The 72,089-nt window shown below is 40.5% G+C and overlaps 1 long non-coding RNA gene across 1 annotated transcript; it reads left to right on the top strand.

Moving 5' to 3' along the window:
• Positions 1–38,337: 38,337 nt before the first annotated feature.
• Positions 38,338–39,564, top strand: LOC131445813 (uncharacterized). Its single transcript, XR_009233852.1, has 2 exons — positions 38,338–38,615; positions 39,054–39,564. It is a non-coding gene; the product is annotated as an uncharacterized LOC131445813 (long non-coding RNA).
• The last annotated feature ends 32,525 nt before the right edge of the window (positions 39,565–72,089 follow it).

Below are 72,089 nucleotides of genomic sequence, written 5' to 3' on the forward strand. Positions count from 1 at the left end.
ATTACACAACAGTTTGTGATATTGGAGAAATGCCGACGGTTTCTGAAAGTTGAGGAGTTGCACATCGAAGCCAACGTGTGGTTATTACGGTAATTTCACTCGCGCTGTTGCAGGAAGCCGGAGAATCAGCGTCTTTGTCACCAGAGAGTTGGAAAAACACCTGTATAGTTTCCATTATTTGGCCTCTTTTTGGGACCTTGAGACAAAAACTTAAAGAAATGTTATTTTAAATATGTTTTATACCATTCAAATTTAAAATTTAACACACAAAATCTGGTGTTTATGTACAACTGCAGTTTTAACATGCAGCAAATTGTAAATAAACGCCAGATATTGAAAGTTATTCTGGAAAAATGGGCAAAACCACTTACTCACAGGACATTTTCTGGTCCTTTTATGGTTAAAATAAACAAAAATAAATCCTGAAAACATGCCTTAATTTCCAACATTTAGCAAAGGAGTCTGTGCTGAACTATTCTTTTTAATTACCTGATTCTAATGATTCAGTTACAGCGTAAAAACAACTGCCTTGATCGTCACTAGTTAATAAAACGCCGCCGCGGCAGATTTGCGACCCCGCCCACATTGAGGACGCACTTGTACCAAACTGAGTAGAGCCGAGTCGTGCTAGAACTGTATGATTGGGAAAAGTGCCATTAGAGTCTGTGAGGCTATGCAAAGTAACACGGGGCTGACTCGGTAAGACAAAATCCCGAGATCCAAATTTATCGCCTGCTTTGGCGGTTCGGTTTGGTAATTGCGCTGATTACAGGACGTCTCTTTAATCCTAAACATAAATCATATTTGCAAACTCTGCATGGGCTAATTAAAAGTGGTTATATATAGTTCAGCATGGGAGTGTTTGTGTGTGTCGTGTGTGTATATAAGGAGACACAGTGATGGATGTGCATGAAGCCATTTCATGTTATCAGGTATTAGCACTAATGAGATTTCACCCATGAAAGACTATTTATGATTGCAGTCATGACCGAGTAACCTTTTCTAACCTCCTCATGCCCCTGGACTGGAACACAGTCACATATCGACATGCTTGCTCACTCACACACACACACACACACACACAGTTTCGGACATTAACTATCTCAGTGTCATCTCCAGCAGGTGGTAAACAAACACAAACATGGGAGTACAGACAAACGGAGACTCAGTGGAGCAGTTCCCCGCCGTGTGACGGAAGCAAAACACTCCCGACATCTCAACAACATTACATTTCAAGGTACATTATGTCCGAAATGTATGTATGTATTGTGCTGAGTCATCAAATGACCACGATGAGTCATCAAACATTAAGGAAAGATGTTGAATTGAAAGACCGGCGTGATCGATTCATTGACAGTGGTGCAGTCCAGCCTGTGTATCCACACATTTTCAATTTCCATTGTTTATGTTTCAGTCTGTTGCCCCCACCCACCTCATCATGCAGCTCGTAACACTACATTAAGACTTAGTCTGACAATGCATTCATCCGTTCATCTTCTACCGCTCTGTCCTCCACATGAGGATCACTGGTTCCAATCCCAGCTGACATCGCAGTCCATCACAAGAGGCAAACAACCATCCACTCTCACACTCGCCGACAGTCAATTTAGAGTGTCCAATTTGCCCTCATCCCCAAATCTCCATGTTTTTGGACTGTGGGAGGAAACCGGAGAACCCGGAGGAAACCAACGCACACACAGGGAGAACGTGCAAACCCAGGTCTTTTTGCTGCAAATGGCAAGCGAGCTAACCGCTACACCAACCGTGTGAGACCATGTTGACAACGATCAAACCTAAAAAGCCCCACCGCCCTCTCAAAAACGTCTGGACAAGGGGAGAAGGAAAAACAACTGTCTGCAGTGAAAATGTAGGCAGCTGAAAGTGGAAAGAACTTTGAAGACAGGAGCAGCTGTGACTGTGCTGACGTTCAGTCAGGGTCTCTTTCTCTCTCTTTTGCACAAGTCATCGATGTATTTATAACATATATACTTGTCGCTTATCTCTCTTCTTTTCATGTGATAATTCTCTGCTGCTGCTCGGAGCAGACACACTTTAACTTTCAGTCTATTGCTGTTATGTACTGTATGTGTAGAGCTATGTGGGGGTGTAATCGCTAGATATTTTTAAAAGAAGACTTAAAACTTATCGCTGGTTACATCTGCGTTCTTTTGCCATGTAATAATAATAATACAACTTTAGATAATGATAAGAAGAAGAATCTCATAATATTATGACTTTATTCTTGTGTAATGACTTTATTCTTGTAACGTTATGACTTTTTTACTATTACGACTTTATTCTCGTAATATTACGTCTTTATTCTTGTGTAATGATGACTTTATTCTTGTAACGTTATGACTTTTTTACTATTACGACTTTATTCTCGTAATATTACGTCTTTATTCTTGTGTAATGATGACTTTATTCTTGTAACGTTATGACTTTTTTACTATTACGACTTTATTCTCATAATATTAAGTCTTTATTCTTGTGTAATGATGACTTTATTCTTGTAATGTTATGACTTTTTTACTATTACGACTTTATTCTCGTAATATTACGTCTTTATTCTTGTGTAATGATGACTTTATTCTTGTAATATTATGAATTTTTTACTATTACGACTTTATTCTCGTAATATTACGTCTTTATTCTTGTGTAATGATGACTTTATTCTTGTAATATTATGAATTTTTTACTATTACGACTTTATTCTCGTAATATTACGACTTCATTCTCATAAAAAGAAGACTTAAAACTTCAACTAGCTCCTTTGTATTCCACCGTGTTCTGTTTTATTTGCAATTTTTAGTTTATTTAAAAGTTAAATCAAGGGCTTTAACCTCTTGACTCGACCCTTTTCCTATTTTATTCCACCCTGTGTTGTATTTGTTTTTTTATTTAATGTTCCTTTTATTGTGAAGCCCTTTGAGCTGCAGTCCTTATCCTTATTATAATAAATTCCGTTTTAAACACAAATGGCTGCTAGTTTGTCATATTTTTACCTCACATCTCACTAAAGTAACCCACACTCCCATAGATTGGACGAACCCCGCCTCTGCTGGGCCTCTCTGATGTCTTCACGTCAAAGCTTTGTCCTTCCACCTCTAACAACAACAACGGCACCGATGTTAATGCAGTGATTGGCACGACACTTGCCAACAAATCTGTTGCCAGTGCTTGTACCCACAGATTGTTTCAGCGGCTTTTACACTGGCTGCATAATGATTGCGACCCCGCCATCTGTGCGGACTAATTCACGCCATTTACAAGAAAACAAGCTCTATCTGATCTTGTTTTAAAGTGAGCGAGCACAACAATGCCAAGCCTCGTGTAGCGACGTGGAGGTGGTGGTGGTGGAGACATATTGTTCACTTTAAACGTGGCTCTATTCCATTTAGCTGTGTCAGTTTCAGTCCCCTGACATGGAACAGAACAAACATTGTGACCCTCAACTACTACTTTGCTGCCTCCACTTCTGGGTGCCAGTGAACGTGAAGTGATCTCCAGGAAGGACACTGAGAACATTAAGAGCTAACGACGTCCGAACGGCAAACCAGTCATCACAGTAATAGTCTCATGGATCACTTGAAGAGACATAACCTTTGGTTTAAAAGCCGTCACCCGTTTATATCAACATCTGTAAAAGAGGTGATGGAGTGTCATTATTAGAAAAGTGACAAAACCATAAATTCTTTCCGAGTGTCCTCAAATTACACAGGAACTCTTAAAAATGAACTGCAGTGATCTCATTTGAGAAATGTCCATACGGGCTTCTGTAGAAACATGGTGGAGGAAAATGATGTCTCTTGCCTAAAGTACATATCGCTGTTATCGCTGTTATCGCTGTTACATCTGTTATCTGTTATAGCTGGTTACATCTGCGATCTGTTGCTATTTAATTATAATACATTAGATAAGGATAAAAAAAGATTCTCATAATATTACAAATGTATTCTTGTGTAATTATGACTCTATTCTCGTAATATTACGACTTTATTCTTGTCATATTTTTACTTTTTGAAAATTACAACTTTTTTCTTGAAATATTATGACTTTTTTAATGTTATGACTTTATTCTTGTAATATTATTACGTTTTTTAATATTACATCTTTTTTCTCGTAAATTTCACACTTTTTTCTTGTGATATTATGACTTTTTTTCTTGTGCAATTATGACTTTTGTTCTCGTAATATTATGACTTTATTCTCAAAAGATTCCAGATTTTTGACCCTAACACTTTTAAAATTAATTTCTGCCATAACGCTGTTATGAAACTGTCATGATTGAAGGGAGGGAACCTGGTGAGGAACCGTGTACTCCGTGACAACCTCTCGACCAGAACGCCTGCGGGGGGAAAGTGACAGGATCTGCCGGGGATTGGGAGGGGAGGGAACGTGGGAGCTCCTGTTTGCGTCACATCCTCACGAGGAAGCTCCTCCACTCAGTCAGGTGAAAAGAAGTAGCTGTCAGGGACTGTGCTGATGCGACGAGACACATCGCCGTCCAAAACAGCAGTGCGGTAGACACAGAGCGGAAGATTCCAAAAAAAGGACAAAAAGGGGGGATTTTCTTTGAACGCGCGGTCGCCATTTAAGCCAAAAGCCACAGAAAATAGGAGCGTTTTGGTGACGTTACGAATCTCCCGTCACCTTGGTCGGCCTCCTTCGTCTCTGGCTTCCGTGTGAACTCGTGTTCGGCTCTAATAATTACGTGTGCAGCTCAGCTGGGGGACGCAAACTGCTGTCTGTGCTATCTGCGGGAGCTTTCATGCCAGAGGGCAGCAGCCTGGTCAACTAGTTCAAGAATCTGCCAAAACAGACAATAACAGCCATCAGCAAGCTGTCTCATATGTGATGTTGAGCTGACAGAACAGGGTTGACTATTGGTGTGTGTGTGTGTGTGCGTGTGCTCGTGATTTTGATGAAAAGTGTGAAAAGTGCTCCCACAGCCATGAAGGCCCATTACTTACAACTTTTTCCAATAAGTCAGACTGCAGTACGTGTGTGTGTGTACGTGTGTGTGTGTACGTGTGTGTGTGTGTGTGTGTGTGTGTGTGTGTGCGTGTTCGACCCCGAGCAGCCAATCCTCACACCCTTAAAAAAGATAGAGATGTTTTTCATCTACTCTAATGCCAAGACAAATAAGAGCAAAGTAGCCCGTAAGCATGCCAGATCTGTCAAATATATCACACCGGCTAAAGTGGATGAAAACATTTTCCTGTCCAACAAAAACAAGCGGGGGGATCTCACTCTCTCTCTCTCTCTCTCTCTCTCTCTCTCTAACACTCTCTTGCTTAGTGTCTCTGTGTTTTTTTCTTTTACAAAAGAAATCAAATTAGAACTTGACATCGACTGTGATTCTCTTTGTCTAAATCTCGTGAAAAATAAGACAAGAAGCTAATAAGACAATGCAGTGGGGTCATGCACACTCAGTTTAATTTTTTCTTCCCTGACAGAAAGTGAATAAAAGAAATCCGGACAATCGTGGAGCCGTGAAAACAAATGAATTAATAAGTTAAAATATTGTTTAAAAAAAAACATAATAGAATATATAAATAAGGAGTCACGTACCTCTTCCCTGGTGAGTCAAGGAGAGAGGAAAGTTCCACATCTGTAAAACAATGGACAGTAAAAAAAATCATTGATTTATACCAATTGTTTCCTTCAAGCAACTCAACATCTTCTTAGAACACAGAGAATTTTGGCTGCTTTTTCCCATGACTATGTTTAAACGTACAGTTGATACAGAGGCTCTTATATCCTTTTCTTCAGCACAACCTATAGGTAATCTGATGGCATTTTTGACATTATAAACACACCTGAGCAAAAAGTACTCAAAATGTTTACAATCGGATTGAGTTTGTGAAATATGGAAATACGACACATTTCAAAGTTCACTCGGCTCATTTTTTATGAACAAAACGAAAAAGAAAACCAGTCTCTTTTGTGACTTCTGCATATTATTATTACTACTATACATCACTGCAAAAAATGCAATATAAAATGAAACATGACTCTGACTCAACAACACGAAAAAGAAGACAAAAAAAATGATTTCCATAGTTAATTACCATGGGTTAATCTAATAAAAACAGCTGAGTCCAATCCTAGGTTTTGTATTTTGTCATAAGTCGCGGTAATATTTGGTGAGTTATTGGGCCACATCATGGACGTTATCACAGTTTCTCCAGGGTCTCAGTACAGATTGGCTGTCATTAATCCCCATAACGTAGAAGCTACAGAAACACACATTTCCTTCTAATATTTAATTCAAGAATTCAAGAGTCAAGCCCAGATTTTACGCTAGAAAAATATTTTTGACAGCCCATGTGGCCGAGTCCTTTAAATTAAGACTACTTTACACGCTTACCTCTTTTGTCAACTTCGAAATAATTTAGGGGAGTAAATTCAAATGCGTCCGTGGCGCGTCCGAGCTACAAATTCGTCGGTCTACATTGGTCACATGACCACATGATGACACGGAAATCTGAATATTTAATACTTGATCATTGATTTAATTTTGGTCTTTGACCATTTCACAAATTCAACAGCCGGCACATACCGGCTAACACAAACCCTGGTCAAGCCATCAATCAATTACGACTTTGTGGTCCACTATGTTCTGATCAGGACACGCTAAAGCCAGAGGAATAGCATCTAGAGCAGTATACACACTGACAAACGAGGATAGTAGTAAAAATATGTGTCATTTCAATTAATAAATAAAGGATAAATCAAGAAAAACAGAGACTCTGTGATCATGTTTTTTTTATCCTCTTCAGTCGACCAGTGTTGCTTCGTTGTGAGTCAGTATGTAAATCTCGCCTGACTTCTGTATCATCAGTGGACTCAAGGACTCAAAGCTCTCGTTCAAACAGCATAATCACTCGGTGCTTGATCTGCGCTGCGTTCTGCGGGTCTCAGGCAGGATTTGATGAGCGCGGTTGATCTGTTTTCTCACTCGGACGTGGCCTCGCGTCGTGTGTGCGTTGAGGATTTTCCCGATTGGCTTTGCTTTGCACACACAGGCTCGTTCGCCATATAACTGGTTTAAAAGAAAGAGAAAAAAAAAAGCTGATTATTTCCTCTTTTCAACAGTAGACCTCCAAGTCAGATTATGACCGTGAAAATAAATGATCTAACACGAGGTCACTCTACACCATTTCATAACGTTGCTTTTTCATGGCATGATTCCACAAGATCTTTGAGGATGTTTTGCTCCATGTTGACATCATTGAATCACATAATCCCATAAACCTGTTTCACAACATCTCAGAGATGCTCAGGTCTGCATGACGACTCTTGAGACGCCCGACATGAACTAAAACTCAGCGTCATGTCCAACCTCTGTGACAAACTGTGGCTAAATTACTTTTACTTCCAAGTAAAATAAAGATATTGTTTTCAGAGAGAGACAAGCAGGACATAATTTAAGAGGGACACTAAACTTAAAAAAAAGGCAGTGTGTCAGGACAACTTTAAAAAATATGTGTGTTTCAATCTCGGGGGGTTAAATTATGGGACAGTCTACCAGATGAATTACAGCAGAGTAAAAAAAATTCCAAATACATTATAAGGATGAAGAACAGCAGTTTAATCCAGGACGGTGATGGAAATGGTCGTGTTTAAAGCCAGAAATATTCTCGTGTTGTACTGAGGACTGAAGAACTTTGTATAAAATACTGTAAATATGTAAATATTTGGTGATGACCTACCTACATATGTATGTGTCTACCCATCTACCTAGGTATGTACCTACCTACCTACGTATGTATCTACACATCTATCTAGGTACCTACCTACCTACCTATCTAGAAAACACAGACTAGCCTCCTCTTCCCTGACTTCCCCGGTACCGGGGGTATCAAAGCATGTCTACCTCTTGACATGCAGCATACTCACAAAAAGCTAAGAAACTCGGCTAAAAGCTCATAAAACCCATTCTTAACACACACTTAAAGCCAATTGATCGAACCAACACGATCCGTGTTTAATAAACACTTAAAAGCTGCACGTAGAATCAGCGTAGTTGTGTAAAAAAAAAGTCTGCTGTCGAGACTTCACTGATTCCAACGGTACCGTTTCTATCACTCTACGACCAAAACTCACGGATCCAGCCGGAAAATAAGAGCAAAACAACAACTCACTTTCAAGAAATACAACCAGAAATGTTGTCTTACCTTTGCTGTTGAGCAAAACAAGCTATTTTCACCAGAACAAAACCGCTTCTAAAGGAGAACTAGACTTCCCAGCATGCTTTGGGGCCTGTTCCTGGTCTGATTAGCTCGTTCTGATTGGAGAAGGGCGAATGTCCGTCAAACTACTTCATACGCATTTGTGTCCTTCTGACACGCGAAGGGAGGGGAGCTACGTGCATTTGGAGACTGATTCTATTGGTTTAGAGGATTAAAACGAGCTGTCAATCACCCAGATTGGCCAATGTTAGCCGGACCTATGCGCCAGAGAAAAATGCCACAAATATATTGATTTTTTTATTTCTTTAATTCAAAATGAGTTTTTATTAGACCAATAGTGACATGTAAATACAATTAAATGGGTTTAATAATTTTGTACCCATTGTAATCTTAAATGGCAAAGATGCACAGCTAATGTCCACATGTTGTTACATGACTTCCATGAGTTTTTAAGCCCCTAATGCACATTTTTAAAGGTGATATTTATTTTAATATGCAATATTTCTTTGGGTGAGGGGAAAAAATCCAGTCGATCAGACGATCCAGTCGAGACTCACACTTGACGTTTAATCAAACAATTTCAGGTAGGAGATTGCAGGGATTTGGGATCTCACAGAAACTTGTGTGATTTAACATAACTTCATAATATAAACAAAGGTACGCAACATCCGTTTACCGGTCAACTCACTCTCGCTCTGCTCCAATCACTGTTGTGTTGTAATTATCAAAACATGATTAATACTCTCAAATTGGGAAAACTCTGATGCATCCAATTACCTTAAAACCGTGTCCGTTAATCCCTCACACTACCGGATAATTTGGCCAGATAATCTGCTCAAATCAGCCCTTTAATCGGAAGACACTCATTGAAATCATCCTCTAGTGTGATGCACACGGTCAGTGAACAGAACTCTGCATTGAAACAATGATTGACTGGTTTTGAGGATCCAAAATGAGCCACAAGATAAGAATCTCCATCCTATCACATCACATCAGCGGCAGCACCAGCCTGTTGACCGTTGACACATGAATCCACGGACCTTGTTTAAACAAGACAAGTCGGGCGAGTAGATTTATGTCTTTAACACCAAGCCCTGACACCACCATCTGTAGCCACACCAGTAAATGAGAGTCGTAAGAGCAGGCAACTCTTTTTTTTCCCCCAGTTTTCAACTGCTTCCTTCTTCTGCTGGGCTGCTGTTTCCCTGCCAGTGCCTGTTCTTGTCTTGACAGGATAATGTGAAGAGGAAAAAAAACAAAAAACGGTCTCCGGCGACAACAGCCCACTATTATTTTGAAGATAAAGGATGTGTGTGGTTTATTCTGAGATTTTTTTTTTCCCCCTCCCTGGTAACGACAGTCATAAAGAGTTACTCTCTGTCAGACTGAAGCAGTCTGGCAATTTGCCTCTGACCTCTTTCATCAATGAGACGTTTCCTTCAGCACAACTGTGGCTCGCTGGAGGATTCTGTTGTTGTTCTTCAGTGAAACTCCCGACATCAGGTCTGTCGAGCACCAACAATTTAGCCGCAGTCAAAGTCAATCGGTGCATTTATATTAGACGTTAGGAAAAAGCTAACTATTAACGAGGGGTTGGACTCACCAGAGACAACACGGTATAATATTATCACGATATTTAAGTTACAATACTGAGTATTTGCAAAATCATATATTGCGATACTACAACTCACACAACTAGTGAGAGTGAGAAGTTGGCACCATCTAGTGGACATTAGTAACATTTGGGGATGGAAGATACCACTTTTTTGTGTCCGATGCCGGTATTACAAACTACAGTATCTACGGATACTGATACCGTCATTTCCAAACATTTGTGCTGAGTCATTTCAAAGACATAATTCTCCAACTGTGTAACAAATACTGTTCTCCCAAAACTGCGATGTATAGGATTTTTGGACTGGATTCTACATTTATACATGTCCGATATCCAATCCAGTGATTTTGACCAGTATCGGACTGATACCGATACTGACTCCCATCCCTAGTAACAATGTAACATCAGTTAAATAATATTATGCTGCCACGCAAAATACCACAATATTTCACTCTATCAATCCCCTCCTCAAACCCCTTTTATTGTCTTAGTCTGACTAAAACCAGACTTTGAAAATACATGTTTATCAGACTTTCTCAAAATTGGACTAACACACAGAAAATGCAGACTCCACCTCATGGAACTGGACCACAGTTCCCAACTCCGGCTAATACCGGGTAACAACAGAAGAAGCCAGTACACAAAATAATCGAACAACAGCAACAAAACCATGGTGGAATTTAGGCCGGTACACTGTTTTGGACTCATGAGGAGACCAATTTTATGCTCTGTCAGCTTAAAAATTTCTTTTTAAATGAATGGCTGATAGGAATATTATGAACTAACAAGCTGAAATGGGGCATTTTGCCCCCTAGAGGAGCAGAGGAAGACGTCATTCAATAAACTGATTAAGCACTATAGTGCTTGTATTCTGGGACAAGGACAGTCGTCCAACTGAGCGGACTACTGAAATCCCGCTATATTCTTCAGATCTGCATCTCCTCGACTGTCTGCGCTGAACTGCTGTCATATGATTAACTGCTTATTGGAAGAGCGGCCGTCTTTCTTAAGTGCTTGATGAATAACAGACATTTTTTTACGCTCTATTTACCGTAAAGTTGCAGCTCACAGAAATGAGGAATTGTGAAGCCGCAGACTCGGTGGGTTTTGAGAGCGCAGAGGGAGCAGAACGTTGAACCGAAAGTAATTCAGAAATACAGAGTTTAGGCAAAGTCTCATGGTTAAAGAGAGGGGAGAGGGATGATGGACAGCAAATGAACCCGACTGTCTGTGTCTGGGAAAGTGGAGAGCAGAGGGAGCAGAGGGAGTTTATAGTATTCTGTATATGGCTGGGAAAGTAAATAGCTAGTTAGCTGGCTAATTAGCTGGCTAGTTAGCTGGCTAGTTAGCCATCGAACTAGCCATCTATCTATCTATCTATCTATCTATCTATCTATCTATCTAGCCAGCTAACTAACTAACTCCTGAACTTTCACCCATAAGCAAATATCAATCTTTAATTATCTGAATGAGTTAATTTTCTTTTCATTTGTCATGATAATTATCGTTATAGACTGATTTGTAAATCTTTAATCAGGATTATGTTTTCTGGCCAAATTGTCCAGCTGTATAGGTTCAAATTATTCAACATTAAGAAACAGACGATTTACAAAGGGACTGAAAAGGACTCTGGACTGTTAAAAACGTAAGCTAAAGAGAACTAAGGCAACATTAACTTTTCATGAAAAATAATAAAACCGATTTTGGAACATAACAGTTTTTGTCCTATTTGTGTCTATAATTTTGTATAATTGTATAATTTCTGACATCTAAACTGTCAACAAAATGACCAGCATCATGATTTTTACGTTTCATTTTTGAGCATGAACCTTGCACACATGAGGACAACTAAAAGTGAACCCTGTTGTGAGGTCCTGAAGGTCTAACAATGTCAGTGTCAGACAGGAAGAGAGCGTCTGGGGGGGGGAACCGTGGTGATGGCGGTGTCGCCCCGTGTGCCTCGTTTCAACGTGAGCGGTGAAATCTCGAAGGCAAAACTGACTTTCGGATTCACTTTTACGGTGTGAGGGGATGTGAGACGTCAGTCTGATGACCACACAGGCAGAATCAGAAGCTAACAGCATCAGTCATCTGTTCCCTGGAAACAACATTTAACAACACGTGTTAATTTGAGCACATGTGATGTAGGAATTGCTGTAATCTTGTGCACTGTTTGATTTTTGTATGTATTATTTCTTTTCAGTCAATGTGAATGATCTACTTCATGTTCTTTTGATAGAACAAGACAGACGCACGAAATCAAAAGGAGAATATTAAAAAGAAAGAAAAGATGCCTACAGAGACTGTTCTGCAGAGAGTTCTGCAGGAAAGAAAAGGAAGAGAAATAAAGCTGTGAGGTGAAAGGGGGAGAATGAAAAAGACATCTTAGTGAGGAGGACTCATGGGTCAACGTCCTGACAAGTGGGGGCACTGAGGAGTCTCAGGAAGAAAAATGGGGAATATAAAAGTAAAAAAAAAAAAGAAAAAGAAACACCAAAGGAAGAAGAAATGGGAGTTGAAAGGAGGTGAGAGGAGAGTGCAGGTGTTGCACCATGAAAAAATAAGAGAGGAGGGAGATCTTGAGTGACAGCGTTCGAGCAAAGGAAAGGAGGACATGTTGGTCAAAAGGAGAGACGCGCATGGAGACAACGTGGTCGTTGGTGCTAAGATGTTCAAACCCGTGTCTCTCTGTCTTTGTGTTTCTGCTCAACATGGTGAAAAATTCAAACTCAGACACTGAAACTCAAAGTTGACCCTCACTGTCTAGAATAGACTTGTATATTCCATGTGATACTAATTTTGATGTTTACAGTCACAGTTTGGCTTATTGCTAACACAAAGGCTCTTTATTATTAAAAAAAAAAAAAAAAAAAAAAAAAAAAACTTGTAGTTTTAAAGACTTTCAGCACATCACAGTATTGCTATTTAAAAAATGATTCCAGTCTGCTAAACACCACAGTCTTTATCTGATTTACAAAAACTAGATTACAATCTATACATTGCTGTAAGAGCATTGGTTTCTTTGAGAAAAAAAAAAGAACTAAAAAAACTAAAGGACACAGTGGGTGCTATCTGCACAGAGCATGAAACACAGAAAAGTGTGAATAATTAATTAAATGAAGATTTAATACATTATTTATCTCGTTTTTATTTCCCCTTATGTAAGCATGTGCGATGGACACATACGGCATAAAATATGGACATTAAACATGTCACCAGAGGCTCGTCTTATCACTCTGTTCTCTCGTTCCGTGTAGGGTGCACCACTGAGGGTCAACTCAACGTGGCAACTCATTAAGATTAAAGCTGGCGCAACATGACTGAGTGAGTCACCTTCAAACTACTGTGCAAAACTATCACAACTTTTAAGCAATTCTCCATGTGCACTAATGTTTGTCCATATCTGTTGTGAGGAGACTTCATAGAATGAAAAAAACAAACACTTTTGTTATTCTTTTCTTGGCTACTACTTTTAGCTGATACTATGTTTAGCTGCTACTAGCCCAATCAAGCTAGTAGCAGCTTAAATTGACAACTGCTACTAGCCCAATCAAGCTAGTAGCAGCTTAAATTGACAACTGATACTAGCCCAATCACGCTAGTAGTAACTTAATTTGGCAACTGCTACCTTTAGCTGCTACTAGCCCAAATTAAGCTAGTAGTAACTTAATTTGGCAACTGCTACCTTTAGCTGCTACTAGCCCAAATTAAGCTAGTAGTAGCTTAAATTGACAACTGCTACTTTTATTTGCTACTAGCCCAATCAAGCTAGTAGCAACTTAAACTGGCAACTGCTACCTTTAGCTGCTACCTACCCAATCAAGCTAGTAGCAGCTTAAATTGACAACTGCTACTTTTAGCTGCTACTAGATAACTTAAGTTTTTAGCTTCAATTGGCAACTGTTACTTTTAGCTGCTACTAGCCCACTCAAGCCTGTAGCAGCTTTAAATTGACAACTGCTGCTTTTAGCTGCTACTAGCCCAATCAAGCTAGTAGCAGCCTAAATTGACAACTCCTTCTTTTAGCTGCTACTAGCCCACTCAAGCATGTAGCATCCTTAAATTGACAACTGCTACTTTTAGCTGCTACTAGCCCAATCAAGCTAGTAGCAACTTAAACTGGCAACTGCTACCTTTAGCTGCTACCTACCCAATCAAGCTAGTAGCAGCTTAAATTGACAACTGCTACTTTTAGCTGCTACTAGATAACTTAAGTTTTAGCTTCAATTGGCAACAGTTACTTTTAGCTGCTACTAGCCAAACTCAAGCCTGTAGCAGCTTTAAATTGACAACTGCTACTTTTAGCTGCTACTAGCCCAATCAAGCTAGTAGCAACCTAAATTGACAACTGCTACTTTAAGCTGCTACTAGCCCACTCAAGCATGTAGCATCCTTAAATTGACAACTGCTACTTTTAGCTGCTACTAGCCCAATCAAGCTAGCTAGTAGCAACTTAAACTGGCAACTGCTACTTTTAACGGCTTTAATTAGATAAAAGGACAATGGATGAAATGACTTTATCCTGGGAACTTTTATTTCATCTGTATAATATTTGCTTTTAGCATTTTCTTTCGTTCATCAGAACGTCCGTCTGATTCTCTTAGTTAAGGGAAGATGAGATATTGGAGCTGATAAAGAGAGGACAGTCACACACACACACACACACAGGCACATACTACAGCTGTTTGAGCGAGGACTGCAGTGGAAAAACATACGTACTTTATAATAAATCTATTGTTTCTGCTCCTAAAAGGCCAGATGATAGGCTCTGCAGCTCATATGTGCACATGTCACCAATGCTCAAACCACAGGAGGAGAGAAAGAAGTAAATAAGGCTGATCTCACTCTCTGCACCTGTAATATTTCAGCCGGTTTCCAGCTGTTTACTCGGTGAAATGCAGAACATTAACTTGAGAAACATAAAAGAGTCTCACATTCATCATCCCTAACTTGTTATTTTTATAGCAGCTGGAAGAAAAGGAAGTATTGAATTTAAAAATTGGCTCTTTTCTTTCCGAGACTTTCTTCCCCATGAAAGTAATTTAATGCAGCTTTACAGTACATCACTGTAATATTATGAGCAACATTGATGACATAACTTAGCACACATTACTGAGTTCATATAAAGATCCTGTCATCATGCATACATCTCATTACCATAACTCCTTGACCCTTTATGATATCTAGAAAATTCAAAAACTATGGACTGGCGATCTGTCCAGGCTGTGACCTCGAGATTCTGAGACGAGATTCACCAGCGCATCACACGGTTGCGACGTCAGGCTCTCGGTATCGTCATTCCAAAACGGTTGAATAACTGCCAGATATGGAAAGTCAAAGTTATCTTGGAAAAAGGAAGCAGAAAAAACACTCACTCATTGAACATTTTTTTTGACAATTCTACAGCCATAAAATCAAAATAAATCCAGGTGGCCTGAATATCATGATGATCATAAGAAGGTTAATCAGCCCCACACGACTCTGTGTGTGTCTCAGTGAATCATCTGCGTGTCTATGTCCTCCGGCAATGTTTCCACACTACACACAGGAAGTGATTATTTTTATGTCAAGACTGGTGAAGATTGCAAACAGCTTGGAGAGTATGACTGAAAGAAAGACACAGAATCTCACTGCTCAAAAAAACAACCACTGCTGCTGTATACGCACAAACACTCCCTCAGTCGGGTCTGATAGTATTACCTGATAGAGCTTGTTTTTAGAGGAAACATAAAGTTAAAGAAACAAACTTTTTCCCCCCATGACACCTTTTCCTCTTGCCATGTCTAGTGAAGTAGCAAAAGTGGAAAACAAAAATGCTTAAAATGAAAAAAAAACAAAACAGAACAGTAGAAAAGAACACATTAGGGAATCGGATCATTAGCCATTGTGGAGAAATGACCAGGCAGTCAATGTTCTTTTGTAACTGTGGCCCATTGCCATATTGATTAGTTTACAAAAGATGCATGCTCAGGGTTTGAGTCATATACTTGTGTGTGAGTTATTAAAAAAAAAGAAAGAAAATGCACAGGTGTGATGCTGTGGAAACTAAACCAAATAAAGGCACAAGGGGAAAATAAAGAGATTGAAAAAGTGGCAACGGAAGTAAAAGAGACATCGGAAATGAATGGAAAAGAATCATGGCCTCTGAACAAGGGCCAGATGTAGGATTAAAACCCCACTGCTTCTTCTTCTCTTTTTTTTTGTTAGCGTTTAGTATGCCGAACACATCGCCGATCACACATCACCATCCAACTGCCTTGGCACTCGGGGCGGCAACTCCCTGCCTCCCTCTCTTCTCTCTCTCTCTCAGTCTCTGATGCCAGCTGAACTCGGGCGGGGGGAGACGGGACATGAGGAGGAGGAGGAAACCACACGGTGCAGATGTGAGGTGCGACGAAGAGTTGACACACTCTCTGCTAAATATTTCACATCATTGAGTGTGTGCATGTGCACGGGGCTCACACAATGAAGACAAAGGTTGCATTACTCGGCAGATGATGGCGGGGCAACGCGGTGACTCATCAGTCAGAAGCTTTCGCTGTGATTTACATTGTTTCGCTTCTATCAGTTTGGAAGTATAAAGAGAGGGAGTGAGAGAGAGAGAGATGCAACATGAATATTAGAGGAGGGCAAAAACCCTGCAGAGGTCACTCTATGCTATTTTCCATGTTTGCTTTAAGCTGTGCCATTTATTTATCAAAAAAAGAGAGAGAACTTGATTTGCAGCATCTTACAAAAGATCAATCCCGAGCCAGGATTTTTATTTATCCGTGCCTCTTTTTATTTAGGAGACGGCTGTCTGCATGAGTGGACACTAAGGACGGCACTACCTCACGGTGCCCAGCACTTTAGTTTCCACTAATCATGTCACTTTTATCCTAAGCAGCTTCTAATTAATACTCGGAGGCTTTCAGATTCCCCCCGCTGTCCCTCTGTAATCAACATGATATAATGTGGCTGTAATGACCGAGTGGCAAACCAAAGTGATTCAGTTAATTCCTCGATCAGTGAGCAGCTATGTTTTTACGGAGCACTTTGCACATATTTATTGGCGGTGTTAACTCAGTCTCTCCCAATTACGGATCTGCACAATCTCCCAATCGGAATTGGGACATTAGAGCAGTGTAATGTCACTGGTGCCCTGCAGCAATAAAGTTACTGGTTCAAAACGGGGTCTGATCTCATGATTCTTGTAAATGTTCTTGTAAATGTACCTTATGTGTGTGAATGTTACTGCAGTTGTTTTGTTTGCCTGATGACAGGATGACAGGATGACAGGATGGATCAGTGACAGGAATTAAGCATCAAAAACACACCTGAACAAATGGCAATACAGTATGTACGTGAAATTAATTCCAACTCCAAAATTAGTGTGACTGGTTACTTCTCCAAAAAAGTAACTAGTTACCACAGAAAGAAACTATTGCATTACCTTTTTTAAAATATATTTAAATTCATTCATTTAATTTAATTTAATTTAATTTAATTTAATTTAATTTAATTTAATTTAATTATTTAGAATAAAACTGAATATTAAATATGTTTAATGCACGAAATGGACACTTAATAGTATAAATTAATATCAGAGAACATTGCACACTATCAACAATATTTTAATGTTGCTGTGGGACGACGTGAGACAAGACACCTGTCAAATTTAATAGATAATTGTAGATATTCTCATTACTACGTTTATAACAGTACAACGATGACACACAACAGATGTTTTAGAATGTTTGATGTTACATATAAGATTCTTGCCTTTTATCTTAATGAGGGAAAAAGTAATGTCTGCACTTCCAGTTTGAAAAACGCTGCCTTAGAATTCGCTGCTCGCCATCGCTGCGTGTCTCTTGGTTGTTTGTGTGTGAACGTAGGTCTAAATCTGTCAAATACTTATGTGGACCTTCTCTTCATCAGATGCATGTTCTAAGGTATTATCAAGCTAGTAGCAGATAAAGTAGTAGCAACTAAAAGTAGCAGTTGTCAGTTTAAGTTGCTACTAGCTTCATTGGGCTAGTAGCAGCTAAAAGTAGCAGTTGTCAGTTTAAGTTGATACTAGCTTGATTGGGCTAGTAGCAGCTAAAAGTCGTAGCAGCTAAAAGTAGCAGTTGTCAGTTTAAGTTACTAGCTTGATTGGGCTAGTAGCAGCTAAAAGTAGCAGTTGTCAGTTTAAGTTGATACTAGCTTGATTGGGCTAGTAGCAGCTAAAAGTCGTAGCAACTAAAAGTAGCAGTTGTCTGATTAAGTTACTAGCTTGATTGGGCTAGTAGCAGCTAAAAGTAGCAGTTGTCAGTTTAAGTTACTAGCTTGATTGGGCTAGTAGCAGCTAAAAGTAGCAGTTGTCAGTTGAAGTTGATACTAGCTTGATTGGGCTAGTAGCAGCTAAAAGTCGTAGCAGCTAAAAGTAGCAGTTGTCAGTTTAAATTACTAGCTTGATTGGGCTAGTAGCAGCTAAAAGTAGCAGTTGTCAGTTTAAGTTGCTACTAGCTTGATTGGGCTAGTAGCAGCTAAAAGTCGTAGCAGCTAAAAGTAGCAGTTGTCAGATTAAGTTACTAGCTTGATTGGGCTAGTAGCAGCTAAAAGTCGTAGCAGCTAAAAGTAGCAGTTGTCAGTTTAAGTTACAAGCTTGATTGGTCCAGTAGCAGCTAAAAGTAGTAATTGTCAGTTTAAGTTGCTACTAGCTTTATTGGGCTAGTAGCAGCTAAAAGTCGTAGCAGCTAAAAGTAGCAGCTGTCTGTTTAAGCTGCTACTAGCTTGATAAGGCTAGTATCAGCAGTAAGAAGCAGTTGCCTGGACATTTTGCGCTATCTTAGCCAACCATAGTTACTTATAATTGTCCCGCCCCCTCACCAAAGAAAACAAAATAGCTTAAATATATTGTCGGTAAAGGGGGCCACACGGTGGTGTAGTGGTTAGCACTCTCGCCTTGCAGCGAGAAGACCCGGGTTCGAGCCCCGGTTGGAACAAGGGCCTTTCTGCATGGAGTTTGCATGTTCTCCCCGTGTGTGCGTGGGTTCTCTCCGGGTTCTCCGGCTTCCTCCCACAGTCCAAAAACATGCAATGTGGGGATAGGTAAATTGGACACTCCAAATTGACCATAGGAGTGAGTGTGAGAGTGAATGGTTGTTTGTCTCTATCTGTGTGTGGCCCTGCGATGGTCTGGCGAACTGTCCAGGGTGTACCCCGCCTATCGCCCGATGTAGCTGAGATTGGCACAGCACCCCCCGCGACCCTCTGGCAGAGGATAAAGCGGTAGATGATGACTGACTGATATTGTCGGTAAAGGTAACGGCGTTGTAACAATTGAAACAGTAATTAGTTACTCTGAGTACCCTGTTGCTGAATAAAAATAATAATGCTGTTTGGGCTCACATTGATAGAATTCTATGTATAAAAATGTAGTTACAAAGGGGGGAATGGCAGTCCCACAAAACACCAGTGCAGTAAATGTGAGGAAGCTTTTCTGCTGTAAACAGAAGTGCAGTAAGTGCTCGTTCATTATGATTGACATTATGTCGCTGTACTCCAGATGCTGTCGGCATAATGAAGTCACATGGCTGGTGCCAAATTATTTAAAGCCCTTTCACGACGGTGGAATTCACAAATTCCCCTGCGTCTGCTGCTGATGTGCCACTGTGTACAGGCGTCGTCATCACCAAATTGTGGAAAAGTATCGATAAAGGTATCGATAAGTATCGGTATCAACTGAAAATACAGTCCTGTAAGAGGAGAGTTTAAACTCTCTGTGAGATGACATTGCCTAAGTTGTCCCACACGTGCTCAAACAAACTTTTAACCACATACAATCCTGAGGGAAAACCTGATCACAGTCGCTGCATAATAACCAGCATGCATTCTGCCAACAGCGGACATCCTTTGAGGAACTCGCATTTATTAATTTAATGTCTCGCTTGAGGGCACCTGAATAGGAGAATCTGTGGGAGGGATTGGGAAGGTTGTTCTCGTTAATGTTTCTCACCGCACAACCTGGTTTTATTACCTTTTTTTTCTCTTATGATTCAGCCCATGGCGTAATATCTCCGCAAAGCCAAAGTGACCCAAACTTATCTGTCGAGTCCAAATTTGCAAATGAGCTGGAGAAATGAAGACAGTAACGCAGGAGTGAGTCATTAGCGTAGAGTCATATCTACGTGAACAAATTTTCTTTATTCCAAAACAATTAGTTATAACTTATGGTTCTATCGTTTACATAAAATGAAATTATCGGAATGTGGTGTGTGTGTACACATGCATCAAGCGTTCAGTTAGAATAGACTATTTTCACATGTGCAGTGTTGTCTAACCCTGGGATTCCACTGAATGCCTATGTGTCGCATTTTGTCTCTGTTGCGTCTCCGTTGTCTCTGTTGCGTCTCTATTGCGTCTCTGTTGTGTCTCTGTTGTGTCTCTGTTGCGTCTCTGTTGTGTCTCCGTACTGTCTCTGTTGCGCCTCCGTTGTGTCTCCACAGTGTCTCTGTTGCATCTCCGTACTGTCCCTGTTGTGTCTCTGTAGTGTCTCCGTTGCATCTCCGTACTGTCTCTGTTGTGTCTCCGTAGTGTCTCTATTGCATCTCTGTTGCGTCTCTGTTGAACCTCTGTTGTGTCTCTGTTGTGTCTCCGTACTGTCCCTGTTGTGTCTCTGTTGCATCTCCGTACTGTCTCTGTAGTGTCTCCATTGCATCTCCGTACTGTCCCTGTTGTGTCTCTGTAGTGTCTCCGTTGCATCTCCGTACTGTCTCTGTTGTGTCTCCGTAGTGTCTCTATTGCATCTCTGTTGCGTCTCTGGTGAACCTCTGTTGTGTCTCTGTTGCATCTCCGTACTGTCCCTGTTGTGTCTCTGTTGCATCTCCGTTGTCTCTGTTGCGTCTCTATTGCATCTCTGTTGCGTCTCTGTTGAACCTCTGTTGTGTCTCTGTTGTGTCTCCGTACTGTCCCTGTTGTGTCTCCGTTGCATCTCCGTACTGTCCCTGTTGTGTCTCCGTTGCATCTCCGTACTGTCCCTGTTGTGTCCCTGTAGTGTCTCCATTGCAGCTCTGTTGCGTCTCCGTTGCGGCATCAGAAGTGATTCACATCCACTTTAGTCAATGTTTCTGGCTGCGTCCTTCCTCCATCAGTCACGTCACTTATGCAGAGAATACGCAAGAGTTCTATTTTTGCCCAGACGACGAACCACAACGCTTCAATTCAGCAGAATTTAGCACCAATGGGATCAGAAGTCAAACATTAAAGTGTTTGGTTTATTTCCAGAATAAACGCCCCCCCGTGTTGACACCATATGGTTCTTCACTAAACTACATCCAAACGACACTCTTGCAAATCCAACACTCCTTTTTGTTCTCTGGTGAAACAGCTGTTTCTTTATTTTGACTTTTTATACCTTTTTCTTGCCCCACAGAGGACGGAGCGGTGAATGCATCCGGTGGGTGTTTAACGGACTGAGGGCACGCAGCAACAGTGCAACGCAGGCGCAACGGTGCTGCGGTACGCATTCAGTGGAATCCTGGGGTAATTCTCCCTTACTGTCCACAATCAGTCTCATTGTCCTCCTCCGCATCTGTGACTTTCTTCTTTTAATTTTTTGGAATGAAAATACAGCAGTAATAAAACAGAAAAACGTCATGTTTACACGTGATAGCACCAAACCTGGAAATCACGATCAGAGTTTTAAGATTGGCATGTTTAAATAACTAAATAATGTTAATGTTTCCCGACAGATCATTGAACATCTCCGCGAAGCTCTGACGTGAGAATCAGAAGAATGACGGACAACACGAGATGCAATCCCTCGATTTGACTGACAGCTATTATTATAATATGCAGTACCGCTGTTAAAGAAAACGGCTGCTGTGGTGACCACAGACGATGAGGAATGCTCTGTTTGTGTGAGTGTGTGCTTGGATAAGCAACAGAGAAGAGTACACAACAACAACAACCACAACAACAACAAGGAAAAGTGGAAGAGGAATAAGAAGCAAGTGATTTATCGGAGGACGCAGACACCTGGTGGGAATTTCAATTAGCACACAGGGGAATTCAGCGATTGGTAAAAACAATCCAATTATTGTTTGCAGCAGATGTTCTCTCTAGAAAACAATAGTGGACCTGAGTGAATCCAGAAGCCACTCCCATGTTTCTTATTTATGCTTTTTTTTTTCTTGATAATGAGCTGCATATACAAAAGAAAAACAGTATGAGTCACGACCAACACGAGTTTTTAATAAACCATGTCCTGCTCTGCACCCGTACATACATTTGTATATTCATGGAGTCAAGTTAATGCAGTTTCCGTTCCTGAATGTTGGGCTTGATGTTGATATTCAATGATTAAATGCATCTTCTTTCTTTTTTTGGCCCAAAACAATTCAACATTTGTATGTGAAAACTGCTAAAAGTGGCTTTTAAAAGCAAAATAATCTGACTAAACTGTCATTTATTCTCCACTTTATTATTCACTCTGTGGGTGGATTTTTTTTTTTACCAAAGTCATTGAGTTTTGTTTAATGTCTCCAATTAATGTCTCAGCATCACTTTCACCTGTTTTTTATGTGTCAGAAGCCACTTTGGAAAGTGTTTTAAAGAAAGCTTGAAATAAAATTATAAAACACATTTGGGTTTATTTTGTTAGGAATGACTTATGGTTCTTGTGCAGACAAATCACACGATTGTTATTGTGATGGGTTTTCTCCTTCTGTTTGGTCTTTCTGAACAAAAACAATGTAATATTTTTTGACATGCTGCATCCTCCATGTGAAAACACACTGTCAGGCAAAACTATCAGATCTGAGTGACAGTGGGCGGGGATAAGAAGCATTTATCTCACTAAACTGTTGTATGACAGGTGTTTACTCATGGATTCCTCTTCGTGTTTTCACTCAATGTCCAACCTGTTTGCAGTCGTCTCTCTTTATGAGTTCAATGTACGACCGTCAACATGATACACTTAATCACATAAGATAATATAAGGGTTACACAAGATCCAAACTCAGCTACACTGACAAATACATTAGGAATCCCTGTGTGAACACTGTGTGAATCAGGATTCTGAGATTAAAGTCGGAATTCTGAGATTAAAGTCAGAATTCTGAGATTCCAGTCAGAATTCAAAATTAAATTAATACTTCTCAGATTAAAGTCAGAATTCTAAGAAAAAGTCAGAATTCTTAGATTAAAGTCAGAAATCTGAGATTAAAGTCGGAATTCTGAGATTAAAGTCAGAATTCTGAGATTAAAGTCAGAATTCTGAGATTCTAGTCAGAATTCAAGATTAAATTAAGATTTCTTAGATTAAAGTCAGAAGTCTAAGAAAAAGTCAGAATTCTTAGATTAAAGTCAGAATTCATGATTAAAGTCAGAATTCTGAGATTAAAGTCAGAATTCATGATTAAAGTCAGAATTCTGAGATTAAAGTCAGAATTCATGATTAAAGTCAGAATTAATGATTAAAGTAAGAATTCTGAGATTAAAGAAATTAGGAAATTAAAGGTGACATAGAATGCTTGTATCACACATATGTTAGTTATGGAGGTCTACTTACATATATTAACTTGTTTTCATGGTTAAAAACCTCCTAATCGCTGCAAACGAGCCGATCAAAATATCTCCTCACTGACGCTCTCGTCAGCCGTGCTTTTTCAGACCAAAATCACACCCCCAGAACGTGGACTGTGTTGTGATTGGCCAGCCAATAAGAGCTTTCCCACTGTCCTGTGATTGGCCAGGTACCTGGAAGTGACGTAATAGATAGGCCAGCTCTCAGATACACAGCTCCCCCTCTGGCAAGGTGGATGCTCTGCATCTCAGCAGCTACAACGAGAGTAGTTCTTCTTCTTCTGCGGTTGAATGTACGCAACCGGATGTGCCCAGTCTAGTGCCCGCACTAGGAGGCGCTACGGTGGTGAGAGGAGTGGTGAGGATTTCTGATGACGACATTAAATTACGGAAGTGCCGATCCGCTTCGCAGAGCCCAGGAAAACAATAAAACCCTATTTTCTCAGCAGTGGCTAAACTGTTGTTCTGAAACTTTAGGGTTTCATAAACGAGGTAATTACGCAGATACACACACAAATGCAGCGTTAATTGGAGCTTCCGGTCTATGTGGCCTTTAAAGTCAGAATTCATGAATAAAGTATGAAATGTACTTTTCTTCTGGTGGAAATTGAAAATCCGGCCACATTCTGACGGCATGTCAGAGCAACGGGGGGAACCTGTGAGCGAGTGCTACATGACAGATAACTAGTCTGACAAGGAGAGGGAGAGATCTGGAAAAGGGTTGCTTATCGATCGGGCGCCTGTGCTTTAATGGTTTTGCTGTCTCCATTTAACCTGCCTGTCACATGACAGAAATGCACACACATACACACACACTCTCTCTCTCTCTCTCTGTCACACACGTTCATTTTCACAAGCAGCAATAAAAAAAAAATTCTATCAAAATTCTTCTTCTTCCTTTGTTATGAAGAAAGGAACCGGAACCTCATCCCCCTTCCTGTGACATGTCGCCTTTTCTAATGACTTGATAAGTGTTTCAGTGGGATACAGGTTGAAACTCCTGTTGTGATTGCTTTGACAGTTGTGGAGGGCAAACTGGAAACGTGGGAGGTCAGAGATGCCGCAGCTGTCAGGAACAAGGGAGAGAACGCAGGGAGGAGACGACACGTCGGACGGACACACACACACACACACACACACACAAACACACACACAAACTTCTTTTTATATCTTAGTTAGGACACATAACGCATTCCCCAGCGCAGGGGTCTGCAACCTCAAGTGTCAGAAGAGCCATTTTTGATCCGTCTCCACCCGGATATAATTAATCTGGAGCCGCAAAAACACATTTGACCCATAGAAGGAAGATAACGCCGTGTATAATGTTTTAAGAACGACAAAACACAGAACTTAGTGTTGGGAATGACTTTGTTGAGTGTGGGGAGGTTTTTAAATATCGCATTTGATGTAGACGTAGAATGTGACGCCAGGTTTCTTAGTTGAAAAAATATTAAAAACAGCCTTGATCTCTAAAGAGGGTGTGAAAGACAAACATTTAAGTTAAGATAATTGTTTCCTTTTGAAGTTTCAGGGGTCCTCGGTTAAGGGCTAGACCCCTGCGCTAGTCCCTATAACCGTAACCATCACAACTAAGTGTCTAACCTTAAAAAACAGGTGTGAAAAAGCTCTTTAACGTTGTTGGGCTCAGACAAAAAGTCCCCAGAGGTCAAAATGTCCTCACGAGGTCAAACTATCTCAACAAAGATAAGTCTGTATGTTTTTTTTGGACCTCACAAAGATATAAAGACACGTACAGAGAGAGAAAAAAATGACCATTGTTAGTTCAGTTAGTCATGTGAGTCTCTGATCACACACTCATGTGTATATATACATGTGTAAACATATGTATATATACTGTAGGCGCGTAGGTATAATCTCGGCTATAACTGTACTGTCGTTACGTGACATGATGTGAGTAATGATGTCTGCGTTTATCTATGCTTTCATGTCTTTTTCTGTAAATATGTGTGTGTGTGTGTGTGTGTGTTTAACAAGCCCCCCGAGTGGCAGCTCCACTGTCTGTCACGGTGATATAAGTTGACAGCAGGGTCTTCTTCAATGAGCTCGCTGGAGCTCAGCCAACAACCTGCTCTCTCTGACTCAGTTAGTGCTTCCTCCTTTCGTCCTCCTCCTCCTCCTCCCATCCCTCTCTCTTTTTTTCCTTTACCTCTCTTTACCCCCACGAGACTCAATCTCATCCCCTCTTTCCCATTTATATTCTCCGTCTCTTCTCTCCTCCCTTTTAACCTTTCTTTTACCTTTTTACCTCTATGCCATCCGGGTTATAATGAGGGGAGCGGCCGGACGTGGAGGGAAAAAAGTGCTTCGTTTTCTTTTTTCCTCCACCTTTTAAAACATTTTGAACGTCTCTGACACAACTACCAATCATTCATTTATATGAATTCACATGAGAGGTTTAAGAAAACGACCTTCAGATTTAGTTAAACATTTAGACATTTAAATGCATAAGAACATCTCATTCTTACTCAACTCATTTCTTGGCACTGGTTGTCTCTCCGTCAATTAAAGCAACAACAAATGACTGAATGCTCCAATTTTTATTTTTTTCCTGAAGTCTTTTTCTATTTTCTACATCACAGGTGTCAAACTCAAGGCCCGCGGGCCACACCTGGCCCAACCATGCAACTGTATTCAGCCCGTGAGATAATATGTTTCATGTCCCACTGATTAGTACCACACGTATCAAGTTAACTTACATAAATGTGGACTTTTAAAACACAGAGGTGGAACCAGAGGGAGGCTTCCTCTTTTAGCTTTATGCATGTCGTGAAAATGACTGAGTACAGCCAATTACTGGCTACTACAACACTGTTTCTGCTGTTCTACTGAAATACAAGCCGAGGAGATCAGGCAAGACAGATGGAAATGACTATGGAAAACTATTTGTTCGGAAGCTTCTGTTATTTGACACCCCTGTACATCATCACCACACAAAGACAACAGGTTTCTGCTAAATTCATTTCTCTTTCCACCTTTGATAAACAGTCAAAAACTACACCTAACATCAGTTAAAATCTAAAAAAAGATCGTTCTTAATAACCTAGTATAGTGTCACTGCCTCTGAGTGCTGTATGTGTGTTAAATCTGCGTGTGCATTAACATTCAGACACTCGGTTAGATAACTGTTGTTAACTCGACTCATCCTTCCGGATGGTGTGTAACTCCGTCCGTCCGCCCCAAAGCGCGGTTAGCAACAGACGTCACGTTACCACGGGACTCCATCAAACTGTCATGTGACTCACATCAGCACCAGAAGGCTCCTTAATTATGTGTGGCCTGCTTCACATAAAATCAGCCAATAGCCCTTGATGGGATTATATACCTTTAGCTGACATTGCAGCAGAGCGTTTGATGAGCTTGCAGGGTCCTGATCTCCTAATGATTTCTGTGGGTTTTGTCGGGAGTTTATCTCCACTCACATGTTCGCACGCCACCGCCGTCGCCACCGCCTAAGACGCTCATACATAAACGAATATAATCAAATATGGCGGCGTTTGTTTCATTTGTTTATGAAGTTTGCTCAATCTGTCCTCAGGTGGTGAGACATGCACACAGGGAACGCTTTGTTGTGCAACCCACCGTTTCCTGATACTGATCGATCCAATCAAAATGATTAACTCAGAGAGAGAGAGACAGAGAGAGTGAGGAGGGGGGTGATGGAGAGAGCAAACAAAAGTAAATTAAGGATGGGAAGATGGGAGCGGATGAGGGGGGGGAATCAGAGCAAGGGAAACAGAATGAGTAAGATGTCCCAGTCAGGGAAGGACAGAAGGATGAATGAAACAAAGGAGGGGTGTGAGTGTGGGCTTAGAGACGAGAGGAGATTGAAGTGATTCAGGGCAGAGAAAAGAGAAGTGCTGACATGTATATGTCTGTGTGTGTGTGTGTATATATAGGCTGCATAATAATTTCTCTCTAAAAAAACGAAAAAACCTTTAATTATTGTTTTATTCTGAAAATACACTTTAATGTACATTTGTAAACCTAAGTGCATTTTTGCATGAGGAGACTAAATATATGCTCTATGAATAAAAAGTATTAAATACACTGCCTGGCCAAAAAAAAAGTCGCCACCTGGATTTAACTAAGCAAATAGGTAAGGGGTTGCTGCAGTTGGTCCGGTCTAGGTTCAGCAACGTTATGTGCCCAAAGAATGAGGTCAGCTGACTACCTGAATCTAATGATTGACCAGATTATTCCATCAATGCATTTTATTTTTCTTCCCTGATGACATGGGCATATTCCAAGATGACAATGCCAGGATTCATCAGGCTCAAATTGTGAAAGAGTGGTTCAGGGAGCATGAGACATCATTTTCACACATGGATCGGCCACCACAGAGTCCAGACCTTAACCCCATTGAGAATCTTTGGGATGTGCTGGACAAGGCTTTGCTCAGTGGCCCGACTCTCCCATCATCAATACAAGATCTTGGTGAAAAATTAATGCAACACTGGATGGAAATAAATCTTGTGACATTGCAGTAGCTTATGGAAACACTGCCACAGTGAATGAGTAATCAAAGCTAAAGGCGGTCCAACGATGTGACCCTTTTTTTTAGGTGGCGACTTTTTGGCCAGGTAGTGTATTTTGAAGTGTATGGATGATAAAAAGATGCTTTACATCAGGGGGTCTCAAACTGAAGTGTTTGTTATGATATGGAAGACGCACAATTCACAATAAAAAAAACTTATTTATGACGCAAATCGAAATAAAGAATTAAATAACATGGACAACTGTAATAAAAAGACTAAACATGTTCATATATATGTATAATTTTACATTAAATACATTTAAAAGTGTGATTCATATAACCTAGTATTATTGTGAAAAAATGGCTCCTTGTTCATGACAATAGCTAACAATCATAGTTAATATCATATTCTGTCTCCAGTTCTTGCTATAAATTGATATCAAAGTGCATACAATCAAGTGAGGGCCACGAGTTTTACCTCTGCTTTACATGCTAACAAGTAGCTGCCAGCTAATGTTGTTTTTGTCTCTGTTAGTGGACAAAATTCATTCAATACAACAATTCCCCCAAGAGTCCAATTAAACAGTGCTGGAATTGTGCATGGAAATGTATTAATTAAAAGGTTTCACACAAATGCAGCAGCAAATACAACATAAACGCTTGATTGTGTGCGTACAAAATGGCTAGCATTAGCGCGCTAGTTCGCCTCCTGTTTCCACAACAAAAAACCCCCACAATCTGTTCTTCCATTGTTATGTTAACGTCGTCTCTCACCAATTCTAACATCAAGGTAAATTGCAGTCCGCCCTCTCTCATTTTCCTCTATACCTTTAAATTCAATTGATTTGCTTTCCTGCATTTTTCCTGCAAATGCCTGAGAATCAAAAGTGACGTTTCAATTTGCAATGAGCCGCTTACAGATGACCACAGAGAGAAGAGTGACAGGTCAAATCTGTGGCTTATTACGTCTTCATTATTTCGTCTTTTGCTGTTTTGGGTCACACAATTACATGTCCTACGTTTACACACCACAGATGACTTTGGCTACACTTTGAGTTGAAATCTCAGTTCTGAATACTGATGCGCTCACAGAGGCAAAGCTGACATGCTGATGGTAGGTGCTGTAGGTGAAAATTTGTGAGAAGCATTAGTTGTCGTTAACTTTAAATTATACAGCAAATGAGAACAACGGCTCTGACGGTCGATTATTTGCTTGGATGTTGAGATATTTGACCAAAAAGTGAAATCCTGTTTCTGAAAGAGAAAAAAGAGGCATTCAACAGTGTATGGAAGAGTATTAGGGCCACATGTAAACAAAATGTAAACAGCATGAATTCTGACCTTAAAATCAGAATTCTGAGATTAAAGTCTGAATTCTAAGAAAAAGTCAGGATTCAAGATTAAAGTCTGAATTCTGAGATTAGAGTCTAAATTCTAAGAAAAAGTCAGGATTCAAGATTAAAGTCTGAATTCTGAGATTAAAGTCTGAATTCTAAGAAAAAGTCAGGATTCAAGATTAAAGTCATAATTCTGAGATTAAAGCCTGAATTCTAAGAAAAAGTCAGAATTCTGAGATTAAAGTCAGATTTCAAGATTAAAGTCAGAATTCTAAGAAAAAGTAAATAATGTGAGATTAAAGTTGGAATTTTGCGAAAAAAGTCAGAATTCTGAGATAAAAGTCGTAATCCTAAAAAAAAGTCTGAATTCTGAGATTAAAGTCAGAATTTAATCGCGGAATTCATGCCGTTTTATTTTTATTGTTTTTACTTTTTCAAAAAAAAATTTAAATGTGGCCTTAATACTCTTCCATAAGTATGAATTTACTGGGAATTTTGAAATGATTCAGTGAAATATTTGGGTAAATTTGTGGACTGACCATCCTCATAGTGCAAGACAGCTGTCGCAACTAAAAAGAAGAGTTATAATCTAATGCAGTCAATATTATGATGAGTTTTGACTGCTGACTGCATGATGTTTACACCAAGTCAGGCTTGTTTCCCTCTGGTACAGGGAAATCCAAGAACTCACCTGTCAGATACTGGTTTGTATTCTTTGCTCTGCATAATGGATCGACATCCAGTGTGTGTATGTGTGTGTGTGTGTGTGTGTGTGAGTGTGTGTGAGTGTGTGTGTCTGCTGCCTTTCATGTCAGTGCATTACTTCCATTATTTACCTCAAGGCTGTAAATCAGCCTTCATGTATCTACTGTTGACAGCAGATGCTGGCAGAGACAGAATGACAGATTTATGAAAATTCAGTTCGCTGACGGGCAGCAAAGAAAACCGCATGTGTATTTTAACAATAACGAGGATCTACACACACACACACACACACAGACAGAGCACAGAAACATATTCTCTAATTGTGCTTTCACACCAACTCTCTGGCTCTGGCAGGGGTTCCGGTTCCCGAAACAAAATCTGTTGCAGCCAGCATGTTCACAACCAAAATAAATTGGTTGGGCACCTGAGAAGCTGCTTCCCAGGAGGAAATGGAAAGAAAAAATACTTTATTTTTTTTCTTGCAAAAGGTGACGTCATCGGTGCCAACGTAAGCCGTGTGGAGGAAGACGGAAGGACAGCATACCAGTTAAAAATGGCATAAGGAAGGAAGAATATGCAGCAGTGTTCTGAATGAACATCAAGAAAAGCTCACTGTGACGTGCCATGTGGCCGTCGAGCAACACCCGCTGTTTGCTGACAGCACCAGTTGCTTCTAAATGGATCTAGAGTCTGGATGGGAAGCGTCCCAATGTTTGCTGGCGTAAAGAAAGAAGTTAATAATACATGAAAAGGCCCCAAAGGCTGTTTGTCTGTGTGAGGTTTTATTTGTTATTGTACAGTTATGAATCATTAGTGTGTGATTATATTTTTATGAATCATAATTCTGCTTTAAAGCTCCAGTGTGTGACATTAGGACGGTTTAGTGAGAAAAATGAAGTGTACTGTGTGCATACTCTGCTTCATCATATGCAGATGACACCGGTGTCTTCTTAAAACTCACCTCTTTTCATTGGCCTTTGACTCTGTTTAAGTTTTATTTCCATTGAATTTAATTTTATTTGATTTCATCTGTTTTTATTGTGGTTTTTATGTCTTTTCATTTATTTTAGTTTAGATGAATCTTATCGCCTCCGCGTGAGCTTCTATGTCTTTTTTATTTATTGCGTCTCTTATTCATTATTCTGTGCTGACCTTTGCGGTTGTTTTTAAAAATAAAGTTGAATTGGATTGGATGTGACGTTTAAGTGGATTGAAAACAACAACTTATTCTCCTGTAATGTATGTGTGTTTTTATTATCACAGCTGATAAGGCACGTCCCCACCTAACGTCAGGTGACAGTTCTGTGGAAGGCAGAAGATACACGCCAAAACTGGTTAACAAGGGAAAGGAAAACTTACGGTTTATTTTTATTCTTTGAAGAAAGTGACTTTGACGTTGACTTTTTTGTCAATTGTTTTTTTATATTTTCAATCACAACGTCCTCTATTGTTGTGGGAATGAGACATGCGTCTCAGATCCACTGTCTGATGATGGAATAACACATTTATCTCTGGAAAAAACCTGTATATTTTTTGGGTGAAGCTATTCTGATATGAGTGTTACACAGCACTGGATTTGAAATTAAAATTCCCTGTGGATTATTTCAATACATGTACGCTTGAGAAAACACAGCCCCCCCAGTGCACTCTTGCACGCTCACCATTTCATACCACTCACTCCGACATACTGGTCCTTTAAAACCAGATAAAAACCAAGTGTCTCTTCTAAACTTATTCGAAAAACCTCACTCTTCTTGCTCTTATTTGTCTCCTGTCACACAAACATGAGCGCACTTTTAACTACGAGATGCAATAATGATGGAGATACTTGTAACAAACCACAAAAAAGGAGAAAAAAGTTGGGATTCTAATAAAAAAGTTGGGATTCTGAGAGAAAAAAGTTGGGATTCTGAGAAAAAAAGTCGGAATTCTGAGAAAAAGTCAGAATTCTGAGGTGGAAAAAGTTGAAATTCTGAGAATAAAGTTAGAATACTATGGAATAAAGTCGGAATACTGAGGAAAAAAGTCAGAATTCTGACTTTTTTGCCGTTTTTTGGCTGTTGACTTTAGTAAGTAAAACATTTGTAAAAACCTGTATATTTTTTGGGGTGAAGTGGTCCAATTTGTGTTTGAAGCTATTCTGATATGAGTGTTATGCAGCACTGGATTTGAAATTAAAATTCACAATTTTTCTTTTCCCCGCATATTATTTCAATCCCTGTAAGCTTGAGAAAACACAGGCCCACTCGTTAGCCGCGTTCTGTGTCCACCACTGGTTCTGCCCACATAAAAGTCATGTACAAAGAAGTAGGAAACGAGTGGGAGAGTGTTCCGGTATGTGAAGGCCACCAAAGTTCTCTAATGGGCTCGGGATAGCGAGAGGTGAGCGGAGGAGGCGGAGGCCTCACCATTTCATATCACTAACTCCGACACACTGGACCTTTAAAGCCAGGTAAAACCAAGCGTCCCTTCCATCTTTTTCAGAAAACCTCACTCTCCTTGCTCTTGTTTGTCTCCTGTCACACAAACATGAGCACACTTTTAACTGCGAGATGCAATAATGAGATGGAGATACTTCATTGCTCAGCTCCGGCTTGTAAACCCACACTAGATAAGCACAGACTTTCCCCAGTATAATGCGGCAAGGACACTCACACTCACACCGGCTGCTGAAGTGGCAGGAAAGGGATTAGCCGTGGAGAAATTAAACACATGCACAGTCACATCCACCACGCACAGGCTCCAACACTGATTCCTTGCATAATATACGTACATGTTCAGCTGCTTATTTAAATACGAGCTGACGCTGCCGGATTTTTCGGACTTTGCCTCCTCTGCTCGCGTCTTCAGGTAAGTGATGAATACAAAGACATAATAATAAAAAGAAAAAAGAAAAAGAGAGAATATTTGCAAGATAGAGAGACGTGATTCATACCCGGCAGTGAAATGTGGGCGATGCTGTTGATCATTTACATTGAAACTGATGAGTCATACAAACACCGGACGCCTCCCGAGGGGAGGAAGAGGAGGATTATGTAAATAAAGATGAGGTTTCTAATTAGATTGGTGTTTAAAATATCAAAAATGTAAAGTCATGCATTATGTTTAAGGCGTGCGAGGCAAAATGAAGAGAAGATTAAACGTGAATTCCCATTAAGTCCCTGATAAAGCACTTATTAAAGAGCATAAATCAGCCTCTTTAAGTCAAATGGTTTTTCTGGAGGAATAAGTGTTCACTTTATTTGTGAACACAGATTAAATTAAACATATTTTTTCAGATTATTCATCTACGACGGAGTGTTAGGGCCAAACTGAAGAATTATTTATTTAATCAATGAAGTTGTAAGTTTATGAGAATAAAGTCGTTATCTTTCGAGAATAAAGTCGTAATCTTATGAGAATAAAGTAGTAATCTTTCAAGAATAAAGTCATAATCTTTCGAGAATAAAGTCATAATCTTTTGAGAATAAAGCGTAATATTATGAGAATAAAAGTGGTAATCTTTCAATAATAAAGTCATAATATTATGAAAATAAAGTCATAATAGAATAAAGTCAAAATCTTTCGTGAAGAATGGCATAATCGTTTCGAGAATAAAGTAATAAATCTTTTGAGAATAAAATCGTAATATTATGAGAATAAAGTTGACGAGAATAAAGTCGCAATATTTTGAGAATAAAATCGTAATATTATGAGAATAAAGTTGACAAGAATAAAGTCGCAATATTTTCAGAATAAAGTCGTAATATTATGAGAATAAAGTTGACGAGAATAAAGTCGCAATATTTTCAGAATAAAGTCGTAATATTATGAGAATAAATTGACGAGAATAAAGTCGCAATATTTTGAGAATGAAGTCGTAATATTATGAGAATAAAGTCGTAATCTTTCGAGAATAAAGGTGTGCTATTATGCATTACTTCTGATGCTACATGAAGTGGATAAACTACTACCACAAATCTTTATATTTATGCTTGTGTATACTTTAAAAAAAAGCAACAATAATGTATTTTTTTCAGCCAAATTTAGAGTTTACTCTACAGTGATGATTTAAATGTGGACAGAACGATGCCACTTTGCCAAAAACATCCTCTTATTTGCAATCCTGAGTGTGACATAAAGCCTCGCTTTCACATTTAGAGAAAACAACAACAACAACAGCAACAACAACAAACAAACAACAATTTTCCTCTAAGTGGACGTTAATGAAAGTACATGAAGTGACCTGCTGCTAAATTAGCACTATAGACGAGGAAGAGCGAGGAAGTGAAAAGCAAGAGAAGATTAATACAAGTCAGTGCAGGTGAAACATTTTAGCTCAACTCATTAGTAAAGTGGAGAAAATATCCAATACAATTATCTAATGTAGTTACGTGATTAATAATCTGGGGATTTATCGTGTTTGCACTGACTCGTTGTAATGAGAGTAGGTTTTGTTCGGTCCGAGTCTCGTGAGACGCTGAGTGGAAGTGAACTCGCCATTACTCGGGGTTCGCTGCACCTCGGTTTGTTCGCTGATGTGAACTAACAAGACACAGGTTTGTGCAGCTAGTTTTATGAGGACACGGCACTGACCATCATCCATCAATTCTTTACAGCCTAAACAAACCGCTATCCCTAACCTTAACCTGACCACAATCCAAATCTTAGCTCTAAACTTAACCGGTTCTTTCATAAATGAGGTTCTGCCTCAAATAAATTCCAGGTTTCAGTCTCAGTGAGGACAACTGGTCAGTGTTTATGCCGGAAAACTTCCTACAGAGGTGGCAACTCTTTAAAACTCTTGATTTTTCAAAGCGGTAATGACACAAAAAATCCAATATATCACAAAATAGAGCCCAGCATGAGACAGAGTCTGGAGGAACAGGTAGAAACTGAGAGAGGAAATGCAGTTACCTAACGAGACAGTAGCTCTCCAACAGATGTAAACACACACACGCACGCACACGCACACACACACGCATGCAGAGTGTCAGAGCTGGTGCATCATTTACCAGCAGTCTCCTAACAATGCTCTCACACCAATTACACCGTGTGCGAGTGAGTGTGTGTGTGTGTGATCAGCCTTGTTTACATTGTTTAACCATATGTTCAAACCTCACAGGGACTTAAAATATAAATATACACAGGAAATAACCACATACTGTTTTGTGTCATTTTAATTGCACATTGTGGGGAGAACAGAGCGAGAATAAGAAAAACAACGGACAGGGTGAAGGACTACAGCGCGGGTCCTGCTGTTGTCGTTTTATTCTGACAGAAATTTGAATATTTTTCCTCAGGCGAATCAAATGACCTCCCTCTCTCTGCTTCCACCTCACGACACTGATGACAGGAGTTTTTAATGGAGCGGCTGAAGAGAAGATTGTCTGACTTGTTGCCATAAATGATTCAAAGCGTCTCGCCCGATACTGCACATGTTTAACAACGAGGGAAACATCAGTGCACAGCTTCACCGGCCGCCACCTGTCTGTCCGTCCGTCCTTCCGTCCTTCCGTCCTCGCGCACTTAAAGACTGCAGCTGTGTGTTTGTCCCACTGTACGACTGTGCGACACATTCTGAATTCACGCTTATGTGATGATTTTAATCAAGCTTTCTTATGTAATCCATGGGAATTATTCAGTTTCCATCAAACCTTTTAAACCACATTTCCGCTCATTCATTTAAAGAAAGAATATTAAATTATGAGAATAAAGTTGTAATCTTAAGAGAATAATGTCGTAATCTTTCGAGAATAATGTTGCAATCTTTCGAGAATAAAGTTGTAACATTATGAGAATAAAGTCGTAATCTTTCGAGAATAAAGTCGTACTCTTTTGAGAATAAAGTCGTAATCTTTCAAGAATAAAGTCGTAATCTTTCGAGAATAAAGTTGTAATCTTTCGAGAATAAAGTTGTAATCTTTCGAGAATAAAGTCTTAATCTTCAGAGAATAAAGTCGTAATCTTTCAAGAATAAACTGTAATCTTTCGAGAATAAAGTTGTAATCTTTCGAGAATAGTCGTAATCTTTCGAGAATAAAGTCGTAATCTTTCAAGAGTAAAGTCGTAATCTTTCAAGAATAAAATCGTAATATTATGAGAATAAAGTTGTAATCTTTCGAGAATAAAGTTGTAATCTTTCAAGAATAAAGTCGTAATATTATAAGAATAAAGTCCTAATATTATGAGAATAAAGTCATAATCTTTCGAGAATAAAGTCGTAATCTTTCAAGAATAAAGTTGTAATATTATGAGAATAAAGTCGTAATCTTTCAAGAATAAAGTTGTAATATTATGAGAATAAAGTCATAATCTTTCGAGAATAAAGTCGTAATCTTTCAAGAATAAAGTTGTAATATTATGAGAATAAAGTCGTAATCTTTCAAGAATAAAGTTGTAATATTATGAGAATAAAGTCGTAATCTTTCAAGAATAAAGTTGTAATATTATGAGAATAAAGTCGTAATCTTTCGAGAATAAAGTTGTAATCTTTCAAGAATAAAGTCGTAATATTATGAGAATAAAGTCATAATATTATGAGAATAAAGTCGTAATCTTTCGAGAATAAAGTTGTAATCTTTCGAGAATAAAATTGTAACCTTCAAGAATAAAGTCGTAATATTATGAGAATAAAGTCATAATATTATGAGAATAAAGTCATAATCTTTCGAGAATAAAGTCGTAATCTTTCGAGAATAAAGTTGTAATCTTTCAAGAATAAAGTCGTAATATTATGAGAATAACGTCATAATCTTCCAAGAATAAAATCGTAATCTTTCGAGAATAAAGTCGTAATCTCTCGAGAATAAAGTCGTAATCTTTCGAGAATAAAGTCGTAATCTTTCGAGAATAAAGTCATAATCTTTCGAGAATAAAGTCATATTCTTTCGAGATATATATATATATATACTCTAAGATTTATAGTCTTAGTAATATTATAAAAAAAGTGACTTCAACTTTTCATTGGTAAAATACTTTTACTCAAGTATCACTTTTAGGTACTTTATACAAGACTGCTTACAACTAAATATCCCCAAAACAAGTCACCAACTGCACTAAAATAACGACAAAACATGACATTTGCCAAACCACACAGGAGATTACATAAATCTGCAGTGCACCTGCAGCATCTGTGTTGGCACAGTTTGACTTCAGAGAGCGCCACGTGTCAGACGCTCATCCCACAGGTCCGGCAGAAGAGAGGTCACTGCAGCTTATCTAATTTCTGTCAGTCTGTCAGCCGTCCCTCAGGCTCTCCACAGAGCACGAAACATGCACCAGAAAAACCACACGACACTAACTGTACACACTCTCCAAGACCATGAACCCAGGAGGACGGTCTGTAAATGACTGCGAGACAGACACTCGCTCCAAAAACAACAAAGAAGGGACATCATTAGTTGATCAACCGCCCTGCGGTTCAACGTTCAACGCCTTTTTCATGCGAGTTCTAATCACATGGTATTTACTATTTTTCATAGGCCAATTAAGGGGTTTCACTCTGCTGAGTGTTTGGCACATACTTATTTTGCGAACCGCCGTCGGTGCTTCCTGTGAAGCGTGACTTCTGCGTTGATTAGCACGCTGAGTTTTTACACCTCCAACCTTTTCTACCACAGGTCCCTGAACCCTATCGTTGTTGTTTTTTTTTCTGTCATTTAAGCGATGAATGGGAATGAGCTGATGTTCCAGTCGCTCTCCTGGCATCTGCCGGCATTCACCGGAGGAAAATTCAGGGTAAGGTTTTTGTTTTGCTTTCCCGTTCATTCATGAATTCTCATTTCTCTGCAGCACAAGTTTCTGCCAACAGTCCCAGCAGCCAGCAGCTCTGGACCTGGCTCATATACTTTGCCTGTACTTATAATTCAGGGGGAAAGCCAAGGATTTGATTCCTCTGCAGTTCTTATGAGTTAGTCGTCCAATAAGATCAAAAAACAAGCTTTTTTTGTTTTATTTCCCTGCAGAAATACTCTCTCTGTTTGTTACGAGATTAAAGTAATGTCGGTGTCAATTACACGCCGTTCTTTCCTGTGACCAAAAACCTCTAATGTGATATCAGTGCATATCCTGATCTGAGGTTTGCATTCCAGTGAAACTGCGTGTAATCACAGCTCCGCTGAGGAAAAACCGGAGAGGCTAATCGTTCGCCGCTCCTCGCATGGCACTTTATTTTTATTATCCTCCGCGGTGTCGCCAAAAAAGCCCCGGAGTGAAACTAACAGACGCTTTAGAAATTCATCAGGTTTGTTAGCTTTCGCAGTTACCTTGTTGAGCGTTGTTCACGCCTTCCAACTTCATCAACCACACTGAATTACAACGCTGCGCTCACTTAACCTCCACATCTTTACGAACAGCGGCGTCGGTTTGCAGGTGGCAGCAGGTTTGCAGCGTTAAATGAAGTGTTTTCTTCTTTTTATAACAGTATTCTTGGAGATTATAATAAATGTAACAGGGGTGATAAATCCCTCACTCACAGGGTATCTGTTTCTCAACTCTCACGGTATTATGTCCAAATCTCGCGGTGACGTCACGGGGTCACGTGGGTCGGCGTGGGTCACGTGGGTCGGCGCAACCAACCGAGGTTTAGTATTGAGCCGCTGCAGTTCAGTCTCAGAGAGGGAGCAGTGGGGAAGCTGCATGAGAGACGAGCAACAGGAGCCCCTTACCGTGTCGCAACTGCCGTGCCGAGACCGCGACGGCCGAACGTATGTGTAGTGCGCAGCGGACGGCCGGTGAGTCAAATTGTTTGTAGCCGTTAGCATTAGCATTAGCTGCTAGCATTAGCCGCGGCCGCCATTCACTTTAATGGAGGTGGCTAGCGCTGTTTAGCAAACAGGCCTGGGTCTTTTCTTTTGTAATGAGAAGCCAAGGGTTCTTTTGAGAATGAATGTAAAGTATATTGCTGTAATGGGTTTAAAGAGTATTGATGATGTATCATGTCTGTTTAATAATGAATCATGTTGCTAATTGTTGTAACTGCTGGTTATGATGATGGTAGATACAGATGCTATTTATTTTACTATTTATATTTATATTTGCTAAATCATGACTTTGAGAATATAACATTAGTGCAATGAGTACTTTGTTGAATCATGTGGATTAATGTATTGATTGATGTGTGAAACCATGGTGAATGTTATAATGAACTTTGGTCCTGTTCTCTTGACCAGGATCTTATAGATGGCGAGCTAAAGGAGCCACGGACTGACAGATTGTCGAATGAGTCGCATCCCTCCTGCCAGGCTGGTAGGGGGCTCTTTGTAGCCCAGTAAAAGACTCTCACCCACTCGCTCAGCCCCTGCCCAACACACGCACACACATCCTTCCCCTAAACACTTTCCCACTCATTTCCCCTGGACTCAATTCCCCAACCCAGACGTGGGTTTACATAAACTGTGGGGGGGCAGCTGGGATCATCTTTTTGGTGTTCATAATGAACCAAGCGTATGGGTTTTTGCTTATTTCTGACTCTGACTTTGTTATCTGTTGATGAATCTGAATCGTGAATATCTGAATGTGCATATATGCAAATGATTGAAAAAAGTTAACTTACCGTAATTCTTTAATTGTCTGCCTTTAGCAGATCGGCCGGTTCACTGTATATAATATCACTTTATTGTTGTGGGTTTTTCATTGCACTTTTTGCTATATAAAAAATACATGGTATCATTCAACCAGCAACCTCAGTCTCTGTCTGCTCCCTCCTTTGGTCGTACCTTAGTCTTCTGATCACTAGCCTATTGTTGTATTTTATTGTTACACATTAGCTTCAGTGTTAAATTTGTGTGACATAGGTGCTACATAAACTATAACAAATAAATAAATATAACGAAATAAAAATATAACGAGTCAGGCTGTTAGAAAACAGAATTTTACTTCTTTTTCACAGACAAAGAAGCAAACAACTAAAGGTCCAGTGAAGGAAGAGAGGTGACTCCTCTACTCACCCTCAACATGTCAGGGAACTAAAAACGTGAAACACGCTCTGACTGGTGAGAAACAAGGCGGTGCCAGATATGTTATTAAATAAACATATAAAAGGCATTTTCTTAAAGCCATAAAAGTGTAATTATTTTCATTGTAACGTCATTTCACGTTAGAGGTCTTTGCACACCGGGATGCGTTATGAATATACGGGACGAAAGTGTACGGAATTAGCAATGACCGGAATTTTGTTTGCGCTCCCTCACTTTGTTCTTTGTTTTTTTTTTTGTTTGCGATTCTGACCATAGGCGGGCCTTAGGAATCAGCTGCCTGCTGATTGGCTACTGAATTTTGGAGTGACAGCTCAATGGACCGGAAGTAGCCACAGGCTTGGAGCCGCTGTAACCAACAAAAATAAATTGTGAGGACGGTGAGAATCGAGATTGCATCGCAATTTCCCCCCTCCAAACGTCTTGTGGTTGTTCTATAGTTTTTTCTTGTTTATTAAAAAGAACGGGGTCTTGGGAATCAAACGCAATCAAGCAATTCCGACACTGTGTTAAATGTTTGGACCGTACGTCGTCAACAATGCACGTTCTGATTGGTTAGCGGTGAATTTTTACGTAAAAGGACGCTCAGGAACATCGGCAATTGCGGTCGCAATTTCGCTAATGCTGTGTTGATTGGCGACACGTTCTAAAAATACTTCGAACCTGTGAATAATTTGCACAAACAAAAACATGCTTCCAGTGCTGTCAGGAGCAAGGTGGGATTAACTGTCTTGCTGGGATTAAACCCATCCTTCAAGATGAAAGACGACTCGCTCTATCACTGAGTACAGTCACAACGTCATGTTACCCTAACCCTACTTATGAGTAGTAAATTCAATTTCTGCCAATAATTCCTTCTAAATGTTAAATACTGGGCTTCAAAAATTAAAAAAAAATTAAAACTATTCCAACTGTTCACATTACATAAAAACAACAAAAGCTCGGTCCTCCAGTAGCTTGAAGCCTGAGCCCGACATAACTTTTTGCTGCAAACTACACTACAGCAAAAAGAAAAGCTTTCAAAGTCTGTGTTTCTTCAGGATTCACCGTGCAAATATCAGTGGCATTTGTTTACAAGGACGCAGTGGCATTTCATCATTTGTCTCGCAGTGTGCCTACAGATCACAACAGTCACGTCTAACCGGGATAAATTATGCTCCATCGTTACATAAGCTCTGCCCGTAGCCAAACTGGCCACAATTACTCTCTGTGTGGAATGAATTCAGATGTGCAGATTTAATTAGAAGTTATTAGATGATGCAATATCAATAATGCACAGCCGGTAATATGGATATTGCAGAGTACAGAAGATGCACACATGACGTTCTGAGGCAACGCAACACTTCAGGATGTGCTTCAAGTTGCTGATTTGTCATGAGTTTGTCAGTAAACAGCTGAGTGGGACTTTCGCATCAGTCATAGGCCGTGACTGCATGAAGCCATGTGACGTTAATTCTCACGATGACCGGCCTCTGGTATCGCCCGCTCTGCGTCACACACACATCATGGAAATTCAAGTTCACTCGCACAGAGATGAGACAAGGGCATATGTGATTTGTCCACCACTGTCTCTGCTCGTCTGTAAAGACAGGCTAGTACTTGTCTTGTGGTATGACGGGAGTTTAAAGTCGTGTTTCCATCGTGGTTCAGTGTGGCACAGGTGGAAATACATTTACTCACGTTACTGTCACTGAGTAGGATTTTTGTGTACTTCACATACTGGAAACTTTGACAGTGAATGATGAGGGCAGGTGAACGGAGAGGACAGGTGAACAAAGAGGACAGGTGGCCGGTGAGGACAGGTGAATGGTGAGGACAGGTGAATGATGAGGACAGGTGAATGGTGAGGACAGGCGAATGGTGAGGACAGGCAAACGGAGAGGACATAGAATGGTGAGGACAGGCGAATGATGAGGACAGGCAAACAGAGAGGACAAGTGAACGGTGAGGACAGGTGAATGGTGAGGACAGGCGAATGGTGAGGACAGGGGAACGGTGAGGACAGGCGAATGGTGAGGACAGATGAATGAATGATGAGGACAGGTGAACGATGAAGACAGGTGAATGAATAACGAGGACAGGTGAACGATGAAGACAGGTGAATGAATAATGAGGACAGGTGAACGATGAAGACAGGTGAATGAATAATGAGGACAGGGGAACGTTGAAGACAGGTGAATGAATAATGAGGACAGGTGAACGTTGAAGACAGGTGAATGAATGATGAGGACAGGCAAACGGAGAGGACAGGTGAACGGTGAGGACAGGTGAATGGTGAGGACAGGCGAATGGTGAGGACAGGGGAACGGTGAGGACAGGCGAATGGTGAGGACAGATGAATGAATGATGAGGACAGGTGAACGATGAAGACAGGTGAATGAATAACGAGGACAGGTGAACGATGAAGACAGGTGAATGAATAATGAGGACAGGTGAACGATGAAGACAGGTGAATGAATAATGAGGACAGGGGAACGTTGAAGACAGGTGAATGAATAATGAGGACAGGTGAACGATGAAGACAGGTGAATGAATAATGAGGACAGGTGAACGATGAAGACAGGTGAATGAATAATGAAGACAGGTGAACGTTGAAGACAGTTGAATGAATAATGAGGGCAGGTAGCGAACCACAGGTGAAAACACGGCTTAAAATGATTATACAGACACAATTATAGGTTAAAGTTTGTCCTTCACTCAAACATGTTTTGTAATCTGTTACTTGTCTTCAGTTTGTGGTGTTTATTTTGTTGGCTCTCTAGTTTCTTTATGCTTTTGCTGCATTTTTACAAAACATATGCACATATACAGCATAATAGCACTTGCAATGTACACAAGTGTTGCAAAAACAAAGCCTACAGAGCAAAGACAAAGTGATAGCGGGCTTATTTTCTATTTTTTTTTTTTCCACCACTTCAGTTTCTTCTCTTATGGCCACTCAAGAGCTTTTCAGGCACAGTCTCAATGGCTTCACTTCCAAACTCACTTTTTATTTAAAAAATGCAGTCTGTGGTGTTTCCCCAACACACAACAAAGCAAACAAACTAAGCAACAATATCGCTGCAATCCAGAGCTGCACCAGAGAAGATAATGTTAATTAAAGCTTCAACTCGGACGTTAATGCCGTAGTAAAAAATGGCTCCAACCCTCAAAATTCATTATGGAGCCGGAGCAAACTCTTTGAAAACATTGCCAACTTCAAAACCTGGTCGACCATCAGAGCCTCTAACAAGCTCCAAAATGCTTCTCAATAATTCACCCCACTGAGCGTGTGTGCATGTAAAAACACATCCATATAAATGATATAAATCACCCACCACTGAATTATTGTTAATACTTTGAGAAGCTAAAGGATCACAACTGGAGCTGGTTGTTAAAAAAACAAAGTTAGTTCAAAAGTTCAGTGTCACTTGAGGCCATTTTGGCAGGATTTACAAAATATGCAGCAACTAACCACAGTGGAAATCACACGGGCACAAATCCAAAGATTTTATAACTCAAATGTTCTTCAGTACTTTACCCAGAGAGATTCATTATCTTTAGCTGAGGATGTAAGTCTCTTTTATCTTTTTTTTCTCCCTCCCCCAATATCCGATTTACCTCCATTATACTGTTAATATTTGGCAAAGTTTGAGTCCACAGGGTGGAACAGTGACCGCCATCTCACTCCCCGGGGGTTAAAGTCACTTCAGCGGAGGAGTCGATAAAAAAAAAAAAAAGTCTGAACAATTTTGTGAAAATATAAAACCACCCTATTTTTTTATGCCAGATATTAAGTATGCGAGTGGATGTAATTGTGATACAGCATATGGGTTTATCCTATAATTGCAGACTTTTGCAATTTGCTAACTGCAATGTTTGAAACTGGATACGATTATGTTTTTCAGCCCTGGCACGAAATCAAGCGCTCCTCATTCACTTTAAATGGAGCTGCGTCAAGCGTTGGCAAACTGCATCGTGGGTTCCCTGCTTTGCTGCACTTGAGCTGCGTTGAGGCAGGAGATGGGAAATGTTCAACTGTAGAGCTGACGTCACGCAAGCCATGGTAACGCCCTCTGGCAGGAAACGACGACGTTCACCTCTGTGGACGTACAGCATACACTAGACAACACGTGAATAAGGCAATATGTCTGAGAACTTTCTGTTTTTATCATAAAAGTGAAGATGGTGGATAGATGTGCTAAAACAGTTGGATAGACAGTAGAACATTTTAATGGGTCCCCACAGATCCCAGAGGTGAATCGCTGCTATGAAATGTGCTCCTAGTGCACAGATGAAGTGTTGGGAACAAACACAAGGACCAGATTATGTGGTTAACTCTTGGTTAGGTTAGGTTAAATCCAGCTCTGGTCAAGTTCATTTTTGCTGCATCTTCGCCTGCCAACATGGCGGCTCATAGAGGCCAAGTCAGCTCTATTCAAATGGCCCTCAAATCACAGATAAGAGCCGATGAAATCACGTTTATGTGCGAGTCACATTGCCCAAACAGAGCTCTCGAACAAGATTGTTCTCCCGTTGCTGATGTTTTCGTCGGACAAAAGTACTGTACATCATTCATGTCAACCAGGGTAACGCCTCCAACATGACCCCCTGGCAGGTAACAACGTGGTTCATCCCACAGATGTAGACAGTAGAGTCTTCGCCAACAGTTTTCATCATATAACTGAAGATGGTGGATAGATGTTGTGCCCCGGGATGACAAATCTGTCATACAATTCACATTTTACTGGATCCCCACAGAAACGGTGGAGTTGAATCACTGCTACGAAACATGCTCATAGCTCACAGATGAAAACTGAGCAACAGGAACAAACACAAGCAACTGATTTTCTGGTTCAGTCTTGGTAAATCATGGACTCGATATACAGTATTGGCCATTCTCTTTGGATTCAAAGTGCGCAGTGAACTCTGACGGGTTAAATTCTGCTCCGGTGCCGTTCATTTTTGCTGCAACTTCGCCTGCCAACATGGCGGCTCATAGAGTCCAAGTCGGCTCTATTCAAAAGGCCATGAAACCACAGATACTAGCCGATGAAATCATGTTTAAGTGCAAGTCACATCACCCAAGAGGAACAAGATTGTTCTCCCGTTGCTGAAGTACATCTGACAATAGAGCGCCGGACATACTGGAACCAGGTTAACGCCTCCAACGTGGCCCCCTGGCAGGAAACAACGGGGTTCATGCCACAGACGTATACAGTAGACTCTTTGCCGGCTGTTTTCATCATAAAAGTGAAGATGGTGGATAGATGTCTGTGCCCTGGGATGTCGTATATTTTACAAACACAAGTAACAGATTAAGATAACTCTTGGTTAGGTTAGGTTGAATCCAGCTCTGGTCCCGTTTATTTTTGCTGCATCTTGGCCTGCCAACATGGCGGCTCATAGAGGCCAAGTCAGCTCTATTGAAACGGCCATTACATCACAGATATTAGCCGATGAAATCACGTTTATGTGCGAGTCACATCGCCGGAGCCCTTGAACAAGATTGTTGATGTTTTTGACCTGGCAGGAAACAACGAGGTCCATGCCACAGACGTATACAGTTGACTCTTCTCCGGCTGTTTTCATCATAAAAGTGAAGAGGGTGGATAGATGTTTGTGCCTCGGGATGCCAAAACAGTCGCAGACAGGCTAACGGGAGAACATTTTACAGGATCCCCACAGATCCACAGAGACAGCGGAGGCGAATCGCTGCTATGAAACGTGCTCACAGCGAGCAGAAGAAGACACGGCGATGGGAACAAACACGACAGATATCGTGGTTAACGCTCCATAAATAATGGATTCAGTCGAACAATGTTAAAACAGCAATTATTTTCATTACACTGTCCATACTGCCTACTGTATACGTCTGTGGGATGAACTGTGTTGTGTCCTGCCAGGGGGCGTGGCGGTCATGTGACGTCCACAGCTCTACAGCAGAAATCATTAAGCTTTTTATGCTGGAGGCGGCTGTCATAGTTTCGTATTGTTCTGCTAACCCTACGCCACAAAGCATCATGGGAAAATATGCCGCTCAAGTGATGGTGTCGAGATTACCGATGAGTAACGCCCAAAATATGTCACCTACTCCAGTTTTAAAGCAAGTTTTACCAGCGACTGTCATAATATGTGATTATTATTATCACCACAAGAGTATAGAAATCACAATAATCGGGTGATCTTTGAAAGTTTCACCTTAAAGAACCTTCAGTTACAGGTGTGTGTGTGTGTGTGTGTGTGTGTGTGCGCATGAATGCACTCGGCACACGTATGTGCGCTCCCCCGAAAGCATACCCGCACATAAACGGAAACCGCCTAAGCATTTTGTGAATCCCATCTTTTTCGCTCCGTATACTCCGCTCCGTGGAGAGTTTTTTAAGCGCCGACCCAATAAAACTCCATGATTCATGAGAGTGTGTGTGTGTGTGTGGGGGGGGGGGTTCAGGTAAATCCCAGAGAGGTGAGCCAGGTAGCCTGTAAAGCTGCGGTACACACACACACACACACACGCACTCATTTTCTTTTCACGCTCCACTCCATCACTTTCTCTGCCGCACACTATCTTTTCTTTTCTCTGCGTTCCTCTTTCATCTCTGTTACTTTTCTCCCCCCCCCCCCCCCCCCAAAATAAAAAAAACATCTGGTGCCAGCAGAAATAATAAAAAACAATTTCATGCTCTGATGTCCCAGATCGACATGTTGAAAGGGAATTCTGGATGTCCTTTAAATCAAGTCTCAAATGGCGATTATTTTTCCGATGAGTTGACTCCTAATATCCCAGGGATCATTTTATCAATTTCATTTCCAGAAGATCAATAAAAACCCTTAATCTCACTTCTTCTTGATCCATTTCTGTGATTTTCCTCTCATTTCACCTTTTTCCCTTTTCTTCCCACTCCTGTGAAATATAGCATTTAACCCCGTGACCCAACACGAGAGACCAGAGAAGATGTATTATTTTAACTTTTCATTTATTCCTCTATCCCTCTTTGTTCTCGTCAGTCTCATTTCCTCTCTCTCTTCACCTCCGCGCGTCACCGCCGTCCCTGCAAAACCCGAGCTGTTTAAAATAATTAGTGTGCCGTATTTTTATTTCACCCTCTGGCCAATCTCTCTCAGTTTTAACTACACTTCTTTTCACCTTCTCCTCCGACACTGATACTTTTTTCCACTGCCGGCAACGATCAGTTTGAACTCCTAAGACGAGGAGACGTGGAGCCTTTGAAATATTATCTCTTATCCCTTTTTCTCTCCTCCCAGGTGAGTCTCGGTTTGTTTTGTTTCCCCTTGTTTCTTTATCTCTCTGACACAGTTTGTGTTTCTTATTCTCCTCTTCCATTATCAAGGGTATTTATGAATTTGTTTTTGGAAAGAAAAAAGAAAAAAGTTCCTGTTTGTTCGGCTTTTTCTTTTCCTGCTTCTTCACAACAATCTAAGTCGGCCATTTTCCACAATAGCAACAGTGAAGAAAATTGATGTTGTTTGGTTTCCTGCTCGGCAGAAGATTCAAACAGAGATTCCTTTCACGAGAGAGACGGCGGATAGTATTTGAAGTAAAAGTTGATTTATTCCACATATAATCCCATGAGAATGAAGGATCAATCATTTTTAAATTCGCAAAATTAACACACGACAAAGTTGCAATTTAATTCTTCTTTTTTGCAAGATTTAAAGTGAACGTGTGTTGGAAACTTTTAACTTTAAAGCTTTAAAGTTCTTATTCTCGCATTGTTAAAGTTAAATGTGGAACCTCTGTCGCCCCCTGTGGACTTCTGAGAGAAATCGAGCAGTCTACTGTGCAAGACAATGGACTTTTCAAGTATTGGACAATCGTGTTCCTGAGAAGCTTAAATAGTGATTGTGATTAAAAAACAACAACACAATAGGTCAGGCTTTGGTCATCTTCCGCCTTGACTTGACTACTGCAACGCCCTGCTAACAGGCCCATCCAAATCACTGATGCTAACCTGAAAAGTGCTTCATGGGTCTGCTCCCACCTACTTAAATGCTCTCCTAAAGGCTCATGTTAGCCCCTAATAATCCAGACTCTTTTCATGTGTCGTTCCTCGCTGGTGGAATGACCTACCGAGCACTACCAGGACAGGGCATCTTCTGTCCTAGCTCTTACCCTACCCCCTACCCTATACTTGGATCCACCTCTGCACTCTCACCCCCACCAGTCCACTGTTCCAACCTTCCCAAGACTACTTCTATGTAGCTTATTCCTCTTATGTAAGTCGCTTTGGATAAAAGTGTCCGCTAAGCGCTTAAACGTAAGTCCTACTGAACGTCCAGGTACATTTTTTACCAAAGTTCTTGATGTTTTCAGCCTCAGGGCTGCTGTATGAAAATGCCCTGCTTTACTTGAGCTGTCTGCTTCTTCCTCCTCAGTTATAAGGCAAAATGCTTCACACAGTGTGTAGCACGGTGCGTAGCATTGCTTAGCGGAAACGTGTGGAGCAGATTGACTCAATCATTTTACAATGATTTAATTTATACATATATATATATATATATGCAGTATATAGTACCTATATATATAACATGATGCACAACAAGCTTCAATATTCCAGTTGTGTTACATGGTTGTGCTTCATCATAATGTTTCATCATTTAAATCAAACGGCAACATCTGTCAGAAAAAACTTGACATTTGAGCAAATGCCAATGCCGATTTTACTAATCTACTAATCTGCATTTTTCCGCCCATCATCTGTTGCCGTCCTGATTATTTCTGGCAATTTTTACTCGCCAAATGGGACACTCCAGGGATGACACCCAGAGAATATGCTTTACATTTCCTATAGCCTATAAATTATGGCTACGCTAAGCAATGATTACAGTGAGTTCAGTCTTTGATGCAAAAGATTATAACCAAAAAAAAGTGAGGGAAGTTATTGATTGAAAGACGTATTAGTAGTTCAGTGTACAGCGTTGTGGCATTTTCATATCCTGCCACTCTGTTCTGCTCCTTCCATTAGGGAATAAACCGATTTGAACCGTTGTCAGGCCTTTACTGACTTATTTCAAGTCTTTGTCACTGCCTCTCCTCCCCCACTTTCACCTCCTCTCCCTCCGTCTTCTCTCTCATTGTTATCCAGCGTACAGTTTGAGGCGACGGCGTGGACATGTTCAAAGTTTCATCGCCGCTCGTTCTCAGCCTCCTCCTGACACCTCCATCCTGCCTCCATCCATCTCTCTCTCTCTCTCTCTCTCTCTGCGTTTAACTCCAGTGGAGTTCTCCCTCATTTTTCTCCCACCAGCGTTTTCTTCTTCCTTCTCTGTCCACTTAACATTCACCCCCCCCCCCTTTTTTTCCACGGGACTCGTTTTGGTTTTAAACGGCCGAGCAGCTGGGATGAAGCTGTAAAATATTTTAGCACAGTGTCCGTCCTGGCTTCTTTTCTTCATCTCATTATCTCCTCTGCCTCAATCGCTCTTCCACACGTACTTAAATGTAGTAATCAGAGTTAGTAATCAGTGAAAATTATGCTTTTTTAATGCCTGTTTTATTTCATTTTAGAGCCTCCTTAAAATCCTATTTTTTAAACTCGCCATCCCTCCTCCTCCTCCTCACTAATAATGCAAAACAATCAGTTTAAAGTCCTGCCGCGTTGATCACTGGAACAGTTTAAGTTTTATTGTGCATTGAAATTCTCCAGGTCGATACAGGTCGGCCGCAGAGAAGAAGCTGACAGCTGCGAGTCAGGACCGAGTCTGAATCAATAAGACGCTAAACTTTATTGTGCTCATAAAACGCATGCGTACACACACACACACACACACAGAGATGGATTCACACCCAGTCCCCAGTTACACCAAAGACGTGCATGTGTGTGTGTGTGTTTGTGTGTGTTTGTGTGTGTGTGTCTGTGAGAGAAAAGATGGATGCATGTGCGCGGGCATTTAAATCAGTAAAAATGGGGAGTCGGGCGAAGCTAAGAATCAATAGCACAGCTGCTTTAGTGGAAATAACATTCATAAAACATGCAAACACACACTGCTGATACATCTGTTCTCCACACAAACATCTGGGAGGCATTCTGACAAAACAATGTCTCTATTCAGCTGCAGATTTGTTTTGTTTTACATTTTTTGGGGGTCGGCGGGGGATTCAACAAAAGAGCAACAGCTGCCGGTTGGGGAGAGAGGTGACGAGGTTCAAGACCTCGAGATATCTTCACACGTCAGGACGAATGAAATCGCTCGCTGAATAAAATCACTTTCATTTGATTTTAAATTATTTACACCAGCGGTGGTAAACTCAAACGACCTGAGGGCTGATGAGCTTCTAGTCTGGTCATGAGGGAGGATAAAAAAATGGGAATAAAACAACTGTTTAGAAGTGACGGAGCAATGTGAGCTTAAAATGAAAACACAATATTCCACCATGATATCGCCATGATAGTTCACAGATTTCCAAAGTAAAAGTGCTTGTTTGGATCTATTATAAAGAAAAACAGAGAAATAAATTCATTAAATGGAGTGAATAATAACACAGGCAACCAAACAAGCTGATATGTAAATTAATGTTGAACGCAATACATTTAATGACGTGATAATTACAACCAAATGTCTTATTATTACTATATTATAAAGAAATTGCTATAGCAAATTTATGTCGAGTCTATATTCTATCATGTGTGTTCAACAATTGGTGGCCCGTGGGCCCAAAGTGGCCCGCCAGCATCAGTGTCTGGCCCCGGCAGATGATTTAACAAATGTTAAATTATTTGCTTATCGTCACAAAAAAAGATGAAAATTCCACATTATTGTTAGTTAAAGGCAACAAACGTGGGTTTTAAGGCACTTTTGCCTGATGAAGACGCGATGATTTGGCCCAAATATTCAATTACTTAGAAAAAAAAAAACTGTCCCTCGACCACATTTACTTGTTGATCCCTGTTCTATCACCTCAGCCACACCCATTGTGTTTATGCGCCGTGTTTGGGCCACCCGAATCAATTGGAGGGCCTCATGTGGCCCGTGCACTGCCAGTTTGACACCTCGGGTTTATACACTCAATTGTCCCTTACAGATACACATGTTAAGCACTATATACAGTGGTATTACACAGTAGATTACACTGTTTTGGAGTTAAAAAAATAAAAGGTAAAAACAAAATGTAATGATGAATCATGGTCACACTCGACTGGAAACATCAAATAAAGTGTATAGATGATGTAAAATTGGTTAAACGATGAAACAAATGGTTAGAATGTTTAACTGTAAGGGACATTTGTGTGAACCAGTGAGTTTTGAACACAATATACAGTTTTTCCATTCATTTCCTGCGGCGGTCGGCAACACCAACATCAAACAGACCAATCAAGATCTAATTAAAAAGTGTTGATCAGCTACTTTATTAGTTTTCGATGCTTAGTGTTGGACGACTCGAGGCAATATTTATGCTTTAGCGAAATTTAGTGGAAATCATTTATTCATTTTTTTTTATCTATTTGTTTTCTTTCTTTCTTTCTTTCTTTCTTCAGCCTGGGTTTTCTCCGCTCCTCCTCCTTCACATCGAGGGTTAGGAGCCAGCTGAGGAGGTTCGGGGCCGTCTGGCCAGGACGTCTCCTGGACGTGTTTCTGTCCATCTGGGAGGCGACCCCCCCCCCCCCCGCGCGGCAGACCCAGGACTCAGCTGCTCTGTGAAGGCCTTGGGATCCGTCCAGAGGAGCTGGTGCAGACGAGTGTCTGGACACCTGGACCCCGATAAGACGGTGAGATGAGATATTTCTTCATTTTCAAACAAGCGGCTGGAATAAGGGAGGGTTAAAGGACAAAAGTGTGAATGCTGAAAGTTGTTATCGAAGTTACTTTTCAAAGAGGGCGGTCTGCACTGACAGCGCCACAATACTTTCATTCCACCCGGGGAACAAATACACCTCGCTTCTTCTTTCCATCCAATCTATTTGTTACTGTGTTTCTCTATTTCCTCTCTGGCTGCCTCTCTCTCTCTTACTCTCTATTTCCTCTCTGGCTGCCTCTCTCTCTCTTACTCTCTATTTCCTCTCTGGCTGCCTCTCTCTCTCTTACTTTCTATTTCTTCTCTGGCTGCCTTTGCCCATTCCCTCCTCATTGTTGCCTTGCTGGGGTTTTATTTTGTGTGTGATTCTCCCTCAACCCTGTATTTATTTTTTTATTTTCAACATCAGAGCCCGGCTGTGTCTGCAAGCGACTCCACCACCGTGTAGAGCGTGAGTAAATATAATGCAGTCACTTACTGGTGGAGAATGTCAGACATGTTTACTTTTGGATTTTCGGGGTTGGGGGTGGGGTGGGAGTTTGAGCCTCAGTCCGTGTTTACAGAAAAGCTGAGTGATGAGTCGGGGAGAGATCCGCGCGCAGACACTCGTGTTATGACAGCTCGCGATGGAAGAAAACAACCTCTCGGCTTGTTACCCTCGATTGACACCGTCGTCTGTTGTCAACCAGTCTCGTGTCAAGCGGTGGCACCGAGCAGAGCGACTTCTGAACCGCTGTGGCATGTGATACTCAAACGGTTTATGAGTTTCATCCATGTTTTTTTCGCCTAAAATCGAAGTGATCCACCTACACTGCCTTTAACCCTTAATGCTCAAGTGGCACGGCTCTGTGCCGCAGGTGCACCCGTGGTAAACTTGCCGTGGGAGTAACACCCAACTCCTTATACTCAGGCTTTAAAAAATGTGTGCGTTTGTTGAGTCAAAGTTATGATTCATTTTATATCGCGTTTTTAGTAGTGGTATAATGTAGCGATAATTAGAATAAAAAAAAACTTAGAGAATAAAGTCTTAATTCACAAGATTAAAGTTGCAAATTTACGAGATTAAAGTTATAAATTTAAGAGATTAAAGTCGTAAATTTACGAGATTAAAGTTGTAAAGTTACAAGATTAAAATCATGAGAATGAAGTCTTAATTTACGAGATTAGAGTTGTAAATTTACGAGAATAAAGTCATAATATTCTAACCTGTTGTTTTAGAGTGTTGTTAAAAAGAGGGCTTAATTAGAGAGAATAAAGTTGTAAATTTATGACTTTAATCTCGTAAATTTATGACGATAAAGTGGTAAATTTACTTTATTATCGAAGAATGAGGTTTTTTTTTTCTCAATGTGGCCCTAATACTTCTATGTATTTGTTCAGGTGTGTTTATATAGTTTGCCTATAGGTTGTGCTGAACATATATATATATATATATATATATATATATATATATATATATCCTTGACTCTCTGTGTTTCTCAGTTCAGCACTTCTCTTTTTGTTTCCGGGTTTGTGGCGAAATTTTAAGTGCCTTCTAAGTGCAGAGGAAGAAGCACACAGCTCAAGTAAAGCAGGGCATTTTCAAACAGCAGCATTATGGCTGAAAAACACCAAGAACTTTGCTAAAAGAAAAATGAACCTGCACGTTCACCAGGATTTACATTTACATTTAAGCATTTAGCAGACACTTTTATCCAAAGCGACTTTCAATAATGGAGGGTTACACAACAACTGCTGACCATGTGTATCCGTCAATCTGAAGCGATTTAAGAGAAATTAAGTTTAAAGTAAAGTCAAAATTTTTTATCCAACGTGTCCAAAACAAAGCTTCATAAGGAAAAAAGATCCAAAGGACGACAACACAACTCTCCCATACTGTATGTGTGCACACACAAACAGTCTCATCAGAGCGGATTAGACACACATGGCGACGGGACCACGGCGGCGGGAGATTGAAGAAGACGAGTGTGTGTGGGGGGGGCGCGGCATGAAATGAGATAAAGACGAAGCCGAGAGTGTGTAGAGGCAGAGATGCAGACGGAAGATGGGAGAGTGGAGTCGACTCCTCTTTGTTTGGAATACAACAACAACAACAGCGAATCACATTAAATAAACAGAGACTTGACTCTGAAACCCGAGAGACGACGAGTGAAACAAAGATCTACAAAGCAAAGCATCGTGTGTGTGTGTGTGTGTGTGTACTTTATGCCTTTTATGGCATAAACACTGTCCTTGTCAGGACCAGTAGTACTCATGAGACCAAAATCTGGTCCTAATGAGGCAAAACTTCCTTTCTGAGGAGCTGGTTAAGGTTTAAGGCTAAGATTTGAATTGTGGTTATGGTTAAAGTTTGTGATAACACTTTTATTAAGGGGTTAAATGTTTGTTTTTGATATTTACAGAATCATTTTGCATCATAAATAGTTTTTTTTATTGTGAATCATATGTCGTGTCAAAAAAAACACTTTTATTTTGAAATGATGTCGGGAATATTGTGATATAATTTTAAAATAATCCAATCCAACTTTATTTGTAAAGCACTTTAAAACAACCAGTGAACCGAAGTGCTATACAGAAGAATAAATAAAAGGCATAGATGCTCACAAGAGGCGATAAGACGCATCTAAAACAGCTAAAATAAATTAAAGACATAAAAACGTGGACGAAAGCCATAATAAAAACAGATCAAATAAAATAAATAAAACAAAAAGACTTTAACACCGAGATTTAAATGTAAATGTGTTTTATTCTGTTTATAATTGTAATTTAACATGCAACATCTGTTGTGTTTTTTTTCTTCATTTCAAATTGTAAAATGCAGTAAATTGTAAATAATTTCCACATATTCAAAGTTATTCTGGAAAAATCATTTTTCTGGCACTTTTATGGTTAAAATAAGCAGGACATTATGAGGCTTAGCTGCTAAAGGGTTAAGTGAGGAGAATGACATCTTAAACAGTGTCCAATGAAAAGTTTTTATGGAATTAGATTTGTGTCAATATTTTTAATATAATAACACTTTAAGAAGCAAATAAAATATCGATTTAATCAAAAATATTTTATTTTATTGTTTGAAAATACGCTTGTTCTTTGCGCTCCATGATTTCTTCTTTGTGCCGTGTTTTTTTGGGGGTTTTTTGAGGGCGGGCCTTAGGAAGCTGCCTGCTGATTGGCTACTGAGTTTTGGAGCGACAGCTCAATGGACCCGGAAGTCGTCACAGGCTTGGAGTCGCTGTCCGTCTGGAACTCGTTCCCGAAGTTTTCCCCGTCGACGTCCGACAGAATAATCGTAAATATCTAACGTTTGTCAGATTATAAACGTCAGATACTTAGATACGGATGTCGGTGGGGAATGAAGAACAAATCAGGGAGGGCAAAGAACAATAAAATACCATATTTTTGATCGATATTTTACTTTGAATTCTTTAAGTTTTAAGAAGAGATTTCTATTACACTCTCGGGCGACACAAATCATGACTGATCAGGTGTTTTTGACTCTTCTTCACTTCCTTCACTTTTCACCGTTACTGACCAGACATGAAGCTCATGTCCCCCTCAAGGTCGTTTGACCCCCCCCCCCCGGTTTAGGCTGTCCATATTAATGGACGTGTCCTCAGAAGAATAGCTGCACACACTTCTGTGTGTATCTGTAGTTTGCTATCAGGGCAATGATGTATTCTAGTGGTAAAACCTCTGTAACGATGCCTTCAGGCGATGTACAAGTGTCCACACACACACACACACACACACACAGGGAGAGCAGGAAAGCGCATGCACACACAAAAGATTCACACAGTATATACTCAAGGTCAAAAACACACAAACACATAAATAAAGTTCTCTCCCCCCCCTTCTTCTTTCTGTCTTCCATAAAGTCTGTTTTATGGACACAGAAGCTGTGCCTTCGTGTTCCACAGAGACCGACACTGTCGTCTCTGTGTTGTGCGTTTTCGTTGCTCGGAGGCGTTTAAGACTGTGATCGTCATAATCAAAGGTGATGTACAGTTGTGTAACGTTTCGTGACGACAATGTACATGAGCGGCTCCTCGTGTTGGGGCCGAGTGAGCGTCTCGGTGCCTTTGTCAATTGATTATTATTTACACTCGTTTGCGAGTATATGTGCGGTGTTGTTGTTGTTGTTGTTGTTGTTGTTGTTCTTCCCTACTCACGCGTAGTGTGGATGAATAGCGGCTGAGGGACTGATGTGGGATTCTCAGGTGACTCACTGAAAGTTTGCATTAGCAGAAACACGTAAATCTGTGTGTGTTTGTTTGTTTGTTTGTTTATTTATGAATGCACTCACATAATGATGCATATTTTTTTTGTTTTTCAGTTTGAAGCACATTCTGTAAAGATACCGACACTTTCTCTGAGAGGAGAAAAAAAGATTTGCGACGGGAAGCGGCTGAAATTTGAAAGCGGGACTTGACGAATAGCGTGTTTTTCCTCCGCTGACAGATTGACTGATACCACAGGTCTGCACTGACCTTTACTGAGTCAACATGCCGCGTCGGGTGGACAAGGAGTAATTTAATAAATCCCACCCAACAAAAAAATGACAAACTGGTTCCCAACAAAAACAGATTTCCCCGTGGATAAAACTCAAACACAAAAGTAAATAAAAGAAATTCAACATCTCCAAACATCTACAGGAAAGTCTGAGGAGATTAGATTTAAAATGTATATACAAAACATCTCGACCACCTTAGCTTTTCACACTCCCCATTTCCTGCAGTTTCATACAATGACAACACACCGCCTTGCATTGACGTCCCATTATCATAGCGCTCCCTCCGCCTGCGATGCTGTTCCAAAATAAATACCATATATAATTGATGCGAGTGTCTCCAGAGGCTCGATACATATTTAAAAACCTCCATCTGTTTGCTTTTGTTAAAAAAAGGCACGGCGTTGCTGAGATCAGCGTGTATCTCCACAGGCGCTCTTCCGTGTTTTACAAATAATGTTGTTTTAGCATTTCACGCTTAATTAATTGTCAGTGATGTGTAAATGCGTCTCCGTGGGCTGTGTTTATCCTCGCAGACAATGGTGACCTTTTTACTCGTGTTTGGAGCCAAGTTAGACGAGCTCTCAGGAGGAGGAGAGTGGTTTACATGAGGAAAATGGCATCTGTTCCCACTGTAATACTTTACTTTTGTTTATCTTTAAAAGGATGATGTGACCCTTTGGCTACTGCTTTTGTCTCTAAAGTCGTGTCTCTCACTACCTCTAAAGTTTTGTCTCTCACCGTCTCTAAACTCGTGTCTCTCACCGTCTCCAAAGTCGTGTCTCTCACTGTCTCTAAAGTCGTGTCTCTCACTGTCTCTGAAGTCGTGTCTCTCACTGTCTCTGAAGTCGTGTCTCTCACTGTCTCCGAAGTCGTGTCTCTCACTGTCTCCGAAGTCGTGTCTCTCACTGTCTCCAAAATTGTGTCTCTCACTGTCTCCGAAGTCGTGTCTCTAACTGTCTCTGAAGTTGTGTCTCTCACTGTCTCCAAAGTTGTGTCTCTCACTGTCACTGAAGTCGTGTCTCTCACTGTCTCCGAAGTTGTGTCTCTCACTGTCTCCAAAGTTGTGTCTCTCACTGTCTCTGAAGTTGTGTCTCTAACTGTCTCTGAAGTCGTGTCTCTCACTGCCTCTAAAGTTGTGTCTCTCACCGTCTCTATAGTCGTGTCTCTCACCGTCTCTAAAGTCGTGTCTCTCACCGTCTCCAAAGACGTGACTCTCACTGTCTCCAAAGTCGTGTCTCTCAAGTCGTGTCTCTCACCGTCTCTAAAGTCGTGTCTCTCACCGTCTCTAAACTCGTGTCTCTCACCGTCTCCAAAGTCCTGTCTCTGAAGTCGTGTCTCTCACTGTCTCTGAAGTCGTGTCTCTCACTGTCTCTGAAGTCGTGTCTCTCACTGTCTCCGAAGTCGTGTCTCTCACTGTCTCCAAAATTGTGTCTCTCACTGTCTCCGAAGTCGTGTCTCTAACTGTCTCTGAAGTTGTGTCTCTCACTGTCTCCAAAGTTGTGTCTCTCACTGTCACTGAAGTCGTGTCTCTCACTGTCTCCGAAGTTGTGTCTCTCACTGTCTCCAAAGTTGTGTCTCTCACTGTCTCTGAAGTTGTGTCTCTAACTGTCTCTGAAGTCGTGTCTCTCACTGCCTCTAAAGTTGTGTCTCTCACCGTCTCTATAGTCGTGTCTCTCACCGTCTCTAAAGTCGTGTCTCTCACCGTCTCCAAAGACGTGACTCTCACTGTCTCCAAAGTCGTGTCTCTCACCGTCTCTAAAGTCCTGTCTCTCACCGTCTCTAAACTTGTGTCTCTCACCGCCTCCAAAGTCGTGTCTATCACTGTCTCCAAAGTCGTGTCTCTCACTGTCTCTAAAGTAGTGTCTCTCACCGTCTCTAAAGTCATGTCTCTCACCGTCTCTAATCTTGTGTCTCTCACCGCCTCCAAAGTCGTGTCTCTCACCGTCTCCAAAGTCGTGTCTTTCACTGTCTATAAAGTCGTGTCTCTCACTGTCTCCAAAGACGTGTCTCTCACTGTCTCTAAAGTCGTGTCTCTCACTGTCTCCAAAGACGTGTCTCTCACCGTCTCTGAAGTCGTGTCTCTAATCCATATGGTTCCGTTTCTTGGCACCTGTCCATTGGAGAACCAGAGTAAAATGGTACGCTACAGTCAGGGTGGCGTTAGACTGGCTCCTCCCACGAGTCAGCGGATTGGGCAGCAAACTTTCCTGCATTTTTTGCCGTCTTTCTCTTCAACGCCTCTCACAGAAAGCATGATGTCTTGTTGAGGCAAACCGAACAGGAAACAAAAGATCTGCTGGACGTCCTCCATTGTTGTTTTCACACTGGTACAACGTCCCGCTACGCTATCCAGTACAGGTACTGTTCTCAGTTGAAATGCAAATCTAACCCAGGGCTTTTAACATTCCAAACCATACCGTACTGTACCAAACCGAACCCTACCATGATGGAAACACAACATGTTTTTCTACTTCTTGTATGGTAAAAAGAGTCTGTCCACTTCTCTGACAGCTCAAAGATTGTCCGTCCACCGCTCAACCTATCGACGCCGACATCGCGTCAACCTTTGAAGAACCACCATCAGCCTGCGATGAGTAATTAACATCGTCTGTGATCTTCATCATGTATTCAATTCTGAATGTGAACTGTTCCCATCAGACCAGTGACTCCCATGATTCAATAGGATCAGATTGAAATGTGTATTTCTGCATCAGTTCATTCTAATACTTTACTGTGATTGTTCTGTGTGGAGAATTGTTGAGTTGTCTCTTTACATTATCTTTTACAAAAAGTATAAAGTAAGTATTCATCCTAACCTCTCGTGTCCTTTTTGTCTCTCCTGCAGTAATTGCAGCATAAACAAGAGTGGGAGATTTGCACACAGAACAACGTGAAGTGTCTTCTTGTCTCTGGAGATAATGCTTGGGTTTAAACGGACGGAATTTCGTTCTGTTCAATACAGAAAACAGCTCTTTTTGGTGGTGACGGAATAAAAACTGTGAAATGAAAAAAGTCCTTAAACGCACACAAGTTTGTCATCACTTTAAGGTGATTATGTTGTTTTCTGTGTGTTGTATTTGGTGTTTTATAAAAGTGCCATTTTTTTGGACGTACCAAATATGAAACAGGGACAATTTAAAAAATGCTCTTGCTGTCAAATGCATTCAACATTATAGTCACATCGTACATTTATATATTGCCTCTTGTTATCTGACCTCCATTTCCTTTCCCTCTCCCATTCTCCTCTGTCCTTCCTTCTCCTTCACCACTGGAGCATCATGGGAAATGTTTGCTGGCCCCAGGATCCTGTCTGACAAACAATTTATGAATAAAAAAAAACGTTAACGTATGCTATTATTATTTAATTGGATTCAAAGATAGTGAATAGAGTAAGTTTTGGGGCAAACAGACAATAACACTAAAAATGATTCTCATAAACAGCCCATTGGCATCGGTAATGAGGTTTAATTATCTTAATTTGAAATCTTGCACGTCGCGTTTGGTTTCTCCAAATAAAACTTAGCGTACATGTACAGATTAGGTGTGAACATGTTGTCGCCTGCAGCGCTGCGGCTGGACTGGATGATTCCAGAGGAGAAGAGGAGAGGAGAGGGAACCAGGATCAGAAGAAGAACCAAGCCATGATTTACTTTTCCACAGCTTGTAATTCTCAACTGGTCCATGTTCTGAGAGGGTCATATCTAGCTTTGACATGGACTTAAATACTCTGTGTTGGACCCGAAAAGAGGGCAGTTTAGATTGTGGCTGACCCCTCCCAGTCTTTGACCCCCTCCCCCTGACTGAGGTCCATCGGGACCAAGGATCATGTGACCCCTTGGCTATGACTTTTGTCTCTAAAGGCGTGTTTCCACCGAGTGTAAGGGTTCGTTTCAGCACAGTATGGTACATATTTTGTTTTGCGTTTCCAGTAGGGTTACGAAATTTCCCATACAATTCCAAAACTACGTCCAAAATTCCCAAACTAAAATGCCCCATCCCATAGAAAGTTTCTGGAAATTTAATTGGAATTCTCCACCCCCCTTTACAACCATAGTTTCCATTAGGTATAGTACCAAAATTACCCATATGGTTAAATTTTTTGGCACCCGTCCATTGGGGCACCAGAGTAAAATGGTACAGTATAGTCAGGGTGGAGCTAGACTGGCTCCTCCCACAAATCAGCTGATTGGGCAACAGACTTTCCTGTTCTTTTTATGCCGTCTTTCTCTTCAACGCCTCTCACAGAAAGCTTGATGTCTTGTTTAGACAAACCGACCAGGAAAAAGAAGACCTGCTGGACGTCCAACATTGTCACCTACGATGTAATTGCACCGGTACAACGTCACGCTACGAATCTCGCCGCCGCAGCCAGTGGGTACAGCCCACATCACACCTACGGATTACAGGTACTGTTCTCTGTTGAAATGCACGCCTGCCCCAGGGCTTTATCATTCCAAAACACACCGTACCATACCATGATGGAAACACAGTATAACAGTTTAGCCACTCTTTATCGTTTAACCTTAAAACCCCATAAACGGCATATGGTGCACCTGTACGTTTGTCTCCTTTTCTCAGCTTTGACGTATTGCGCAGTTTTCAAAATCTTTTTATTCTTATTAAACAACTTCATAAGTATTGACTTAATGAACATTAGTTGCATTATTGTGTAGTAAACCAAATCATCAGACTTCAAAATACAAGAAAATGATACACAGTGTATTTGTAGTATCATGATAAACAGCCTCGTTGATGACGTGTTTTGCTCTTTTCTATCACACAAACAGCAAAATAGCAACAAACTGAGACGGTGCCCAATAATGATGATGGCATCTTTAATGTTGTTTTCCCTGAGATACTCTGCCCCGTGTTCTCTTTGCCTCCTTATGCTTCCTGTATGACTCACATACAGTATCTGAGCTTGGACTCGGCCCGAGTTTCATTTCGTATTTCTTTTTCACTCAAAGTGCAGGATGTGGCGAACGACTCCCTCGCGAGAGACCAACACCATTTCCATGACCAGAGCACCTGCAGCACTTTCTTTAAAAAGTGTTGGGATTAAGGAGGATTAAATTATCAGCTGGCTGCGATGGCAGCTGCTATCAATCCAGGCCAATCAGATCAACCACACAGTTTATCCTCATCCTGCTGCGAATGCAGAGCACAACATGCTGCGCAGGTGGAGCCACAGAGTTGTGAGTCCAGCGCTGAAATGAAGACGCCCTGTGGACTTTTTCCTGGTCAACAAACAAAGTCGCACTCACATTCAAAGGCTCTGTGTGTGTTTTTGCAGCCTGTTCATGCCTGACAGACCTTTACGTGAATGTGAAAGTGCGCTGACTTTTGACTTTGTCAAGATAGATGATCAAGATGAAACTCAAGTCTGAGTTTTGCACCTGTATGAAAACAAATTATGGTTTTAAATATCTTAGTGGGCAACAATTATCTGTGACCGGGGAGCAACGGGGATTCAGTGCCTTGCGCATGTGTACCACAGTCCTTGACCTGTACTGGGATTTGAACCAGCGACCTTCTGGTTGCAAGCCCAATTCCTTTCCTTTTGGTTATGGGCTGCCCTAGATGAGATGACATTTAAGATGATATGATATATGAGATGATATGATATGATATGTTACATGAAATAAGATGACATATGAAATGAGATATGATATATGAAATTAGATCAAATGAAATATGACATGACATGTGATATGATATGAGATTAGATGTGGGATGAGATATTAAATGAGATGAGATATGAGAGATGGAATAAGATAATTAGTCCCACAACAGATACATTTAGAGTTCTACTGCAGCTAAGAGAGTCAAAGTAATAAGTAATAAATACTCAAAATGCATTTTAATACCTATGAACATACAATATAAAGTGTAAATAGCAGTGCATAAACATTATATGGATACATACTGAGCCTTTGTACTACTGCTATTGTATATATTGTAATATTTAAATTTATATTGACTTACTGTCCAGATCTAAGTAAATCACTTACTAAACTATACTCAATTTATTTATTTATGTTTGTTTATTTCCCTGAGTTCGTGTCACAAATTTGCCACAGAGCAGCAACGGCCAAGAGCGGAGAGAATTCAGCTCACAGTGGAATTTCCCCCTTTGCTGGCACAAGGTCAGTGCAATTGATCTGCAGAGCCACAGCGGCTGAGTCAGTGTGTTTTTCTATGCATATCAATAATAAAAGGAAGCAAAAGGACGATATCGGGCACATTTTTACCTCAACAAAAAATATGTACACAGTCAACATGCAACAAACAGACTGCCTGTGTACATACAGTACAAGTGTGTACGTGTTTGTACATGTGTGTACATGCTTGTACGTGTGTGTACATGGTTGTACAGTTGTGTACATGTGTGTACATGTGTGTACATGTGTGTACCGTGGCTGTATTTGACCTCCCGCAGGTGCAGCTCTATTCTGCTGATAGAAGAGCTTAAGACTGGCAGCTCTGAGAAGGAGGTCAAACCTCACCTGACTGGAGTCTGATTACACAGCCGTCTGGTACCAGGGCGCACAGAGGTCGTGACCCCGTGTGATGTGAGGTCACTAATCCCGGTGTGTTGAGCCAAAACAATTTAATTAAAATGCATCACTTCATATAAAGTCTCTGTGACCTGTCGACACCGCAGCTGGAAAATAAAAACATTCATTTGCAGTGAATCAAGTGACATATATATATATATATACATATATATATATATATATATACACAGTATATATGCGTGTGTGTTGTGTTGGAGAATAATGTGATAGTGAAGATAAAATGATCTCATTTTCATTATATGGTAGCAAAAGCACTATATTTTCCACAGATGTTTTCTTGGTGATGTGATTTAGAATCAGTAAAAATGATCATTTTTGCATCTTAATTTTAATTTTTACATTTGAAATATTAAATCATGGCGATTTGACAACGGCTGAAGTTAGACACATAAGGTAACTATTATTTTCATGATAATGACAATGATTTCTTTGTTATATGAAGCAACAGAAAAAAGGGAATATTAAACAGAAATTAAGAAGTTATTAATAAACATAAATTAGAATAGGAAGCTATTATATTAGCTAGTATAATATATCTATATAGACATAAATTATCAATGATCTATTTATTATAGAAACTAGAATAAGAGGTTATTAATGAATAGAAATTAAGAAGGTGTAACATCTGAAAACTTGCTTTAGTTCTTTAAAAAAACAACAACACTCAAACTGATTAATCGATTATCTAAATAGTTGACAATTAATTTAGTAATCAATTAATAATTGTTTCAGCACTAATTATTTGTGTGGCACTTTATAAAAATAGAGTGAAAATGTGTCTTATAATAAAACAAACACTGCAGGTGTTGAAATAATTCAAGTACTACTTCAATGTAACAAAAGATTTAAAAAAAATATATAAAATAATAGGCAAATATACCATAAATATGTAATAGTAGATTTCATAACTTAATTGTGGTGGTGGTGGCAGCGATGGGTCAGTGGTTGAGCGGGTTCTCATTCAACTACAAGATCGCCATCTCTGCTAATCTACACACTGACGACACTTAGTCTAAATGACGTACTGTGATGTAATAAATAGCCCTAATATTACTCAGAACTAACGTTTTAAATTCCTTTTAGTCTTGAACGCACCATTGAATCACTCACACACACACACATCACAATCATGTTCAAATGCGACGCTAATAGTCATGACAAATCACCTTCGCTTCAGGTCTTCACGTTCATTCAGCGGGTCGACCTTGTCTCTGGAGGTCAAACGTTACAGTGAAGACGGACACCAGTCACTGTAATGAGGGACTAACTCTGTCTCACCACAGATTAGAGACAAGGGTGAAAGGACACGTGCTTCCTCATGTCCCTCTGGCTTCATTCACTGGCCACTTTATTAGGTACACAGGGCACATGTGTGATGAGTGATATATATAGTGACATGGTCAGCTGGTTGTTTATATGTTGATATATTCTCTCTTTGTTTTCTTTTTATGTAATTTATTGTAATTATTTTACTTTATTCATGTGTCTTTTTTCCTTTTGTTAGTACGAGGGCGGGATAGGGAGGGATCTGCACGTCTTTTGTTGATGTAAAAGTGGTAAAAAATAAAATAATAATACACATTCTGAGTCGTCCTGAACAAGTCTACAGGCCTAGAAGCATTGAGTAGCTGCCGTGTGGAACACGTGCACCAAATAAAGCGGTGTATAAATGTCACACACTGCACGCGCTTGCATTTTCCCCGCCGTCTCCATTTCTGACGTAAACCTCGTGTAATGTTTGATCCTGCGTCGATTAGTCTTTTGATGCACGCTGAAATTAAAAGCTAATATTAGGCTGTGTCAAATATTAAACATTTAACGCCGCTCACAAAATCATGAAATATTTACCGCAGTAAGACCCATCGGTTCTTCAGCTCCATGTGGGCCAGCCGCGTTTTTTTTTTTTTTGGGGGGGGGGGGGGGGTTGGCTTCTCGACACCCTGCTAATGAGACACAGTGTCGGGCTCATTATGTGGATCTCAGTTATTGGATACGGTGGATTAATTTTAAGTGCGAGCGACTTAAACAGATGAGCAGAAACGCATCTATTATTGATCTGCGACGTGGAAAGGGGCTTCTCTGATGAGATTGAGATTTTTTCAGATTACACTGCAAAATGTCTTCTCACCATTATTTCCACGGTTCAAATTTAGATCGGATTTTAAAAGGCTATGGAACGTTTTAGATTTTATTTTTAGGGTCCGAGCACACAATAGGAAAAGCTGTAAAAGTTATTATTCTTATTAGGGCCCGAGCCACGAATGGCCACAAATGGCTCCTGGCACGAATTTGTGCAAGGAACCTATTGTTATCCTTCAGATTATTATTATAATATCCGTGGCTTTACGGTCATTTTTTAGGAGGATAACATTCCTGGAACTTGGCATGGCGGTCAACCCGTGCGTTGCTCAAGGGCTCTATAGCGCCCCCTAAGGTGAAAACGGAGGCAAAATTGAATTCCTCTGAATTTCCCGAAACTTGGTGGGAAGATGTTATAGACCAAGACGAACAAAAAAATCGACGGTAACCATTGCCTCAACTCAACAGGAAGTCAGCCATTTTAAATTTTGGCGTCAATTTTGGTAATTTGCACCCTACGTACATTTGCGAACTTGTCCGGGTCAATTTGTACTTGTTATTATAATTATATTATTTATTTTTCCCTCAAATGAATCACGTTTTTGGCGGCTTTCCCATGCCCCAAAACTCACGGAATTCCACATCAATCCTGGTGAAAATGTACGTGAGGAAAGTCGTTTTGGTGAAAAAGTGTGGAAAATTGGACGTGGGAGGGGCTTACAAAATTTTTTAAAAATGCTTTAGTTATTCTTATTAATCTTTTTTCCGGATTACAGGCGACCTGCTGAAAATCGACGTCTGAAAGTGGTTCGGGGGAATGTGCGTCTAAAATTGGATGTGTGCACCACCCCGAACAACAGGTTTATCGTACATGCATGAAAATTGGAACACATGTAGAGAAAGTCGGGATGAAGAAAAAATTACATTACGACCATAATGGAAACCAAACAGGAAGGCCGCCATCTTGGATTGAATGTTCAGTTTTTGGGCGCTTTTGAATTGAATTGACAGAGGATGTGGTAAATGAGAGATTCAGGCAGCACAGAATCCACCAGAAGGGACTCCAGTCACTGAGGTCAGCGCTGGGGCAGGAGAGACTTGAGGATGGAGACAGTTTCCAGAAAAGAATACAGCAGAGGAACGAGCTGCATGCAAACAAGTATGGGACACTTTTGAAAGAAGTGGAAGTGAAAAAATGATTGTCTCCTAAAAACCCAGGAAATATGTCTTCTCTGGCACAAACTGCAAGGCTACGCCAAAACGGACAACACATTTGTTATTTTTTTGGAGGGGAGAACATGTACCAATTTATGAAAATTGCTTTCTTCCTTCCTTTCGGATATTTTATCAGTTAGAATTGCAGGTGTGTAAATAAAAGGCAAACGCATGAAAGTCGTGGATATGCGCCACATTCAACAGATTCCTCTCCCTCTCGCCTTCTGTCACACCTTGATAAAAGTGGCAGCAATTTAACACAGCTTTTTATGCATTTTTCAGTCTCATACAGTCACACAAACTGCTCGCTTTCCTCTCTCTCTCACACACACCCACAGCTGTATTACATGGATATCAAAGGGCCACATACAGCAGCAGCAGAAGCTCCAGACAGTGTTTTATATCCGCACTTAATAAGAGTCGCTAAAAGCCCTGCTTTCTCCACACTTTGTGATTTCCAATAAAAGCTGACACTGGACACAGTCCTGCCAAATAACTTGGCCACACATACCTTCACACACACACACACGCAGCTGACACGTTCTTAAATCTACGCTCTGCCCCTGTACAACCTCGCACAGAGCAAGAATAAAGCTGTTTTCACATCATAAAGCCAGCAGCTGTATCTAGACTGCACTTCTGGGGCTAATATCATTTATCTTAGTGACTTATCGCAAAAAGCTGCTGGTGCCCGTGAAAGAAATATGTTACAAAAAAGGACAGAAATGTGATGATGGAAGAGGTAGCCGTGGACATGATAGACATGAAACATGCTCTTCGGCAGCTTTGAGAGAAGAAAAAACAACTTCTTTTCTCTTTTTTTGAAAGTGAATAAGACAAAAAAAAAAATTAGTCAAGAGGAGACACCGGGGGGGGAGAGAGACGGATGCTGCAGGATGGAAAAAAGCCCCTGCAGAGTTGCCGTGTCAACAAAGTTGTAATTGCCATCTCTCGGTGTACGGTCCCAGTGGGATGATGAAGATGATGGCGGTGGTGGAGGAGGAAGAGGAGAGAAGAGAAATGAGGCAGTGATAAGAGGGTGAGGGACAGAGGAAGGACGCGGGGCGTGGCGTGGATCGCGGGATTAGCATTTTTCTGGGTTGAGAAAACACTGCTGAACTGAGGATTCTACACACACACACACACACACACAGAATCTCATACTGGTCATAATAATTATAATATTGTCCACTTAGTGTGACTCGCTCTCGTATATCAGTCACTGATCATCGTCACGGACGTGGATTTAACGAGGCGCCATCGTCAAGGTCAATTTAAAGATTCCCGAAGTGCTGAATAAGGAAAAGTGTGCAACGCTGGATGGGAAAATATTCACCGATGTCGAGTAAAAATGTGTAATCTGGGTAATAATCTGCGAGGGATTTAAATAAAATACAATTTTGGCGACAGGTCAGTGGCCCCTCTCCCTGCAAGATTAGAAATGCAAATGGAAGTCAGTGCTCAGTGTTGATGATGCAGGTCATCGTCTCAGTGGTGATGTGAACACAGAGATCAATGTCGCGACGAACACCCAAGAAAACAGAGAGATTGACTTTTGAACCTCCTTTTTTAAGGGAGAATACAAATCGGATCATTTGCATTTCTTTGAACAATGTTTTTCCAAATAAGTTCACAAACGGAAGCCATTAAGTAAAACACTTATTGTTAATCAGCATTACCATAGTGAAACAAAACAAAACTGAATTTTGAGGAAAAAAGTCATAATTTTGAGAGGAAAAAAGAGTCAGAATTCTGACTTTAATCTCAGAAGTCAGGCTGTTTTCCAATTTTCTTTTTGTTCACATTTGGCCCTAATCTTCTTCTGTACAAACCATTGTTGATTAAGCCGATCAGCTCCACACTATTCTGTCTGTGCAGGACGTTGATTTCAGTATGACTTCACAATCACAATCACATTTTTACGAATGTGAGTGTCCAAAATTCTCTATATATTCTCTATATATAATCTATATAAATATAAATGAAATTACTGCTGGAAAAAGGCCTCAGGCCTGCAGTGTTTTGGTTATACGCAGACGTCCACAGGGCGGCGATAAAGGGTTCCGCACCAGAGCTTTAAAGTCGTAACTGACCATTAGCTTAACAAAGAGTCGATCTCTGTCTGATACACTGTGGCTTTATTGTTTTTGTGAATCAATAAAGCATTAAAGTGAAAATTGTTTCAACTTTCAAGGCTTAAGGGTTGCAAAAAATCCTTTCCAATTTGAAATATTTCTGGAAGTTTCTGGAAAAAAGATAATTTTCCACCCCTTTGCAGCCCAAGTTGTGTCAATGTTATTTAAAAGATGTGTTTAGTAACAACTTTGTTACTAAAGTTCCAGTGCCGGGAACTGAACCTACAACCTTTCAGTTGAAAGACAACTCACCCTACCACTGAGACACCATGGCTCAATCACTTTTTCAATACTTTTACTTCTAAAACTTAAGTACATTTCAAATCAGAAAATGACTGTTCATACTTACATACAGTAAATGTCATATACTTTAAGACTTTTACTTGTAATATTATAAAAAAAAGTGACTTCAACTTCCACCAAAGTCATTTTCTGGTAACATACTTGTACTTTTACTCTAAAAGTACTTAAAGACTGATCGCCCTGCATTGACACTCTAGGGTTGAAATTTTGAATTTGCAAGTCTTTCAATGACTCACCAATAAAGGGTTAAACTAGTTAAAGCATTTTTTGAGGAGGGGAAAGTTGGACCAGATTTAAAATGCTGGCACACTAATGCAAAAAAAAAGAAAAAAACAGTTTGGAACAGATGGCTGCCTTGGTGGGCAGGGATCATCCTCCACTTCCTCTCCGCAGGCTGATGCAACCCCTTTCATTTACATATAGCCGACGTTCATTCACCCACATGTCAGTTCACCGGGCAGGAGTTTTTCACCAATTTCACCTCATTGAAATGGAGAATGTGAGGATATTTTTGGCTCTTAAAAACATGGCTGCGACAGGCAGAGCACAATCAAAAGGCATTATTGAGCTTAAATTAGTTATCATGCCAAGGCTCCTGCTCTGCTCCTATCAAAGTGCAAATAGCAGTTTCCCCTGCGATTGTGCAAATTCATGACGGATCGACTCGACTGTAAGGCAGTTCATTTAACTGTGCCGTACACGCCTGCACGGCTCCTGGCTCTGTGATTGAATTCTACCAACGGGATTCTGCTCCATCATTCTTCGTCTCTTTTTTGTCCTATTCTACCCCCCCCCCCCCCCCCAAAATGATCAAGAACCTCAAAGTACTTCCAGACTGACATTAATGCACAAAATGTGATAAGAGAACTGATAAGTTTCCAACAGAATGAAACTCAGCTGCTACATTTAAGAGAGAAATATAAAGTGCTAGTGTCTGAACATGGTTCCATTCAGGACTCAGTTGTTCATTTAAATGGAATTTAGAAGTGGATCAGCCACGGTAAATTGGCTTAGTGGTGGCATGGAATGAAATTAGCCAGCGTGCTTTGAAATGCAGAACCTATATGTCTCTTGGCTGTGAAGCACAAACACAGAGTCACATGAACTCCCTCTCATGTGGTTAACGACTGCCAGAATGTGTGCCCTTGAATAATTAATGAGTTTGGATAAAGGAAATGATTTGGCGGAATAAATGACAAATATTAAATATTTCTTAGCTCGGTCCAAAATGAACCCCATTCTGACTTGATTTATAACGTCACTAAACACTTTCCTGAGGAGTTATTGTTCCCAGTCCCTAGTCTCGGGTCTTTTTTCATTGGCACATGATGTGAATTATGTTAATAATTTGGGAGGAAAGTGACGGATAACTGCTATCGTCCAATAGGAACCGGGTTGCAGGCGACGCCTCTGAGCATCAGTTGGCACATGTCAACATGGCACTGGCCAAATTGTGAATCTGGAGGCTTCGAATTGGGAATTCATATTCTTACAGGTAATTTCAACAGCAGTGCATTACTACAGGACATTTAGAAAATCCTCTCTACATGCTCATCTTGCCCTGCTCTCCTGAAGGAGTTCCACATCCATAAAAACACACAATTCCAGGTTCAAAACAACTTTTTATCCAAGTGCCAAGAGCAGACTGAGCTGCTGAGGTACATGGAATGTTGTACTGTGCAATAACAGATTGCTGTTATAATAATTATTGCTTTTTTAAATATTATTGATGGACAATTACACGTGGCATTTGCACACGTCATTTTGAGGTAACAAACCATAAACACCACCACAACAATATTGTGAAAGTAGTCTCATTGTTGCTCCAAATGCAAGTGTTTTAATAATGTGAACAAAGTGAGGGCTTTCGTTAATGCTTAACATAGCTTAATTAATAGCTGCTCGCTGTTGCTGTCATGTGTAATTAATATTTACACTCATGTACAGCAGGGGTGATTGCTCTAAGACAGCAAGGGAAGCTCAGCTTCCTCTAAAATGCCAAACTCAAACATGCACTGTCTTGTGTTTACATTTCAATACTAAACGTGTGCTCAGAACACGATTAGAATGTGTCACTAGCTTGTTCGTTTATCGCGGATGACGAACTCGTCTTACGTGATTTTTGTATTCCCGTAGAAGTATCAGCTTCAACTGTTCTCTACGGGACGACACAGAACAGGGTTTTTTTCCACTTCCACGGAAGCTCAGCTTCTCTGGGAGTCAGTGGAGCATTGGGCGGGGGTGCGGACGCTCGGCTTCTGCATGATTATTGGAGGAACTGTCTGAAAGGCGGAGCCAGTTTTTGATTGACAGCGTAACAGACACATACACGACAGTGGAGCCTTTTCTGCCTCAGTCCTGTGTGGATTTTGCGAGGGACAAATAGCTGCTTGTTGCATTGTATTTGCTGGGCGATATAGACCATTTCTGTTTGTATACACAGTAAATAAAAACACTATATAGCATTTCCTTGTTTTACCTAATTAATGTGTTTCTTTGTTCCAGTTGTTTTTGTCAATGTGGGTTGAATTTATGTAAAAATATCTGGGCCTGAAATGACTTTCCCCTGTTTTAAAGACCAGCAACAACCACTGTCATCACATGTGGTCCAGCACAGCCTGATTTCAAACTGATTTACTTAGAAAATTAGACAACGTTAAAGCTAATTTTCCCAATTTCAGGATACCTTCCTTTCAAACGTTTTCTGTGATGCGTCCATATTATTTTAGGATTTACTCTTTCCAGCTCTCAGCTCAAATTTTTTTTTTACATCTTTTCTTCCTCTGCACATATTTATTCCCCCTCTATCTCTTCCTCCTCTTTGATGCTCTCATTGCCCTGTCGCAGTGCTGTAACTTTTCCAGCCTCTTTTTTTTTTTACGCAGCCAGTTTTTACTGCAGTTTATGGACGCTCAAATAAAATGCGCCATCAACTTGAAGAGCTACAGTAAACTACCTGACACTCCCCAACAAAAGCAGCACTGCGAGTTACGAGCGCCTTAAATGAACCAAAAATCCACACTCAAAGACCACAGAAAATAAATTCTTATTCAAGGCCGATGACTGGGGCAGCAGTGTAACTGTTTTTGATTTCCTTTGAAGGTGTCTTTAAGGCTTCTCGATCATCAAGGTCATGAGGTTTTCTATAATTAAATGCAAATAAAAACAACCAATACTACCGACACTGTTTCTCTGGAAGTAAATGGTAGAGTTGAAAAAGCTCCGCTTTGGGTCATGAATACAACTGAGGGCAAGGGTTCACTCAATTTCACTCAAAATGTCAGCTCAATGGCCCATAAATCTGAATAGAAATTGAGAATACAGCTCTGTTGTTCATTCTCTAATGCAATAATTTCTGTGTAAAGGTTTCATATAAAAAAAAAATACACATCAGTCTTGGCTGGTTGCTGTGAAGGGGGAGACGCATGAAAGCTAGTTTATGTGAGCACCACATAAATTAAAAATAACACAATCACAAGAGGAATTTATGTGATTATAGACAAAAGCAAGGAGTGACTGAGGTCCTGATCTGGTGTTTTGTTGCCATCACTTGTTTCAGGTCATGTGACACTTGGCCCATGTTTCAAAGCAAATGCCGTGATTGTGGTCTTGTAACATGGACATCACCAAAGCTGCAATGTGGACTAAAGCCACTGGGTGGCAGCAAAGGGGAACTGA

The sequence above is a fragment of the Solea solea genome, chromosome 19 (genome assembly GCF_958295425.1).
Source record: "Solea solea chromosome 19, fSolSol10.1, whole genome shotgun sequence".
In the NCBI taxonomy this organism is placed as follows: domain Eukaryota; kingdom Metazoa; phylum Chordata; class Actinopteri; order Pleuronectiformes; family Soleidae; genus Solea; species Solea solea.